Source organism: Camelus bactrianus, chromosome 9 (assembly GCF_048773025.1).
Source record: "Camelus bactrianus isolate YW-2024 breed Bactrian camel chromosome 9, ASM4877302v1, whole genome shotgun sequence".
Classification (NCBI taxonomy): domain Eukaryota; kingdom Metazoa; phylum Chordata; class Mammalia; order Artiodactyla; family Camelidae; genus Camelus; species Camelus bactrianus.
The window spans coordinates 25,304,012-25,375,852 of record NC_133547.1 but is presented as its reverse complement, the minus strand read 5'-3'; the positions used below and the strand labels follow the sequence as shown (position 1 = coordinate 25,375,852).

At 41.6% G+C, this 71,841-nt stretch overlaps 2 protein-coding genes across 4 annotated transcripts in view; both read left to right on the top strand.

Annotated features, from left to right (window-relative positions):
- LOC105065289 (guanylate-binding protein 6) overlaps positions 1-4,441 on the top strand; it is an 18,201-nt gene extending 13,760 nt beyond the window's left edge. For all 3 annotated transcript variants that reach the window (XM_010950367.3, XM_074369886.1, XM_074369888.1), the window contains 4 exons: positions 647-859; positions 1,798-1,900; positions 2,243-2,436; positions 3,397-4,441. In XM_010950367.3, coding sequence (XP_010948669.2) covers positions 647-859; positions 1,798-1,900; positions 2,243-2,436; positions 3,397-3,624 — 738 coding nt within the window. In that variant the 3' untranslated portion in view covers positions 3,625-4,441. The remainder of the gene's footprint in view (positions 1-646; positions 860-1,797; positions 1,901-2,242; positions 2,437-3,396) is intronic.
- Positions 4,442-30,157: 25,716 nt separating this feature from the next.
- On the top strand, positions 30,158-48,834 carry LOC105081796 (uncharacterized). Its single transcript, XM_074369885.1, has 16 exons — positions 30,158-30,315; positions 33,622-33,783; positions 34,124-34,320; positions 36,331-36,415; positions 36,773-36,960; positions 39,823-39,907; positions 40,254-40,418; positions 40,775-40,933; positions 41,280-41,435; positions 41,787-41,986; positions 43,541-43,625; positions 43,992-44,150; positions 44,497-44,652; positions 45,007-45,165; positions 45,489-45,691; positions 46,665-48,834. The coding sequence occupies exons 2-16, from the start codon at positions 33,744-33,746 to the stop codon at positions 46,731-46,733; spliced, it is 2,106 nt and encodes a 701-aa protein (XP_074225986.1). The 5' UTR covers positions 30,158-30,315; positions 33,622-33,743; the 3' UTR covers positions 46,734-48,834.
- The last annotated feature ends 23,007 nt before the right edge of the window (positions 48,835-71,841 follow it).

Here is a 71,841-nt window from a genome sequence, read left to right as displayed (position 1 = left end):
AGAATGAAGCCTAGAAGTGCCGTTACTGGTCCCATGGCTCGTCTCTCACTCAGGGACAAAGTAGTCCCTGTCCTCATGAGGGGTAGAGTCTCAAAGGATTACATTTCTTTCTTTCAGGCAGTTTATCTGGAACTCTCTCTGATCTTCGATGCAAAGCCAGTATAGATATCCTCTTGAAATAAATACTTCTGTGGATTCCAAGCCTGTCCAGAACACCCAAAAGGCGTTCTTTCGCTGGCTTCTTTTTCTGTGAACACACTCCTGTGCCTGGAAACCAAAATGTCTCTTTTTAGATCCACATCCCAGGCCCCTTTCAGCTTAGGTTGCTCCTTGTTGTATCTGTCATTGAAGACAGATAGAATCACTGAACGTGGCAGCTGCAAGGAACCAGCGATTAGGTAATGCAACTCCAGCAGCTCAGTTGAAGTACCCAAAAGGAGGTTAGGGACCTTTCCCGTGGTCTTCCAGAGTTTTCACAGCTGTGAGTAAATCAAATCTTGTGACTGCTGTTTTATTACATGTCCTCCAACAGAATACTTTTCTCATGAGGACAACAGTTAGACCAATCCTTCTACCAGATCCTTTGGAAACTTACCTCCTCTGTTCCTTGCTTCCGGTGACATCCATCTACATTTTTTCCCTCCAGGAAATCATAAAGAATAAGAAAGAGGATTTCTTGATGCAGAATGAAGAGGCATCTCTCAAATACTGCCAGACTAAACTTGATCAGCTTTCAAAGGCACTAATGGAAAGTATCTCAGCAGGAACTTTCTCTGTTCCTGGAGGTCATGGACTCTACAGGAAAGCAAAGGAAATTCTTGAAAGGGAATATCATCAAGTGCCCGGGAAAGGAGTGAAGGTGAGGAATAAGGGAAACATGGGGAACCTACAGAGCAGAGCCAAAGGGGTCTCCTGAAAATCTGAGCACACAGCTCCATGCATGCATAAAGAGAGAGCATGGGGCCATCAGAACAGCTTTGGCTCTTAAGGTCCACTGCATGCTGTTCATTCCTGAAGAGAGTGGAAGTGTCAACTCCCAACCATGAGTACAGATTTCTTAAATCCACAAGAGACAGAACATAAATTATTCATTTTTTTAACCCAGCAACATGATATTTGATGTGTTGAGCGCTGACAATTTACATGTCAGAGTCTTTGTACTCAAGGATGATCACAAGTGAGACAGGAAGTCAACTACATAGACAATTGCATACAAAGTTGTAACACTCAGGAAAGAGCTACTTAGGTAATAGAAACAGACACAATAATAACAATAAAAAAGTGGTAACAACAATAGTAACACAACTAATATATACTGAACTGTTGTGTCCTGTAGCCATAATGTCAAGCTTTTGCCCCAGACTCTTTAACTTAATCTTTCACATAACATTAAGAAGCATCTACTTTCATTATCAACATTTTAAAGATCTGAACTGAGAAGCATAGGCAGGTTAGAATAAGCTGTCTTGTTGTAACCGGCTAGTGGCAGAGGAGAACAGCAGCACAATGTGGAGGCACTGTTTCACACTGGGAAGGCAGATACGTGAAAGCACCAGAGACTTGGGGTTTGTAGAACTGAACGTGGTTCTGACTGGCTGGAATCTAGAGAGGGGAGAAGGAAGCAGCACTGAGCAAGAGACTGGAGGGGGACAGGTCACTCTGAGGAGCTTGGACTCGTTGTAAGGAACCACTGTAGAACTTTAAACACGAAGCAAAAGTTACATGGACATAGTTGTCTTTGCAGCACTAACCTCCCTATTGGAAATCTAAGTTCTGTGCTCCTTCTTGGCTCCTCAGGCGAACGAGGTCCTCCAGAGCTTTCTGCAGTCCCAGGTGGCAATAGAGAAATCCATCCTGCAGGCAGATAAAGCCCTCACTGATGGGGAGAAGGCCATAGCAGGTACGGGGTAGGGCTGGGCTCACAGTGGGAGGGGTAGGTTCCTGCAGTGCCCTCTGACAGGTGTGAGAGCAAGGCCTTCCCAGCAGAAGGAGCTTCCTTCCTTTCTGCAGACCAACCCTGCTGCATCTGGAAACAGCAAAGGGAACTGTGGTTGGACACCAGCCAGCCAGAGCCTTTCCCCCACATCCTGAAGTGTGCTCTCCATGGTGTGGACATGGGGTGGGGGGAGGACTTCGGAGATTTCCTACCTCTCTCTTCAATTTGGTTTGGTCTCCGAGCTCAGGAGGGTGGAGGTCAATCCTTGCCTTATTTTCTTCCCTCTCTACAACCTCCCTGGGGCAGAGGAGCGGGCCAGGAAGGACGCAGCTGAGAAGGCACAGGAGCTGCTGAAACAGAAACTGCAGGAGCAGCAGCAGGAGATGGAGGCTCAGAACAGGAGTCTCCAGGAACACATAGTCCAGCTGACGGAGAAGCTGGCGAGGGAAAGAGAAAACCTGCTGAGACAGCAGAACATGATGCTGGAGCATAAGCTGAAGGTGAGTCAGGCTGTGGCAGAGGTAGGGCTTGACAGCCTGCCCTGGCTGCTCAGGAAGGGTGGGTGGTGTTTACAGCAAGATCACGCAGGGACCACCAGTGCGTCCACTGCTTGTGATTTATAAAAACCCCGAAGCCTTGGAATCCTTCCAGAGCCTTTGAGTTCTGCTCTGTAAGGAGGCTCTGGAGAGTTGAGGATGAGTAACGGCCCCCACTCCGAGCCCTCGGAGAACGTAACTAGGGTAGAATAGCCACTTGAGGAATTTTAAAATGCTCTCACAGGGCTTGCTTGAACAGATACTCCAACCATGTGTATTTAATATGAGCAACAACTAGTGTGCTCTACCAAGATCACTACCATTTAGCAGGAGCCCTGCTCAGCCCAAGGCCCTGAGGTAGATCTGTGCTGACATAAAGCTACCAGAAGTGTCCAGACTTAAAAACACAGGCAAGTGGCAGATTTACACTCGCTGCGCTGCCTCCAGGCGTGGACGGAGCCCCGGGCTGTCATGTGGCTTGGAGGATTTCTCTCGCTGTCCATCTGAACGTGCTTTATGAGAGATTTCTGTAACTTTGGGACCATGTGTTTACAACAGGTTTCTATAATATGGGCGACAGTACCACCCTGAGTGGGACTGAGAACCAGTGCAGTCAGACCAAGGCTACCTCTCTTGCATTTTTTGACTGGAACATATTACATTTGTCCTCATGTCAGGCTTAGCCTCCTGGCAAAACCCTAGGGTGTATGAATATTATTAAGGCTGTAAACTACACTTTCTCTTAATACTCAGATCCAAACCAGGAAATATTCCTTGTTACAAGAGTCTCCTTTCATGATTAAGAGAGAACAATTTTAAGAGTAAAACAAAGATAGTTTGACAGTTTTGAAGTTTGACAAAATGTAATCCTTGAAAAAATGGGGAATTTAAAAAGTTTTACTTCCTTCCTCACTTTTTTTTTAGGTCCAAGACTCTCTACTTAGCGAAGGATTTAGAAAGAAATCTGAGGAGATGAATGCAGAGATAAACCATTTGAAAAATATGATTGATAAAAGTAAAAATGATGATGTTTCCTGGATTGCAGTGGCCTTGAACAAATTTGGCAGTGAGATCTCTTCATTGTTGTCTGTCCCAGCTAACCTTGTTGGTCGCATCGTGCGAGGAGTGAGCTCACTATTTAAAAAGAAGTAGCTCTCCTGGTGAAGAAATTAGATACATAATATACTATATATGTGTATGCTCTGGGCTGTGTCTGGTGTGTGTGCTTTTCACTTTCATTCAGCAAAGCTTTAAATATAACAAGTGGCTTCTGGAGAATTTTGATGCCTGGCCCACATTGAATAGAATAAATGCATGGACACTTTGATATAGCGTGCTCACTTTTAGGAAATGTATATGTGTGCAAAATCGTATATATGTGTATGTACATACATACAAGAGGTTCACTGAGGCTTTGCTTTTAATGGCAGAAGGTTGGAAACCACTTAACGCTCATTTGTCTAAATCGGCAGTGTGTGTTTTGATGCACACACACTGGAACACCGTGTTGCTCGTGAGTAGACAGTGGGGCTCTGTCTGTGTAAATATAGAACCATCTGGAAGCTATGTTGTCAAGTGAAAAAGTGAGTCACAAAACAGTTTGTATAATGTGTTCACCATAAAAAGGCAATTATTATGGGCACTCATACACATGTATATGTAGCACATTTCCGGAAGCGTCATTGGAAATTGGCGTCCTTGGTTCTCTCTGGGGAGAACAGCTTGGCATCAGGGGCGGAAAGGACATGTGCTTTTTATTATATTCTCTATCTTTTCCATTTTGTAAAGAAAGCTTGTGTTATCATTTCTTGAATAACAAAGAAAAGTATAATGCTAGTAATTAAAATAATAAATGGAATATGAATAAATGGAATTGCTCATTGCTTCTAGAAATAACATCAGCCTGCTCAATAAGGGGTCTGAGACTAAGATCAGAATACTAGAAAATAAAATTTGCATCCTAATCTTGTTTTTGTTTTGGCCTTGGTTTTTAATCCCTTATATTTGCTTCAAAAATAAGGTATGAACTTTCCTGTTACCCCTTGAAATCTCAGCAAGAGTAACCTTTACTTCATATGTTTGAATTACACTTTAAAGGTGTTTAGAAACCAATTACTAAACATTAAGAATATTCACTGGTGAGAGGAATTCCCATCATCCTTAAGTTCAGTGGTGGCCTCTCTGCTGTAGGCAAGCACAGAAGGGGTCATTCACCACTGCAGAAATGGATGCGTTGACAGTACTGGGGGATGATACACCCAGACGCACGAAGGCCAGGTGTTGGCACTTAAACGTCACTATCCAAGTACATACAATGAGAGTAATGAGCATCGTGGTTTGTCTTAGCTCAGGCTGCCATAGCAAATTACCATAGATTGGGTAGCTTACAAAACGAACATTTATTTCTCCCAGTTCTGGAGGCTGTAAGTCCAAAAGCAGTGTGCCAGCATTGTTATTTTCTTGGTAAGGGTCCTCTTCCAGCTTTAATGACAAATTTCTTACTGTGTCCTCACATGATGAAGAGAGAAAGAGAGAGAATGAATCTCGTGATTCTTTGTCGTACTGGCACTAACTAGATTCATGAAGGTCCCACACTCCTTGCCTCCCCCCCCCTAAACCCCACTTCCAAGCACATTGGGACATTGGGAGTTGGGTTTTCCTCCAATGAATTCTGGAAAACACAAACATTCAAACATTCAGTCTATAATATGGTTGGAGAGGCAGCCAGCAGACCTGACCAGAGAAAATTCTGAAGGTGGCAGGTGGAACAAGGTGTAGAGAAAAAAGGAATGGGGAGGAAACAAATGGAATCAAGGGTATTTATCAGGAGGCTGAGAGGTAGCAGGATAAAAGGGGATAATCCCTAGCCTTCGTCTAAACTGATTTCAGATCACGAGACTACCACCTGGGGAGGGGGGCCGGCTCCCAAGAGAAAGGCCCTCGCAGCTCTGGGATGAGGATGAATGGTACTGATTTTCCCAGTCCCTCTCCTAGGGGAGCTCTGGGAATGCACTCGGATCTGTGTGCTGGGACATGAGAATGCCCAGACATTCCAAGGACTCTAGCAATCAGGATCCCAACTAGCAGCGACGCCCAGCTCCTGAAAAGACATCACAGTCTCCCTGTTAGAGGTGCACGTGGCACCCTGGTAAGAAACACGGTCTTGGCCCAGGTGCAGCTAACTTGGTCTAGTGTTTGTTTTCAAATAAAAGTAAAGTTCATCTGTGGACAGACACCATTATATGTACTTTTCTGTATTTCTTCATAGTGTATGTTTAGGCACAGAGGGTACTAAGTAAGAATCTTCTGGAAAAACAAAAAGCTGACACAGATGTGAGTGTTTTCAATTGCCAGAATTCCATGAACACTCCAAAGCTCTGAGGTAATAGATCGTTTGGATTTTAGACATTAGATTAAAGTCTCTGAGTTGACTTAAGGGCCAGTGGAGCAGAAGAAACGCTTTCGGTACAGTCTCCCCTTCTGTGACCTTATGCACCACAGTCTCTGTATCTCTGCGAGGATGTTAACTCATCTCCACTGGAGATTTTAAATGACTCCATCTAGCCGCGGCTTCAAGTGTTCAGAAGGAAGAATGAACGGCTTTGCCTTTTAAAGAAGAAAGCGTATAGTAATGAATATGTGACCAATGTATCGTGGGGCTTAATGGAAAAGCAAACCATCCTACAGAAGTATCTGTAAATCTGACCCCACTGAGAGCTTGACTAAAGTAGACGTTCTAACCCCTTGGGCTAGACACACCCTGAATTGAAGAGCAAAGAGAAGTCTTGCCTTTTTTAGATGCGACACGTAAGTGATACCGCACGGTACTTGTCTTTCTCTGACCTGTCTCTCAGCATAATGTGCTCAAGGCCCATTGATGTTGCCAATGGCAGGATATCCTCCTTCCTTGTGACTGAATAATACTCCCTTGTGCATATGTATATGGGCCACATCTTTTGTATCCATTCACGTGTTGATGGGCATTTAGGTTGTTTTCATTTCTTGGCTATTGTGGCTAATGCTGCAGTAAACATGATTGCAGGTATCTCTTTGAAATACTGGGGTTTTTTTTTTTCTTCATTTCAATTAAAAAAAATAAAACTGACTTATAATGATCACTTAATAAAGAAAAATGCTGTCAAAAGCAGTTAACAATTTATTCACACATCTATTCTAATTCTTACTAAAGAATGCTTAGTTCTAAGTATTTACACTTTGCTATATTCTTATGTCCTCCCTGCCATTGTTCTGGATTATGTAAAGAGAGAAAAGCAAAGATCTTGTCCTCATGCAGCTTACACCCTGTATGGGCCTCACACAACATTATTTAGGCAGTAATAAATATTGTAAATATATATACATGTATACACACACACACGTATATATCTCACATGTAGTGATTAAGAATCCAAGTGGAAACCAAACAGTCCTTTTTTTAAGTTTGGCTTTAATCTAGTGCATCTTGCCTCGGGTTGTAACTGTGCGTTATAGAGCCCTAAGGACCAAATAGGATAACAGTAAAGTAAGGTAAAACCCAGCGTGCCTGGTGATTGAAAGAATGGATAAATAGATGAATGGCTGGATGAATGAACAAGTGTGACATTTGTTTATCATTTCAAGGGTAATAAATATCCCTCCTATTACCGATAGGCAGAAAAGTAACGGCTTTGACCAAGGATTCTGTGTTCTTTGATCTCTACTCCTCTATCACCTGTACAAATTTATTGTGTTTAAACAAACTAAAGTGGATTCTGTTTCTATGACTGTACTGTGACTGGTACGTCAGCTCTGGAATGTTCTTCCTAGTGTCTCTTTCCATGGAAGTGTGGCTGTGCTGCTCAACAGTGTTACTTAGATGGAATTCCTTTTACTTCAGATAACATAGTCTTATTTCCTGAACACTGTTTTTGTGGACAAGTGGCCCACTGTTTTGCGGACAGTGGTCCCAGGCTGCATTGAATATGGTGCCCACTCTTGGCTCAGGAAACAGTCCCTGATCAACCATGAACAATGAATTCCTCCCCTGATATATTTGGTGTAAGGCCCCAATCTCTCTCTGTCCCTGCTGACTGCCCATTAGTAATATAAAATGCAGACAATCAAGTTCTATTTTCCTTCCGCTTAAAAAACCTAGTTATTTTATTTTGGTGAAATATGCACAATTATTTACTATTTTAACTATTTAAAGTGTACAGATTAAGTATGTTCACACAGATGTTACAATCAGCACCGCTGTCCACCTCCAGCCCTTTGCATCATGCTCGAGTGAAATTCCGTATCCGGTAAACAAGTCCCCACTTGCCTCGCCCCAAGCTCCTGGTGATCGCAAGTAAACTTTCTGTTCCTATGAATTTAACTACCCTGGACACCTCATATAAATGACATCATGTAGTATTTTTCTTTTTGTGACTAGCCTATTTCAGTTAGCATAATGTCCTCAGGTTTATTTAGGTTGTAACCTGTGTTAGAATAGCCTTCCTTTTTAAGGCTGAATATTATTCTATGGTAAGAATTACTACATTAAAAAAAATTTTATAGAACTTTTACGTTTCCACCTAATTTGCAATTATTACAAAGTACTGGCCATATTCTCCCTGTTGTGCAGTACATCTTTGTGGCCTGTCTTACACCCAGCAGTGCGTTACTCCCACTCCTCCTACTCCTCCACATCTATATTGCCCACCCCACTCCCCAGTGGTAACCGCTGGTTTGTTCTCTGTATCTGTGAATCTGCTTCTTCTTTTGTGTCATATTCAATAGTTTGCTGTATTTTTTAGATTCTACATATAAGTTATATACTATTTGTTTTTCTATGCCTGACTTATTTCACTCAGCATAATGCCATCCAAGTCCATCCATGTTGCTGTTAATGGCAAATTTTCATTCTTTTATGGCTGAGTAGTATTTCATTGTGTGTGTGTGTGTATCACATCTTCTTTATCCGTTTATCTGTTCATGGACACTCAGGTTGCTTCCATACCTTGGCAATTGTAGATAATGGTGCTGTGAACATTAGTGTGCATGTATCTTTTCAAATTAGTGTTGTTGTTGTTGTTGTTGTTGTTGTTGTTGTTGTTGTTGTTGTTGTTTTAATATATACCCAGGAGTGGAATTGCTGGCTCATATAGTAATTCCATTTTGAGATTTTTGAGAAACCTCCATACTATTCCCACAGTGGCTGCATGAATTTACTTTCCCACCAAGAGTGTACTGAGAGTTTCTTTTCTCCACATTATTGCCAACATTTGCTATTTGTGTTCTTTTGATGACAGCCATTCTGACCAGTGTGAGGTGATAATATACCACAATTTATTTATCCATTCATATATTGATGGACAACTAGATTGTTTCCACTTTTTGGTTGTTTTGAATAATGCTGTTATAAACATTGGTGTACAACTATATATTTAAGTTCTTACTTTCAGTTCTTTTGAGATATGTAACTAGAAGTGGAACTGTTGAATCAAATGGTAATTTTATGTTTAATTTTCTGAGGAATTGTTATACTGTTTTCTACAGCAGCTGTTCAACTTTGCATTCCTACCAACAATGTACAAGATTTCCAATTTCTCTACATCCTCACCAAAATTTGTTTTCTATTTCTAAAGAAATAGTAACCATTTTAATGTGTGTGAAGTGTACCTCATTCCCTTACTGAACAATGATGGTGAACACCTTTGCAGGTGCTTACTGGCCGTTTACATCTGTTACTTGGAGAAGGTCTGCTCAAGTCCTCGAATGTTTCTGAATTGAGCTCTTTGTCGCTGTTGTTGTTGGGTTAAAGTGGTCTTTATATATTCTGAATATTAATTTCTTATCAAATGTATGATTTGTAAACATTTTCTCCTATCCTATGAGTTGCCTTTTATTCTTCTGATGTTGTCTTTTGATATGCACAAGAGTTTTAAATTTTTGTGAAACACAATTTATCTATTTTTTCATTTGTTGTCCACACACACTTTTGGTATATCCAAGAAATCATTGTCAAATCCAATAGAATGAAGATATTCCCCTACGTTTTCTTCTAAGAGATTTTGTTTAGCTTTTACATTTAGATCTTATATCTATTTTGAGTATATTTTTGAATATGGTGGAAGGTAAGGGTACAGCTTCATTCTTTTGCACGTGAATATCAAATTTCCCCAGTACCATTTGAAAATATTGTGCTTTTCCCGTTGAATGGTCTTGACACCCTTGCCAAATCACTTGACCATGTACGGGAAGGTTTATTCACTCTCTTGGTCTATGTGTCTATTTGGATCACAGTAGTTTGTAGTAAGTTTTGAAATCAGGAGGTATGATATCTCCAGATCTGTGCTTCTCTTTCAAGATTTTTTCTTTGTTTATTTGGGATCTCTTGAACTTCCCTATGAATTTTAGGATGAGTTTTTCTTTTCTGCAAAAAATATCATTGGAATTTTGATAAAAATTGCATCAGATCTGTAGATTGTGTTGGGTAGTACTGACATCTTAGCAATATTAAAACTTCCAACCTATGAACCTGGATGTCTTCCCATTTCTTTATGTCTTATTTAATGTCTTTTGGCAATGTTTATAGTTTTCAGTGTGCAAGTCTTTCCCCTTCTAGGCTAAATTTATTTTTAATTATTTTAATCTCTTTGATCCTATTTTAAAAGGGATTGCTTTCTTAATTTTTTGAATTGTCATGTTAGTGTATAGAAATGCAACTGATTTTTGATTGTTGATTTTGTATCCTCAAAATTTGCTGAATTTGTTTATTTTTTTCTAATATTTTTGGTGAAATCTTTGATATTTCTACATTTAAGATCATATCATGTGTTAAGAGAGAATTTACTTCTTCTTTTCCAATTTTAAGTCTCTTTATTTCTTTTCCTTGTTTTATTGCCCTGGCTAGTACTTCTAATACTACGTTAAATAGAGGAGGCAAAAATGGGCATTCCTGTCTTTTTCCTTATCTTAGGGGAAAAGATTTCAGTCTTTTGTCATTGAGTATGATGCAACTGGATTTTTCATGTATGGTTTTTGTCATGTTGAGGAAGTTTTCTTCTATTCCTAACTTGTTGAGTTTTTTTTTTAAAAGAAGAATTGTTAAATTTGGTCAAAGTATTTTTGTGAATCAATTGGATGATCATTTTTTTCTTTATTCTCTTAATGTCGTATATCACATTGATTCATTTTTCTATTTGGAATCTACAGGATGTAACCAACACTTATGAACACCAAAAACATCAGAACACAGTCTCCTCAAGCTAACATGCAGCGTTCACAAGACAGACCTCATTATGGATCATAAAACACACCTTAAAAATTGAAAGGAATAGAAATGTTACAACGTATGTCTCAGACTACAGTGAAATTAAACTAGAAACCAACAACAGAAAGATAGCTGGAAAGTCCTAAAATACCTGGATAGTAAACAACGCACTTCCACGGTATACGTAGGTCAAGCAAGTCTCAAGAGGGATTTTAAAATGTATTCAATGAAATAAAAATACAACTTACCAAAATTTGTGAAATGCAGTGAAGGCTGAAGGAGACTTGCAAGTTTTTTCTTTTGCCATGAGATGTAATCTTACGGAGACCGTAAACTCAATTTTGGGAGGGGAATGAGAAGACACCATGCAGCTATCTGGGTACTTTTAAAATTCATCTGAGTAGATAAGTATCCGCTCTTTCTCCAACTAGTCTTTTCAGCCTGTGGTAGTTGCTTTTGGGGCCTTACATTTCCCAAGAACCCCAGGAGGGGGAAGGAGCCCTAAAGCCCAAAGGCCAAAGAATGGGCGGTGGCCCAGTCCCTGGGAACCCCAGCCCCTTCCCCGGGGCAGTTGGAATGATCCCACCTGTAGGCATGTGCAGCTACTGAGCCCATAAAAAGTGACACCGCCACGCCTAGTGGCCCTTTGCGCACTCTCTCTCCCCTTTGGAGACGGCCCGCACTCTGTCTACGGAGTGCGTACCTGCTTTTACTTTAACCTGAGCACCCAATTCCCACACCTCTTTCCTGGCCTTTCTCTTGCCTTACACTCTATGCGGTGTGTATCTCTCTAAATAAATCTACCTTAATTCAACGGTGGCTTGCACTTGAATTCTTTCCTGTGCGAAGCCAAGGACCCACACTTGGTGGGGCACGTCCCAGGGGCTCAGCAGAGACCTGGGACTCGGCTCTCCTCACACCCCACATCTGTTTTCCTGCATCATAATGAAGCTCAAGGTCTACTAGAAGTTAGATCTTCCATCATCTTGTGCCTCAAGGCCTACAGGAGGGTTGAACCTTTCACCAATTTGATGTTAATTGCTGTAGCATTCCTTGAATGGCTGTGCCCTGTCCCCTTCCTGTCTCATATGGTCTGGTTCTGTTTGGTCTAAGTCCAACAGTCTTTTTTCATTTCATTTTGTTTTCTCTGTTACCTTGTTACGGAAACGACAGGCCAGCCAAGAAACAAGCACCACTCGGAGGGTTGGAGTACTCAGATGTATTACGCAGGTGGGCTCAGAGGGGCTTCTGCTCCGAAGCTCTGAGCACCTCCAAGACGTGCGCATGAGGTTTTATAGGGTAAAGTACAAGCTTGGGGTATTCGGCCAATAGGCATGGAACAGCTTTAGCAGCATTATCATCACAAAAGTGGAGGTGGGGAGGCAGCAAACCAACATTCCAAAGCCAGATATGTATCTTTGAAAACCCAGCTGGCTAGCAAAAAGCATGAACAGCAAACCAACACTAATTAACCTAGATTTACAAGTTAGTCTAGCAGAGCTCAGATCAGTATTCCGATACTTAGATTTGTGAGTTATCTTGTTAGCCCAGCCCAGCCTCTCCTTCACATTCCTAGACTTGTGAGTTATCTTAGACCAGCCCGGTTTTTCCTTCACAACTTGTGGTTCCAGCTGGCAGTGTTTTTGCAGGTATAGTCCCATCTCCATCTTGCCTTTTGTTGAGATGGGAGATCTGGCATAAAATTTACAGCCAGAAAAAGAATCTCATATGTCACTTAAGGCCACTTGAAATAACATTTTCTGTAAATATGATCCAGATTGAAATTGAAAGCGAGGAAAATCTCCTTTTGTAACAGGCTTCTTTCTGGGATACCAGAGGCCTTTCTGTAGGAGCAAAAGGAGAGCCTGATTTTAAAGATCTAAATCTATAGCAGAATATGAAAACTGTGTAGACAAGTAAGTAAGTGCCCCTAAAGTGCTTCTGCAGACTCGCCTTAGAAAACACACTCTTCCTCTGGTGTACACTGTATTTCACTGGCCAGAAAATGTCCATGGAATGTGCAACTGCTGTTTGGCTAGGAACTTCACCAACCCCAGAGTGGTGTAATTCAAAATGTGTAATTCAATCTAAGCTGCATGTCTCTGACCTCTTGTGGTCCATTTTGCCAAACATTTCCAAAACAAAGGTGTCTGGCCACGATTTGAATTCTTAGAAATCTCCATACATGCCCTCTTTCTTTCTTATGCAGAATAGATATCGGGCCAACATTTTCAAAAGATGAAATAAAGTTTTATTATCTTTAACATCTGATCCCCAGTTCTTGACAGAGAAGGAGATGTGCATGTTTGTAGAAATTCACTGACAGGCCTCCTGGAGCAAACGGGGAAAACCAGGATGTAAGCGTCAGTGCTGCCCGGGTCTGTGTGCCAGACACTCAGTGAGGCCGGACAAACCCAGACGCCAGAGTTCGGAGCAGGGAAAGGGTTGCTGCAAGGGCCCAGCGAGGAGAGTGGGTGGCTTCTGCTCAGAAGGCCCGTACTCTCCCATGGCCTTCCTGGAAGAGTTTTTAAACGTAAAATTTGCAGAATGTATGACTTTCTTCTAGTTGGCTGTCAATGTGAATGAAAAATACTATAAACCATATCAGTAAACAAAGAATGCTGAAGCCATCAAGTCATCAGCAGCTGCTGCCACCCCCCAGTGAAGGCAAACTGCAGCCCAGCCTGTGCAGCCACTCACCATGGTGCACCCTGAGGGGACTCAGAGTAATAAAGGACAAGATACTGGCCCTAGGTGCTTGTCAAAGGAATGAATTCAGTGAGCCCAAATGTTTGCTTCCTCCCATACATAGAAAAGTGCTCAATTCTTTAACTTGAGGTGCCTGGTTTTCTTTAGATAACAAGTAATCTTTTATTGTTCCAACTACCGGGTCTTTGTTGTAAAATTCCTATATCTAGCTCCTCCCCTACCTCTTCGGAGCAGTCCCTCAGAGCGATCTGAGGGGCTGTCATCCGGGCTCGAGTCCTCCCGCCAAATAAAACAGAACTCTCAACTTTTAGGCTGCACATTTATTTCAGTCGACAGTAATGAAGTAATAGGATGCTATCTCCAGAAGCTCAACCTGCTGTTTCAAACCAGCCTGGGGTCCACATGCTTGTGGTCAGCATGTGGTCATCCTCTTACACCTGGGTGAGGGTCTTAGTTTCCGTGGAATAACTCAGAGAAATGTGTCAGGTTGTTATCTACACCCCTTTAGGAAGAACTAGGATGCCTGTGGCTCTATTATCCTGTGATCTGCTTCAAGCCGGCTCTTTGGAATTCAGGGAAGGCCTAGGAGACTAAGCCTTTTTCCCCCCTTCAAACAAGAAACAGGGGACACAGAGGGGCTTTTGCACCTGAGAGGGCCCTGCAGGGTCTTGCTGGTTTCATCAGCAGACCCCTAAGCAGCAGAAATGGTGCTAAGTTGCTTTGTTGGAGAAGTTTTAACTGCTCTCCAAAACAAGGCAGTGAGTAAACGAAGGAACAAACTATGGAGAGGAGCCAGTAAGATAGAAAGGGGCTGGGCTTTGGTGGAATGAAGAGCTTATGGTTCCCTCCAAAGCTGTGATGGGCGAAATAAATCTTAGGAATACAGATATTTTCCCCCCATCTTCAGTAAAATCTATTATACTCACAATCTATTATAAGCTTTTTGGATGGTCTTGGCTTTTGCAGTGCGGCTATAGGAGGTTTTATATGCAGCTGTGTCTCTGACTGAATTATCATCCAAAAGATGAGAGGTCACCTCCCCCAAGACTGCAACAGCCAAGCTGCAAGGGATCAGGCACTGACACCACGTGATGTCACCAGCCAAACGCCATGGGAAATGAAGGAAAGTGCTCCTTGGCTTGCTCTCCCCTCTGGAAGGCTGTGCCACTTGAAACAATCTGCTTAAATTAGATAAATGAGTCTTTATTCTGTGAAGAAAAAGCCCAGCTGGGCTAATGAGCTAAGTCACAAATCTAAGTGCGATAAGTGTCGGTTTACTGATGTAAGTTCTGCCGGGCTAACTCATAAATCTGAAGTTTAGTGTCAGTTTACTGGACTAACAAGCTAACTCGTAAATCCAAGCTCAACAAGTGTCAGTAACGTGATCTGTTCCAAATTGATAAGCTCCAGTGTACTGATCCCTTGCTTTTTGTTGTTTGAACCTTATTGGCTAATAGCCCCATACTTGTAATTAACCTATAAAACCTCATGCGCACGTCTTGGAGGTGCTCAGAGCTTCGGAGCAGAAGCCCCTCTGAGCCCGCCGGCGTAATACATCTGAGTACTCCAACCCTCCGAGTGGTGCTTGTTTCTTGGCTGGCCTGTTATTTCTGTAACATTTCCAGTAAATCATCTTAGCAGAGTGAAGAAGGTTGTCATGTACTAGCCAACAAAAAAAGAGCTCTGAAGGTGAATTCCTAGAGAAGGGAATGGAGACCCATGCCACATAACCTTGGATTGTTCTAAACCCTTTGTATCTCTTGTGCCAAGACAGAGTGTCCTGAAGACTGGATTCCCTGCAGGAGATTGGCATTGATGTAAGTCCTGGAGGAGGACCTACAGATTCGTGGGCTGCCAAAAACTAGGGATGATCTGAAATATATTTAAAAATGAAAGCAGCCTATATGTGTTTTAGTGGATAAATCTAAATGTTATAGCCATAAAAACAACTCTTCAAAAATATACATTCACATGCAGATCTCAAAACGGAAAAAAAAATGTTAAAAACTGCTACATACATAAATGGCATCATTTTTGTAACAAAATAACAACAACAACAACAAACACAAAATGGCCAATAAACACATGGAAATTAAAATCACAATATGTTACTGTTATGGAACTCAGGTTTGACTGCTCACTACTCAAAAGCCAACACTCAAGAGACAGGTGTTGGTTGTAAAGGAAAAACTGCTGTATTCAGGAGTTGGGTAAGCTGGGGAGAAAGAAGACTCATAACCAAAAACCAACTCTAAAGATTCTGCTGGACCGTGAAAATTTTTAAAGGGAGAATCATTTGGGGAGGGGTCAGAGTCTTTGTTATCTTCCACTAGGTGCAGGCTTTCTTCTGATTGGTTGGTGAAGATGATGCAGGAAAACAGATGTGGGGCACTAGAAGGACTGTGTCCCAGGTCTCGTTTGAGCCACTGGGACGTGCCCTGCCTAGTGTGGGTCCTTGGCTTCATGAAGGAAAGAATTCAAGAGTGAGCCACAGTTGAGTGAAGGTAGATTTATGCAGAGAGCTACATTGAAAGGCAAGAGAAAGGCCACAAAGTGTGGGGGTTGGGTGCTCAGATTAAAAGTAGGTACACACTCCATAGACAGAATGAGGGCCCTCTCCAAAGAGGGAGCCAGATGGGGACGGCCACAAGGCACCGTGTTGCTGGTTTTTATGGGTTTGGTGGCTACATATGCTAATAAGTAGAAGGACCAGTCTAAGGGGAAGGGGCTGGGATTCCCAGGAAGTTGGCCACTTCCCACCCTTTGACCTTTTGTGGCTAGCCTTGGGACTGCCACGGTGCCTGTGAGCATGTTGTTCACCATGTTAATATATTACAATGGGTGTATCATGAAGCTCAAGATCTACTAGAAGTCAAATATCCCATCATGTTGAGCCTCAAGGCCTCCTGGGGGTTGAATCTTCCACCATTTTGATGTTAACTGCTGTGGCAGTCCTTGAATGGCTGTGCCCTGCCCCCTTCCATCCTGTCTCAAAGAGGTAACAACGTGGTGTTACAGGAATCCTGTGCTCAGCCGTTCTCCACCTAGGTGAGGGGTCTTAGTTCCTGCAGAAGAACTCAAAAATATGTTATGCATCTTCCTTGAGGCGGAACCAGGACTCTGCCCAAGGCTGCACTGTTGTTTCTTGAATGCTTTCCCCTTGTTTCTGCATTCCTTCTTTTCTCTGATTACCAACTGTTAAAATCTGCCCTTTGGAACTATGGGAAGGTCAAGGAAGCTGAATGAAGCCTATTTCCTACCAACCAGAAATAGTGATACGGAGAGGATCTGTACTTGGGAGACCCCTATAGAGTCCTGTTTGGTTGCAGCAATGCGGATCTGTTGGTTTTGAAAATTCATGAAGTTGTACATTTATCAAATGTGCACTGTTCTGTATGTGTATTTATGCTCAGAGAAGTTTATTCAAAACATGTGAGAATAAATCTAACAAACATATGCAAAGACTATATGCTGAAAACAGTATTACTGAGAGATTTAAAAATGCTTAGTAAACGGTGGGACATATAAAGATGACGGTGTGGAAGACTCAGTAAGAAGTGTTATTTATTTCCAGTTTATCTATGGACTCAAAATAAATCCAAACAAAATCCCAAGGGATATACAATTGTGAAAAAAGGGGAAATTATATGAAAAAACCTATATGAAAATGCCAATACCCAAGAATAGCCAAGGCAATTGTGAAGAAAACAAAATGAAAGAATTCTACAGGATATCAAAACTCACTACAAAGCTAGAGTAACTTGGATATCATGGTATCGGTGCACACATAAAGGAATGGATAGAGGTAACCAACTAGATATCTCAGAAACAGACTGACACATGTACAGAGAGCTGATCCATGGAAAATACAGGAAAACTACAATTTTTTCAATAAATTGTGATGTATTGATATTATATTCATGAAAAAACTCTTCAAAATTTGATTACTACATCCCAAGATCCCCCCAAATCAAATGCATATGGATTGTAGATCCAAACGTGAAAGACAAAGTAATAAGGATTTTAGAAAATATTAAAGATATTATTTTCATGTCCTCCAGGCTTAGACATAGGACACAAAAGCACTGACCATGACAAACAGTTGAAAAACGTAACTGCTTAAAATTAAGATTCTCTGTGCATCCAAAGACTCCATGAAAGAATGAAAAGGCAATTCAAGGGTTACCAGTAAATACATATATGTATATACATGTGCACACACATATATTACATACATGTATACATGTATGTGTGTATGCATGCACACACACATAAACTCAACCTCAGAATATATAAAGTGATTATCAAGAAAAAAGACATATTTCAATATCTTACAGTAACCTATAATGAAAAAGAATATGAAAACGAATATATGTATGCATATGTATGACTGAAGCGTTATGCCGTACACCAGAAATTGACACAGTGTTCTAAAGTGACTATACTACAATAAAAACAGGAAAAAAAAAGACAGACACCACCTTAGAAAAATATGCAGAAACCTTAAATAGGCAAGACTAAAGAGCACATCCAAGTAAGAAATAGATGTGAAAAGATGTTCCACGCTCCTATTTATCTCTAGTAATTATTGAAGTAAAGGTAATTAACCTGCAATTAAAACTATGTACTTGCAAAAATGACTAAAATTTTATTCTGTCATTTCTGCATGATGGTGAGAACATGATGCATCAAAATTTTGTACATTGTTGGTGAGAGTATAAATTGGGATAATCACGTTGGAAAATTGTTGGATATAGTCTGCCATAAAAGCAACAAATGTATATCATAGGATCAGCTTATTTCAGTCCTAGGTATATGCCCAACTGTAATGCTTACCTGTATGCTCAGTGCCATAATGATTCTCCAGGTTCTCATCAACAGTAGAATGGATAAAACAATTGTGGTATTTTCATAAAACAGAAAACTACACAGCAATAAATATAAGTCATAAAGGTTTTAGTCCAAATCTCTTGGCGTTTGCAATGAACTCTTTACTGACTTCAATGAAGCATGAACTTGACTCATGAGAAAAAGAAAAAAAAAAACTGCAAAAGAGATAATACTGGATATTTTGTCTTTATAGTATTAGGTGTGATGAATCATTTCTCCTTTTAATTTTACATTGAAAGTAGCAGGAGTAGGTGTTTTGCTTCTATTACTTAAAAAAAAAGTGATTTTATTCTCTTTTTAAGTTTCAATAATAATCTTAGTATATGCCAATAAGCTTTTTGGTCTTAACTTCTGTTTCTTTTTTCTAAATTGGTTAATTTATGAATTACACAAAAGGGTATGGAAGAACTGTTTTTCCCCCATATACAGAAATGTTTCCAATCTTCCATATACAGTCCGCTAAGCATTTGTTCAAGGACCAAAATTGTACCAAATTATAAACTGCTGATGCCAGGAGAACTGTTTACTGACTTTAGAATTGTGGTGTTTTGGAGGAATGGCTAATTCTATTTGCATGGCTTTCAAGACCCTTCTTGTTTTGCCTTGAATCTTGTTTCCAGTCTCGTCTTCCTTTCTCGTACACTCACGTGCTGCTTTGGTCAACTAAGTAATTCTACAACACCTGTGGCAGACCTATGCTTTCTGACAACCTGACTTGGACTGTGCTGGTCCTTCCACTTGCATGATGTCTTCTTCTTTACACGTCCACATTTTATAAATTGTGTGAAGAACGGGCATTTTCAACTATTTCCCAGTTAGAGTTATTCTCTTCTAGCTCTGATCTCAGAGAGCGTTTGAACCCATTCATTGAACTGGCCACGTTTTCCTTTACATTATAGCTTTTGTTTCTGCCAAGCAGAGGTTATCATCTTGGGTGCATTTTGTTTTTCAAGTTTATCTGCTTCTCTAGAAATTTATCTTCTTGAGGGCAGGGACTGTGATATTGAACTTGCATTAACAAACAAAATACAGTGCTTTGTATTTAGTAGATGCTCAATGAATACTTGTTGGACTTAATTTATAGCACTAGTGTCCCTAATATAGCCCATGATTGATAAAAAAAATTCCTAAAAAATCGCTCACTTACTCCTGCGCATTTACTCTCTTCTTAGCACTCGAAATATTTCACACACGTTGACACCAACATTCACCTGTTTTTCAAACTTGTCAATTATTTTAGGTATAGTTGATTTTTACCATTATATTAGTTTCAGATACACACAGTGTGATTCAATACTTTTGTAGTTTACAAAGTTATTATAAATAATGGCTATATTTCCCTGTGCTGTGTACTATATCCCTGTTTCTTATTTTTTTATACATAATAGTTTGTATCACTTAACCACTGACCTTATCTGGTCTCTCCCTCCTTCCCTATTCCCTGCGGGTACTCACTAGTTTGTTACCTATATCTGTGAGTCTGCATCTGTTTTTTTTATATTTGTTTGTTTGTTTCATTTTTTAGATTCCACATAAAGTGATAACACAGAGTATTTGTCTTTCTCTGACTTATTTCACTTAGCATAATACTATTTAGGTGTATACATAATTTTTCAAATTGTAAAATTTCATTTTTATGGCTGAGTAATATTCCATTATATATACTACATCTTCTTTATTCATTCATCTGTTGATAGACATGGGTTACTTTTATATCTTGGCTTTTATAAATAATACTCCTATGAACATTGGGGTACATGTATCTTTTCAAATTAGTGTTTTAATTTTCTTGGTTATATACACAAGAGATAGCTGGATCACATGGTAGTTCAAGTTTTAGTTTTTTGTGGACTTTCCATACTATTTTCCACTGTGGCTGCATCAATTTACATTTCCACCAACAGCATATTAGGGTTCCCTTTTCTCTACAACGTTAGCAACACTTGTTATTTGAAGACTTTTTAAGGATAGCCATTTGACAGATGTGAGGTGATATCTCATTGTGCTTTTGATGTGCATTTGTCTGATAATTAGCAGTGTTCAGCATCTTTTCACGTACTTATTTGCAATCTGTATATCTTCTTAGGAAAAAGATGTATTCAGGTTTTCTGCCCATTTTTAAAATTAGGTTGTTTGTTTTTTTGATGTTGAGTTGTATGAGCTGCTTATATATTTTAGAACTGAGAATAAATTAACATCAAGAGGTAACCTACGCTACCTCTCAAAGAGCCGGGACACATCATGGGATAGTTCTCAGGCCTAGCCTGTCATCAGCCTCTCTTCGCACCAGTGAGACGGTGCTGAGGGAATATCAGCTGGGTTCAAACAATGGATAATATCAGTATCTCGACCCAAAAGTATGGAAATATTGGGTGACCCCATCAAAGAGTGCGCTAAGGTGGTAGAGAAATACACATGAATGCTTAGTTGCTGATTTGTAAACACAAAATCCCAACTCTTGATGACTGTGGATTTTCAAAAGTGGACTCTCTCTTATAAGTCTAAGAGGAACGGCTTAATGAAAGACTTAAAACAAAATCTGAGGAGTAAATGAAGAGATAAAAACACTGGAACAAAGAGACTGAAACAATAATGAAAGCTCAGAGTTTTCAAAATTTCTTGAAGAAGCTGGCAACGGTTCACTACGGGACTACGTGGCATTGTTATGCTAGTTTGTGTAGGGAAAAGAATTCTGAGCCCACAAATGAAGACTTCAGAATTTCTGTTAAGGAAATTATAAAATGAAACTTCTTTTGTTTTAATACTGTTATGCTGTGGCTCACTTCTGAAGTATATGTGTCATGCTTTTTTCATTTAATAAAGATTTTAAAAAAGAAAACCTAATTTCCAAAGAATATTATGACCTATAATACAGAAAACAAGTTGCATGTTGATTGACATAATTAAATTAATTAATTAAGCGAATTAATTATGATTGAATCAATTTAATTTAAAGAAATAGGAAACAAGTTAGAAGATGTAATGGAAGAAAGGACAAATTCATAATATTTTGAAAACCAGTAAAATACTTTAGAAAATTATCAAGAAGTGTGTACACAGCATACTTATGAAGAAATGTTACAATGTTACTGAATGAAATAAAAAGTTGTGAAAATGTTCAGAAACAAAAATATCAATCCTTATAAATTATATGATTCAAATAACTATGGCAAAAATGTTTTTTTTTTTGAAGTAGAAAATTTATTTTAAACCAGACATGCAAAAATTAAAAGCAAGAATATCCAATGCAACTCAGAAACACTGATAATACATGAGGGGAACCAGCTGTAATTATATAAAGCGTTCCAACAATTAGGACACTGGTACTGACAGCTGAATATTCAAACAGCTCTAAAACAGAAGTGAAAGTTTAGAAATAGTCACAAATTCATACTGAATTTTAGTATTTGATGGATCTGGTGTTTTTGCCTCAATGAAAGAATATAGAACATTCAGTAAATGGTAACTGGACTATAGGTAGCCATATGAAAAAATGTAAAATATAAAATTTATATAAAATATAAAATCCCTTATACCCTTCACCAAAATAAATTTCAGATGGATCAATATGAAACATGAAAAATTGAACTAAAAAGATAGAAAAATGGTAGGATGAAGAAAACATCTGCAACTTATATCAGACACAGAGATAATTTCTTTATGTTATAAGGAGTCCTTCATAGGCCAGTGAGAAAAAGAACAATTGCTTCAAATGTGAAAAATGGGCAAAAATAGTAGAAAACACAGATTTTTAAAAAAATTTACAGTTTACATTGACTGATAACAAGAAGATGTGCAAATCAAAACTATGAGGTATGTGTTTCGCTTCTAAAGTTATCAAGACAGAACACATCTGCTGGGACACTGGGTTGGCAAGGGTTTGGGGAAACACAAATCTCTCATATTTGCTAATTACAGTGCAAATTGTACAATTATATATTAAAATTTTTAAATGAACACAAAACTCTGACCCAGCAAGTGCAGATTTTGGATTCTATCTTATAGATATATTTGCCCTGGTGCAAAGTGACTTATGTACTAGGATATTTGTTGCAGGATTGATGCAATCCTGCAAAAGATTGAAATGACAAAAGATTGAAATAACCTTAAAGTCCATCTGTCAGGTACTAGTAATTTAAGTCAAGGGACATATGTATAAAGGAATACTCTACAGTCACTAAAATAAAGAGGTAAATATTATTTTGACTAATAAGAGAAAATCTCCAGGATTTCTTATGAAGTGAAAAGAAGAAAGATGTGGGAACTGTGTACTTTAAATCATCACATGGGCTAAAAATAACAATTCTTCCCAGTCCCCATCTCTTACTGTCATGAAGCTTTGCCTCCTTTGCACAAAACTATAAAAATAAACTTTATCCCCTTCAATGACCTAGAGATGCTGTTAATTGTAGTGTACTATTTCTTCTTGGATTTTATTCTTACCTTATTGATTTATAATTTTTATTTGAAATTAGACCCTTACCCTCCATACCACAAAGTAAATGATTCTTACCAACATTTCAAAGTTTCCCTGCACGCAATAAACCACTTTGGTTTATCTCTGAAGGGGCTGCAAGAATAGGCAGGAAATTCAGTTCACAATGTTCATATAAACATTCAATTGTCTCTGAAACTATTTTTGGTTCCCTGGCATAAACAAGGGCTTTATCGGTCAGAAGAAAAAGCAGCTGGTTTCTGAGCATCGGTCACATTTCAAAGCAGCCCTGCTCGACTTTCACTTTCATTCTCAGTTGTATTAGCAGAATACAGAGTGTCAAGTTGTGTCTTGAAATTGACTGAGAAATTCCACATTCACAAGAAGGTGAGGATAAACTTAGACCTTGTCCTTTACAAAGTATTAATTAGAAGAAGGTTAGAGAAGTCAAGAGGAGAGACGGGTAAACTGTTGGGTTATTCCCCAACTTCTCTCAGATATAAGTTGCATACAGCCCCTGGCATTGGCACACTGTTCATTTTCTCATCTGAGTCCATATTCCTGATGGCTGGGTAAGAATCTGAATTTCAGATCAGGTTTTAAAATTTCCAGGGTTTCCACAAAAGTGTCCAGATTTTATTTGCTAACTGTGATGTAGAAGAGGCAACAGTTCTCTTTGTTGTTTTCTGTTTGCTTTGCTTTTGAGGTACAGCATTTATAACTAGATGTCATACATCACCTTTTTATTATATGAGAGCTTTTGTTGTAGTTTCTAAAGTTTTAAATGAATGCATAACATAGAAACAGGAAAATGTTCAGCTTAAATGTGTACAGCAGGTGAAACACACAAAATGAGTATTCCTGTAATTGTTACCTAGGTTAAAAAAAAGGGAGCACTCAAAGTACCCCAGAAGCTTTCTTATGTCCCTTTTACTCCATCACCCGTCCTTCCTACTCAGAGTTACCTGCTCTCCTTACTTTTCTCATCAGAGGTGGATGTACCTGTTTGGGAACTTCATGTAAATGGAATCAAACAATATGTATCCTATTGTGGGCAGTTTGTTTTACTCAATATTATAACTGTGAGGTTAATCTACATTGTTGGTTTTAACTATAGTTTCTTTATTTTCACTACTAAAATGCATTCCAACGTGCAAATATATCAGATTATTTAGCTATTTTACTATGGCTGAACATTTGGGTTACATTCACTTTGGAACTATTACACACATTGCTTCTATGATCATTCTCTCTAATTTTTTGTGCACATGTATCCACATTTCTGCTGGATGTGTATTTCTGAGTGAAATAGCCAGGTCATAGGGAACTTAAGTTCAACTTATGTAGATTATTCCACACTGTTTTCTTGAATGTACTTCAAGTCATCCTGAAACACACAACGGTTCCTAAAAGAGAAACGCCACTCGGAAGCATTACTAGTCTGAAATGGTTTGTGGTTTTCAGACAAGCATTACTTGTCTGAAATGTACGTGATGGTTCCACTTCTTCCTAGTGGCGGATAGCAAATACAGTTTGTATTTGTTTGGATATGAGGTACCCATGGCAACTAGCAAAGTAATGTGTGGAATGAACTTTGTTCCCAGTGGGAATCTCTGATTCAACAGATTCTGTATAATATCCCAAGAAGCAGGAGGAACAAAATGGATGGAAAGAAGAGAGGAGGAAGAGGATAAGACAGAGGAAGGGGAACAGACGGGTAAAAAGACAAGAAGGATGCTGATTCTGTCAAATTTGGTGAAGTATACTTGACACACAGTCTTAGCCGAAGCGGCTACAGCTCTCCTCAGTCACAAGGGCTTGACATCCTTCTTCAGGTGTGACCGTTTCTCCTGCAGTTTGGGAAGGGCGTTTCCTGCGTGGCTTGGAACTCGGCAACCTGTCTCCAGTGTTTAGGGTTAGGGTTGGGCTGGCACCTCCGGTTATACAGAAGAAGCCCATCTGACAACCAGAACCTACTAGCACCTGGGGCCCTGGACTATTCAGAGACCACTTAGGTGGAGCCTGAATCAGGGAATTCAGAGCCCGTACGCATCCTGGTGCGAGCCTTTTGCTTAGACCATGTTACTTCTACCAAGACTTTTTCTACAATTCAGGTGCAGGTCTACAATTCAGGTGCAGGTTTTGAAGGTCTTCGAGGTGTAAAAATGACAAGTAGAACAAATGTGAATTGATAGCTTTTGCCCTCAGAGTCTGACCTGAAGCCAAGGTCACAAACTGGAAATTTCTTTAGCCCCAAATGGACGATCCTTGAAAATTTTGGACAGATGTATTAATGGGCATTTCCTGCAGTGAGGATGAACAACAATCTATGTACATACATGTCAGCCATCACAAACCAGATGTCCCAGGCCCTGGAGGGAGGCCAAATGCCTAACTGTTCCTACTGCAGCCAGCATACAGTTCTTGGAGGGAGCCTCTTTCTTCCTTCAAGTGTGTATCCTAAAAATGTTAAACCCTATTAAGTTCTCATTTCCAACTAGCTTCCAGGCCCTGTGCACAGTAACCGGGGAACTGAGGGCACACTTTCTTGCCCGTCATTGATAGAACCAGTTCCCTATTCCTTTTTTCTATATTTCTTCCTGCCCAGCAATCTCCAAAGTGTTCATTCTGTTCTTTTCAGCTTATGTTACAGTGGCTACTGTCTCTTTGTCCTGTTTGTGGAGTTAACACCTTGACTCTAAAATACGCTTCTTCCTTAAACCCCAGATTTTCTCAGCTGAGGAATTTCACTAAAATTATTCCTGACCTGAAGGTGCTTTTAATTTAATTTAATTTAATTTAAACAGCATTTAAATGCGGTGATTCCGGGGACGCCATGCGGGTCTGGACGTCACCAGTCTGTGCTCCTTCTCCTTAGGCTGCTTGACGTTAGAGTGGTGATCTTCCTGTCTGGGAATGTCCAGCAAGTACCTAAAGCTGAGAAAACTAGGCGCCAGAGAACAACTTGTTCCCAAGTCAGGGGTTCAATCACCTTTTATGGTGTTGGAAATTCATGAAGCTCATGGGGCTTGAAATAATATTTTTTTCAGTTCAGTCAGGTTTATTACATACTATCAGTTTTCTATCAGTTTTCAAAACTGTTCAGTTTATAATTCTTCATTTACCAATAGAATCTTACCAGTATACCAATGCTGTTTAGTGTAGTTAGCCTTATGGAATGTTATATTTAAAAACATGCTTCTAGTAGAAATTGCAAGCCATAGAAGCTGAAAGAAAGACTCTTAATTTATTTTTTCCTTTTGTTATTTCATTTCAATACAAAAATGTTTACATCCTTATCATCAAAGAGGATTTTCTGATTAGAGGAGCTCTCTGAATACTCTGTCTTACGTATTCTCTCCTCCAAAATGAGTGTCTGTTGCAGGGAAGGCTGGGCAACTGAGTATTCTGGCTGGAGAGTATCCACCCCTTGGATGGTCACCATGGACAATGGAGACAAGGTCAAGGGAGAAGCTGGCAGCTCCTATTCAGAACATAGATGTGATGAGAAAGGAGGGTCCTTTCTGAATTGAATGGAGGGCAGGGTGAGCACACACAAGGCCAATAAAAACTTTAGTAAGCTGGACAGCCATTTCAACTTGAGTTCATTTTTGCTTTTGCTAATTGTAAATTAATCATTAATTACTATGTGGCCAGTACTTTAAAGATATTAACTCCTGAATTCTTATGACAAGATTCTGAGATTGGTCCTATTATTATTACCATTTTATAGATGAGAAAAATAAGATAGAAAGATGTTAGGTAAATGACTCAAGGTCACAAAGTCACAGAATGTAGAAATGCAATTTGGAAACATGCATCTCGGTTTCAAACTTAAGCTATTGTGTTTTTGTTTGTTAATTATACTGCGTGGGGTCCTCTAAACTTCTGCATTTGTGGTTTCTTATCTTTCATTAATTTTGGAAAAATTATAGATGTCTTTTCTTTCCCTCTTCTACTTTTGCTATTCCAGTCAAATGTATGTAGCATGTAGCATGCATGTATGTTAAATGTTTCGGTGTCATTATGGGATAGTCTTTGGGGAAACTCTAGAAGACAACCCTCACCTTTCCACACACACACCCTTTCAAATTTTAAAGTCTCTCAGCGTTGATTACGTGAACTCTCTGGTTCCAAAGATAAGATAAAAGGAAACATTAAGCCAGAAATAATGTTTTCCCCTTTAAAAATGGGAACTAAAGAGGCTTTAGAGTGAACACTGTCTAAGAGTGAGACATGAAACCCCAGTCAAAAACCTTACATTTTCCTCTAAGCAAACTGTGTACAACTTAAACGGACCAGGCTTTGGAAATGTTGCAAATGCGTAAAGGGAGTGTGGCCTCAGCAGGGCACTGACTCGTCTGCACGCAGAACGTGTGCGGCAGGCCAGGAAGGGGCCGAGCCAGCTGACTCTTAGTCACATTTTTATTTTATAGCCTCATGGAACAAAATTAAAAAAAAAAAAAAAAAAAAAAAAAAAAGGAGAGGGAGAGAGAGCAGGCAGGCTGCTTTGTTCCAGTTAGTGAGGGAGGACGGTCTCTCTTTGTGCTTGGGTCGGTGCCCAGCCCATAGACAGCTGCTGTGTCTCAGTAAGTCCAGGGTCACTATACTTAACCCAGTTTAGGTTCAACTCTAAAAACTGCCAAGTTTAATTTCAGGTATTTTTTTAAAAAGCTGTCTCTAATACTGTTGAAATACCTTTAGAGCCATGACAGACTTTCAGCTGTAAATACTGTATGATTCTGCTCTGTGAGATGAGCTCATGGCAACCCAGGTGGAGATTATACTTCTCTAGCTCTCCTGCGTCACAGCGTTGCCATGCGCTCGTGGTGGATGAGCAGCAGTGTCTGTGGGCAACTTGTGGGTCTGGCCCAGAGAGCTCTGAGCCTGCTCTCCAGCAGTCACTCTTATCCATCTTTCTATCTGGACAGCAGATGTGGCAGCAGTCGACCTCTGAACTTGCAGGTGTGTGGGAGTCCATGACTGGGTTAACAAACTGTAACAGACCCCAGCCGCTTGTCTCCTTTAAGAAGAACAAATGTGCTTAGTAACTGCTTTACAAGCAGGCGCCTGTGTGTCCGTCCGCACTCCTGTCTCCTTGCCGTGAAAAGCAGAGACAATGCCTTGCTTGCATAGTTGAGGTTTTAGACAGCACTCCGCTCATTGCAAAGCAATGACCCAGGCCCTCAGCTATAAATGCTGGCGTGCCTGCTGTTAGATAGTCTGTTATCCCCCAGACAAGGGACTGGCTGGTCTGGTGGTCTGCACATCTATACGTATGTATCTTGCTCTCCTCTCCCCATGACTTCCCTAAAGATAAAGCCTTTGTACTCATTGTGACTTCTACAATCTCAATCCCATCCTGTCTTTCCCTAAATTCCTGCATACCATCACACAACTGTTAATGATTTTTCCTTTGATTATACACAATAAATGTGGGAGCATTTGAGAGGCTCGTGGAGTTGGTCCCCAAGTCCCTCTCACTCTCTTGACTTTTTCCACAGGGTCTTGAGTAATTCATTCTGTCTTGGTGGGACTTCTGCTGGCCAGAACCCACACAGGTGTATACATGTCTTAGTGGGTACCGAACAACAGGATGGAAGGAACCTGAGTCTCTGAATGACTCTGTGGAACCTAGAATGGTGGGACTGTAATATGTCTTCTTAGCTGTGGCACCAGCCTCCTGAACCATCTCTGTCTCCAGTGTCCTCACTTTGTTCTCTGTCTTCCCGCCGTCAGAGAGAAGGAGCTCCAACAGGACTCTGCGCATGCGGAGTAGGCTTCCAAGTCTCCACCTGCCTGTGGAACATGGTCCATGAGCCAGGACTTCCAACTTTATTCTCAATGAGCCTGTTGTACTGGCTACCTGGACCTGGCTGATTCTCAGCAGTTAGCCCCAACTTTTGTACCTTTGCTCATTCCTTTCTTTTGCTTTAAAGGTTATTTCTCCCAATTACCTTTTTTTCAGATCTGAATCACTCTTTAAGTTCCAACAGAAATGATACCTCCTCAGTGACACTGTCTATAGCCTTCCAAATATAAGTAACCGTTGCTTTTGTAGAAAATAAGCACTTTATCTGTAACACCCTTTTTAACACTCAATCACTTCTTGCTTCATTTTATAATATTTGCTTTCTAGGTGTAGATCGGACCTAGGTGAGAACTTTCTTCCGCTCATCTTTAAATACACAGTAGCGATGGGCCTCACGAGTGTATTACATGTACCAGTAAAGGGCACCACCAAGTGTTGCAGGAAAAAGCAGCAAGTATTAAAAAGTACCAAGTCAAGACAATTTATAAAAGCTGCTCGACTATGAGGCAAGAAACTTAACAGACAATATAACTAGAAAACTGACAGAATGTATTTGTCAGCTTTTAAACATCTGTCAGCTTTAAAGATTTGTTGATATGATTTCTTTGCTCATTTTGAATCAATATTCACTTTTGAATTTGTACCTTCATGTTATTTCGTTTGAAACAAACACTCAAAATATATAAACTCCAGACCTCCATAATCCCTCGTAGATCCACCTCCTCCCTCCAGGTAAGTGGGAAAATATGCTACAAAACAGTGGTGATTATTTCTGGACCGTAAAATTAGGAGTCTCATACACACACTTATTGTTAATGAAAAAGTACTTATATTAATAACAAGAATACTTTGAAAGGAGGCTGAGAGAAAGGAGAAAAAGATGCAAAGTAAAAAATTAAAACCCCTAAATCCTCTGTTTCCTCCCCCAAAAGTACCCTCCAAGACAGGCTGTGGCAGGATCTCGGCTACAGCTGCTTTGTTCGTATTCCCGCCTCCAGCTCCAGCTCCAGCTCCACCTCCGCTGCGGGGTCAAGGGCACCCAGCCAGCCGGGGAGGAGGGAGGAGCATGGGTTTCGCCCACACCCCTGAGTGCTCTGGCCTCCGTTAAAAAGAAAAACCAAAACCTGTTCCAGGTAAACTCAGGAGAAGTGTGAAGGAAAAGCCCAGCTGGGCTAACAAGCTAAGTCACAAATCTAAGCGTAACAAGTGTCGGATTACTGATCTGAGCTCTGCTGGGCTAACTCGTAAATGTAAATTAGTAAGTGTCGGTTTGCTGATTCCCTGTTCATGCTTTGCTAGCCAGCTGGATTTTCAAAGAGACATATCTGGCCTTGAAATGTTGGTTTGCTGCCTCACTGCCTCTACTTTTGCGATAATGATGTTTCTAAAGCTATTGCGTGCCTGTTGGCCGAACACCCCAAGCTTGTACTTAACCCTATAAAACCTCATGCGCACGTCTTGGAAGCGCTCAGGGCTTAGGAGCAGAAGCCCCTCTGAGCCCGCCGGCGTAATACATCTGAGTACTCCAAACCTCAGAGTGGCGCTTGTTTCTTGGCTGGCCTGTCATTTCCGTAACAGAAGCGCATGTCTTTTCGATTTCCTTTCTCGTAAACCCGCCTCATTACTGGGTGGCTTTCACATCAGGCTTCCTTCTCATCTTTTAAAGAGCAGCAGGTTTCTAGAGGAGCCAGGCGCCGGAGGCGCGCGGAAGGCGAGCCAGGGGAGCTGAGAACTCGCCTCGCGGTGCACCGCCCGCGCCAAGTAAGTCTGCGCCTAACTTACTTCCAAGAACCTTTCCGTCAAGTAAGTTCCCAGGCCCAGACACCGGCTGCAGGAGGGAAGGCTGCGGGGGCGGGGCACTTTGCAGGGGAGGCTCAGCGTCCCCTTTTGGATCCGTGGCGGCTGCAATGGGATGCGCCGCTCCTCCGGGAGCATCCACGGGCGCAGGCGGCAAAGAGCCCTGCAGGGCAGGAGGAGGGCTGCACCCCGCTCACCCGCGGAAACGGTTAGGGGCCAATCCCCGCCTCCTGGCCGCGGCTGTGGGTGGAGTCGCTCCCTCCTGCCCCTCCTCCCCTCCTCCGACGGGTCCCGACTGTGCCCTACTGGGCGCTGGAAAAACAGGAAGGATAGTCCTTGATGTGCACTTTAAATTTTTATAGAATTCCAGTATTAACCATATGTAATATTCTAAAGATTGCACAAAGCTGTATTTGTATAAAATAATTCATTCTCACTTTCTCTAATCAACTCTTAAAAATTAAGTATAAGATCTAAGCCTGTTTTTTATCCTTTGTTGTTACCAAATGTGTGGTCCCTACTCCAGAAAGAAAAATTACTTTAATTTTCAGTTTCAGTTTTTTTGCTCTGTTTCCATTGTGAGAAAGAAGAAAGACATCCCTTAGTTCATTTTCAACGTCTATAACATAGCAACAGAAAAGCGGGAGGAGGAAAGAGCGAGGTGAGTGGGAAGCAGCTGGGAGCTTCTCCCTAAACTCGCTGACCTGAAGAGCTGTGCAGCAGAAATGCCAATTTGTCTGCTCTCTTTTAAATACAACTTAATCTTGACCTCAGAACTCTCAGTTTCTGATTGAAAATGGTATCTGCGGAGTCGAGAGGTCAGGGAGAATGTATCCTGATAGTCTGGACTGCAGGGTTCAGACGCTGGCTTTCGTTCTGAGAAAGCTCAGCTTTTTAATTTGGACCAGTGGTAGCTGCATGGTGACCGCTTCACACCATGTCACGTAACCAGGGCAGCAGCAGGCGGAGTGGAAAGAGTCCTGCCCGAGAGATGAGAGATGAGGGTCTTCTCCTGGATCTTTTGTTGGGCAGGAGTGGGGAAGCAATTTTTCCACCCATGACCTCAAGTTTCCTCACTGTATAGACATTGGGAGAGACTCATCACTGGTTCTCAACCCAGGCTCCACACTAGATTCACCTTCTACACACTTCTTTTCTTTTCCTTTCTTTTTTGAGTCAAGACCATAGTTGCTCAGAAAGATCTGGCTGCCTTTATTTTTTGAATGGGGGGGTGGTGGTGAGATCCCAAAACAAGTGGGCAACCTAAATATTGCATCCTTACTGTCACCCCCATTTGCACCCTTAAAAATTGGGAAACAAGCATATTGTCTCCTGGCCTTGGCTCTAAGTCACTGCTCAGCCAAGCCTGCCTGTGACACCCCGTAGGGCAGCTTCTTTCTGGTACTTCTTGAAAACTGGGAAGGACCAACTCAGCTCTTCCTGGGAAGTAAGTGCTTCTGTCTCCTACCTTAATGAAGCTCAGTGGCAGACATGTCCAGGGGTTATGCAGACCCACCTGAGGGCAGAGTTGGTTCTGAGTCTTTTCACAGGAACATTTTTGAACAATTACATGGATGGTGCAGAAGTTGGTCTTCTTGTTGTTCTTCACTGACTTTTAAATTAAGATATACTTTTTATTGGCTTATAACATACATCCTTTTCTTGATGTTGCTGCGCATTTCTGTTTGGAAAAACAAAATCTATTTCCCAGTGGCTCAGTTTCCCCACACAGAGGATAATTCTTAAAATTTGTGGCCAAAAGGATTTTTATGACTTCTAAAAAAGGAGAAAAACCAAAAGCTGTTTCCTTTCTTGAAGCCAAACTCTTTCAATCCTTTGAATATTATAAATGGTTCCATAGGTATTATGCATCATTGATCTGTCATATGGGAAACTAGAATTTATCAGCTTAAAAACTCAGATTTTTATAAATACTTGCGATCCTCATCACTAGTTCTACAGCTCTTCTCAACAACTAGGATCAAGGGACAGAAGAGATGCATGAAGTCCATGGCTTAACATTTCCTGGCTTGTTTTCCCAGGTCATCCTACTCCCAGACCTTCCCTCAGCATTGGCTCCACTGCTCAGTTTTCTCTTACCATATGCTTAAACTTTAGGTCTGGGGAGAGGATGATCAGATGAGGTGGTCACTTTGCTTCTCAGTGATGATGACCCCCACCGTATCCTCCTCGGCTTTGGGTAGAGCCGCTGTACTGTATGACAGAATGTGCCAGCAGTAACATCCACTCTGAGATCCTCACAGCACTGGGAGCACTTTGGCCATTCCAGAGATTCATTGTCAGGGCAGAACCAAAAATAGATGAATTTTTAATTGTAGGCCTTAGTCTATGCAAACTGTGCCAGGAACACAGCAAGGAAGAATGAACTCAGAGACGACTGAAGTGCAGCCTACATATGAATATTTAAACATTTATGCATAAAAAGGCACTATCAACAGAGTAAAAATGCAACTGAGATAGTGGGAGAAAATATTTACAAGTCATATCTGGTGAGGGATTAACATCCATAATACACAGAGAACTCCTAAAACTTAATGACATGAATACAAACAACCCTATTTAAAAATGGACAAAAGACTTGAATAGACATTTCCCCAAGGAAGATATACAGATAACTAATAAGCCTATGAGAAGTTGCTTAACAACACTAACCAGTAAGGAAATATGAGTAGAAACTAAAATGAGGAGCTACCTCACACCTGTTAGGATGAGTACCATCAACAAAACAGAAAAGAATAAATGTCAGAGATAATGTGGAGAAATTGGAACACTTGTGTGCTGTTGATGGGAATGTAAAAAGATACGCCACTGTGGAGACACTGAAGATAAGAGAGGAAGTGGAAGAATGTGCATGAAGAAAGGTGAGCTCCTCTGAGATGCAGGGAAGACCTCAGCAGGTACAGGGGAGGGCTCAGCTCACAGTGGGGCGGGCAGGTTCCTGCAGTGCCCTCGGAGACCCTGACAGGAGGTGCTTCCTAAGTCAGGGAGCTTCCTCTCCTCCTGTGAACACACTCCGCTTCACCTGAAAATAAAGTCGAGTTGTGGCTGCAGGTCCAGCCAGCCAGTCAGGGTCTTCCCTAGCACGTGCTCACACCTGCCCTTGCTGTGTGGCCACAGGTGAATTCAGACACGTCCATTGGTTTTTTCCAGACAGTTTGGTTACTCAGAAAGCAGATAGTTGGGGAATGGAGGGGCTGTAGCTCTCCAGGCTAACTGTTGTTTTCTTCTCTCTCTAAAATCTTCCTGAAGCAGAGGAGTGGGCCAGAAGAGAGGCACTGGAGAAAGAACAGGAGCTTCTACGGCATTAGTTTAATGAGCTGTGACAAAAGTTGGAGGACCAAGAGTCTCTGAGTGATTGATTAACAGCTAAAATGACAGAGGAGATAAGAGAAAGAGAAAAGACCTCAGCAGGTACAGGGGAGGGCTCAGCTCACATGGGGTGTGGAGTTTCCTGCAGTCACGTCTGAGAACGATGATGGGAGCAGCTTCCAGAAGCAGAGAACTTCCTCATCTTCTGTGAACACACTCTGCTTCATCTGAAAAGTACACAGGTCCAGCCAGCCAGTCAGAGCCCTTCCTAGCAGATTCTCACACCTGTCCGTCATGTGTAGTCACGGGTGAATTCAGACATGTCCATTTGCTTTCTTCAGACAGTTTGGTCACTGAGAAAGTGAGTGTTGGGGGATGGGGGCATTGTAGCTCTCAGGGCTGACTGTTGTTTCCTTTCCTCTATGAAATCTTCTTGGAGCAGAAGATCTGGACGAAAGAGAGGTGCCTATTTTTTCCGGGATGGAAAATGAGCCTCCTGAGCAAACAGTTAAAGAATTGCAGCAAATGTTGGAAAACCAAAAAATAGGCTTCATGAAATTTGTATTCAAAATAATAGGAGATACAAGAGAGAGAGAGAAACTTCTGAGGGAGATGAATGAGAAGATTGAGTGGCTCAAGGTAGGTCAGGTCTGGGTGTGTGCAGTGACTGTGAACAAAGCCCTGGGACCTCAGGAGGGGGAGGGGGAGAATCAAGGCAAAGTGAGAGAGAAGCACCCCTGCGCTGTACTGGCTTTGACTCCCTAGAAGCCCTGAGTCTTAGTGGCTTATATCCAGAAACTTGAGTTCTGTTCACAGTGAGTTTCTGAAGAGCCTAGGAGGAACTTGGTGCCTCCAAGCATTTATAGGATATAAAGAACTCTCCCAGTGCTTGTGCTGCTGTTTTGGGGGTTCCTGGATGATCTTATGGAGCCAGTATTAAATGGGGTTTTCAGGATTATCAAGTAGATGTTCTAACGGAGTGTGTCTAAATTCTCCATAAGCAGGAGAATTTACTGGAGCAGCAGATGGCGATTTACCGCACAGTCCATTCTTCAGGTTTTCTCCTCTCACTAGAGGCCACCTTCCTGGCCATAGATTAACTCCCATTCGTAGCGGATGGATCCTGAGTCTTCTGAGTAAGCTAGATCTAAAGGATGCGATTACTCTATTTTATCTCCTTCTAGTCCAAATATGTGCTGTTACCTGGAAACTTTTGGTGGGTGTCGAGCTAAAAGACACAACCAAGCCAAAGATTGGAAAAGGAAGGATTCATTACTTGCAGCTAATAAGGAGGACACCGGGGAGCTTTTCCAAAGCCGTCTCACTGACCAGCAGAACTAGGGCAGTCTTGAGCTATGGGTACATGCATATTCATGCAGGGTCTTGAGCAGCAGTCAGAGTCCAAGCTTTATTTGAATGGAGTCATGAGAGCCAGAAAATGTCAATATCATCATCTATCAGATTTCAGCCGATCTGGGTGCTGAGTGCCCAAGTTGGGATTTAGATTCTGCAAAATATCTCCAAGTTAGTCTTTACATTAAAATGGAACTGGGAGTCTTTACAACTATTTGCTGTCTTTGCTATTGTTACATCACTTGCCTGATAAGTTTGTCCTTTTCTTCTCTTAAGAGCATTATTACTGAGACTTGTTCGAAGGCAGGTATTGTGGCCAGGCTTAGATCACAAAATGGCTTAGGCCAAAAAATGGCTTCTCTTATGTCAAGAAAGTCATTCTTGGTTTTTTTTCTCCAGGAAGCCCCTACCATATCTGCTTACAACACTTTTTCTGGAAATCTGTCTGACCTCTTAGCAAGGTCAGTATAGGCACTCAGACATCCTCCTTGACTGAACACTTGTAGTTTCCTCATGTGCTTGGAACACACTTAAATTATTTTGAGGTTGTTGCTTTTCCTGTTTACTCCCTCCCCTTCATAGTAACCTACAGTCCTCTGGGAAGATTCTCTTACCAGATCTTTCTTTATCTTTATTTTGCTTTTAGTTGTTTACTGTTAATCATAAGCTGTAAATGGACTCAGGATGCTGCAGCTGCCGGGCACCACAGGGATTATATAATGCAAACTCAAACTCAGCATTTCACAAGAAAGGCTCAGGGAGTTAAAAACATACTAGTAGCCTTAAAGAGAGTATTTTAGTATTTTTTTCTAAGATGGGTAATTCAAGGACTTTTTAGAGTCTTATTGAGCTATAATTTACACACCATAAATTCCATGCGTTTAAAATGTACAATTGATACAAATGTACCTATATAAATGTACAATGATGTCACCATGGAAAGTTTAGAACATCTTTCTGGAAAAGGAGTGTTTTGTAAATTTGAAACTATTTGTACATATAATCCAACATGGGATGTTACCAGGAGAGCCCCAAACAGAAAAAACAGCATGTGAAAAATACGAAAGCCCCCAAGCTTACCTGTTTGTAAAAGTGCTCATTCTTCTGCCTGGTGGAAGCAGCACTGGCAGAGGAGGCTGGAGAGGTAGTGAGGTAAGCAGGGTCTTGGAAACGTTACATGTAGCGGGTGGGAAGCAACCAGGGCATGTTATTCAGAACAGTTCTTCTCTCAGAATATTTCAGTGGAAGTTTAGGTTTGACCTGCCTGTCATGTCTTTGCCCTTTTGTGGTCTCCAGGCCTCGGTGATGATAACAGATGAACAAGAAGAATGCTGCATGAAGGAAGGTGACCTCCTTTGTGATACAGGGGAGACCTCAGCAGGTACAGGGGAGGGCTCAGCTCACAGTGGGCTGGGCAGTTTTCTGAAATGCTCTCTGAAACTCTGACAGGAGGAACTTCCTGAAGCAGGAAGCTTCCGCTCCTTCTGTGAACACACTCTGCTTCATCTGAAAATAACAAGGCGAGTTGTGGTTGCAGGTCCAACTAGTCAGTCAGGGCCTTTGCTAGCACATTCTCACACCTGCTCTCCATGTGTGGTCACCAGGGGAATTTAGACACATACATCTGCTCTTTCCAGACCACATGGTCACTGAGAAAGTGGAAGGTTGGTGGGCAGAGGGTTGTAGTTCTCAGAACTGACTTTCATTTCCTTCCCTCTCTGAAATCTTCCTGGAGCAGCAGAGTGGGCCAGAAGAGAAGCAGCTGAGAGGGGAAAGGAGCCTCTTGAGCAAAAGGTTAAGTTGCTGCAGCAAAAGCTGGATAAGGAAGAAATAGCCTTTGAGGAATTCAGAGTCAAAATGACAGAGGAGATACGAGAGTGTGATGATCTTCTGAGAAAGGTGGACCAGAGTATTAAGGAGCTGGAGGTAGGTCTGGTCTGGGTCTACGCAGTTACCATGGAACAAAGCCCTGGAACCTGAGGAAGGGATGGATGAGGATTCAACAAAATCGCAGAGGAAAGCATCGTCGTGCTTTAGTACTTTTAACTAGAAGCCCAGAGTCTTTAATGGCTTATATCCAGAAACTTGAGTTCTGTTCACTGTGGGTTTCTGAAGAGTCCAGGAGGTCTCTGGATCTCCAAGCATTTATAGAATATAAAGAACTTTCCCAGGACTTGTGTTTTGAGGGATTCTTGTTGACCTCATGGAGCCAATATTAAACTGAGTTTCCGGGTTTATCAAGTAGGCATTCTAACTGTGTGTATCTAATACAAGCAGGAGAAGTTACTGGAGCAGCACATGGTGATTTACCTCAGCAGTTGATTCTTCCTATTACCTCTTCTAACTAGAGGCCATGTTCTTGGCCATAGATTAATTACCATTCATAGTTGAAGACCATGATTCCTCTGAATAGGAGTGTTCTAAAGGACTGTATCACTCCAATTTCTCTCCTCTTCCAATCTTAGGCACAATTTAAGGAAATCTGTCTGACTTGTGAGCAAAGTCAGTACAAAGGTCTGAGATGTCCTCCTTGACTAAACACTTGCAAAGTTTCCTTATGTGCTTGGAACACACTTCAGTGATCTTGAGGTTGTTCCTTTTTCTGTGCACTCTTTCCCATCCATAGTAACACAAGATTTTCTAGGATGATTCTCTCACCAGACCTTTCTTTTCTTTTATTTTGCTTTTAGTTGCTTACTGTTAATCATAAGCTGTAAATGGATGCTCAGGATGCCGCAGCTGCCAGGCACCACAGGGATTATATAATGCAAACCCTGCACTCCACAAGGACGGCTCATGGGGTTAAGAGGCTTACTAGTGTCCTTAAAGAGAGTGTTTCAGTATTTTTCCTGAGTTTGGAGTAATTCTGTTTTCTTTAAACAATGTTACTGAGATATAATGCACAAACCATAAATTCCATGCATTTATAGTGCACAGTTGGGTCAATTAATCTACAACAAAGTAGACAAGAATATACAATAGAGAAAAGACAGTTTCTTCAATAAGTGGTGTTGGGAAAAACTGGACAGCTACCTGTAAAAGACTGAAATTAGAACATTCTCTAACACCATGTACAGAAATAAACTCAAAATGGATTAAAGACCTAAATGTAAGACCAGAAATTATAAAACTCGTAGAGGAAAACTTAGAACACTTGTGGACATGCATTACAGCAATATATTTTTTGAAACAGCTCCTGGAGTAATGGAAATAAAAGCAAAAATAAACAAATGGGATCTAATTAAACTTAAAAGCTTTTGCACAGCTAAGGTTGCCATCAACAAAACAAAAAGACAACCTACAGAATGGGAGAAAATATTTGCCAATTATGTGACTGAGAAGGGACAAATTTCCAAAATATACAAACAGCTTGTCCATCTTAATATCAAAGAAACAAGCAACCCAATCCAAAAATGGGCAGAAGACCTAAATAAGCAATTCTCCAGTGAAGACACACAACTGGCCAGTAGGCACATGAAAAAATGGCCGGCATCACTAATTGTCAGAGAAATGCAGATCAAAACTACAATAAGATATCACCTCATGCCAGCCAGAATGACTATCATTGAAAAGTCTACAAATAACAGATGCTGGAGAGGGTGTGGAGAAAAGGGAGCCCTCCTACACTATTGGAGGGAGTGTAGATTGGTGCAACCACTATGGAAGACAGTATGGAGGTTCTTTAAAAAACTGAACTGGACTTACCATGTGATCCAGCAATCCCACTCCTGGGCATATATCCAGAGAAAAATAAAATTCAAAAAGACACATATATCCCAGTGTTCATAGCAGCACTATTTACAGTAGCCAAGACATGGAAACAACCCAAATGTCCATCAACAGATGACTGGACAAAGAAGATGTGGTACATATATACAACGGAACACTACTCAGCCATAAAAAGTATAAAATAATGCCATTTGCAGCAATATGGATGGACCTGAAGACTGTCATTCAAAGTGAAGTGGGTTGGAAAGAGAAAGAATGCCAGATGACATCATTTATATGAAGAATCTGAAAAGTAACAACAACAATAATAAGGACACAAATGAACTATTTACTATTTATGATTTAGATGACTGATCTCTTGAATGCGTGTGAGCACATCTGACTGTCCTTTATGATCGTATTACCTCATTGTGCTGATTCTCATTTTGTGGTTGGCTTTATTCCTTTGGTAACTATGTAAGTTAAAAAAGCTAAAGCTCTAATCTGTTCTTAGAAACAATCAGTACACAGATGTCAACTAAAAAAGTGCAGTATACTGTATACATGTATTTACATGCAAAATAACGTGTATGTGCAGTCAAACTGTAATAATTCTACCTAATAAAACTAAAAAAGGGAAAAAAATGAAATGCACAGTTGGTACAGATGTACCAATGTAAACGTTCAGCAATTTCACATGAGGAAGATGGGGTAGAAGATCTCCCTGGAAGAGGAGTGTGATGTAAAATTTGAAAAATGTGTGCATATTACCCTGAGTGGGATGTTAACCAGAAGAGCTTCAAGCAGAAAAAACATCATGTGAAAAATACGAAAGCCGCCATGTTTACATATTAGTAAAGCTGCACAGTCTTCTGCCTAGTGGAACCTTGAATGGGTGGTGGGGAGCAGCACTGGCAAAGCAGGCTGGAGGGCAGCAAGGCAGCAGGGGTCTTGGAAACTTTACATGTAGTGGGTGGGAAGCAACCAGGGAATGTTATTCAGAACAGTTTTCTCAGAATATTTCAATGGAGATTCAGGTTTGACCTGCCTGACATGTCTTTGCCATTTTGTGGTCTCCAGGCCTCAGTGATGATAACAGATGAACAAGAAGAATGCTGCATGAAGAAAAGTGAGCTCCTTTGTGATGCAGGGAAGACCTCAGCAGGTACAGGGGAGGGCTCAGCTCACAGTGGGGCGGGCAGGTTCCTGCAGTGCCCTCGGAGACCCTGACAGGAGGTGCTTCCTAAGTCAGGGAGCCTCCTCTCCTCCTGTGAACACACTCTGCTCCGTCTGAAGAGTACAAGGCGAGTGGTGGCCAGAGGTCCAGCCAGCCAGCCAGGGCCTTTCCTAGCACATTCTCACAACTGCTCTTATATGTGGCCACAGGTGAATTCAGACACGTCCATCTGCTTTTTCCAAACTTTTGGTCAATGAGAAAGTGGAGGGTAGTGAATGGGCTGTGGTAGCTCTCAGGTCTGACTTTGTTTTCTTCCCTCTCTAAAATCTTCCAGGAGCAGAAGAGTGGACCAGAAGAGTGGCAGCTGAGAAGGTTATGGAGTGTCTTGAACAAAAGTACACAGAGTTCTGGCAAAAGTTGGAGGACCAAGAAAGAGTCCATGAAGGACTTATAGCCATTATGACACAGGAGATAATAGAAAGAGAAAAGTCCTCAGCAGGTACAGGGGAGGGCTCAGCTCACAGTGGGGTGGGGAGGTTCCTCCAGTGCCCTCTGAGGACTCTAGCAGGAGGCCCGTCCTGAAGCAGGGAGCTTCCTCTCCTCCTGTGAACACACTCTGCTCCGTCTGAAGAGTACAAGGCGAGTGGTGGCCAGAGGTCCAGCCAGCCAGCCAGGGCCTTTCCTAGCACATTCTCACAACTGCTCTTATATGTGGCCACAGGTGAATTCAGACACGTCCATCTGCTTTTTCCAGACAGTTTGGTCAATGAGAAAGTGGAGGGTTGGGGAATGAAGGGTTGTAGTTCTCAGGGCTGAATGTTGTTTTCTTCCCTCTCTGAAATCTTCCTGGAGCAGCAGAGTGGGCCAGAAGAGAGGCAGCTGAGAGGGGAAAGGAGCCTCTTGAGGAAAAGATTAAAGAGCTGCAGCAAATGTTGGAGGACCAAGAAAGAGTCTCCGAGGGATTTAGAGCCCAAGTGCCAGAGGAGATGAAAGAAAGAGAAAAGACCTCGGCAGGTACAGGGGAAGGATCAGCTCACAGTGGGGTGGGGAGGTTCCTGCAATGACAGCTGAGAACTTTGACGGGAAGAACTCCAGAACCTTCCTCTCCTCCTGTGAACACACTTTGCTACGTATGAAAATAATAAAGGGAGTTGTGGTTGTAGGTCCAAGCAGCCAGTCAGGGTCTTTCCCAGCACATTCTTAAACTTGACCATAATGCCAGGTTAGCGATGACTTTAGACATATCCGTCTGCTTTTTCAAAACAGTTTAGTCACTGAGAAAGTGGAGAGTTGATCAATGAGCAATTGTAGCTCTCAGGGCTGACTGTTGTCTTCTCTCTCTAAAATTTTCTTGGAGCAGAAGATCTGGACAAAAAAGAAGTTGAGAGGGAAATGGAATTGCTTAAACAAAAGATTAAAGAGCTGCAGCAAATGTTGGAGGACCAAGAAAGTGTCTCCGAGGGATTTAGACCCCAAATACCAGAGGAGATGAAAGAAAGAGAAAAGACCTCGGCAGGTACAGGGGAAGGATCAGCTCACAGTGGGGTGGGGAGGTTCCTGCAATGATGTCTGAGAACTTTGACGGGAAGAACTCCAGAATCAGAGAGCTTGCTCTTCTCCTGTGAACACACTCTGCTCCGTCTGAAGAGTACAAGGCGAGTTGTGGTCGCAGGTCCAGCCAGCCAGCCAGGGCCTTTCCTAGCACATTCTCACAACTGCTCTTATATGTGGCCACAGGTGAATTCAGACACGTCCATTTGCTTTTTCGAGACAGTTTGGTCACTGAGAAATGGTGGGTTGTGGGATGAGCAGTTGTAGCTCTCAGGGCTGACTGCTGTTTTCCTTCTTCCCTGAAATCTTCCTGCAGCAGAAGAGTGGGCCAGAAGAGCAGTTTCTGTGTGTCTCAAGAGAGAAAAGGTGCCCCTAGAGCAAAAGGTTAAAGAATTGCAGCGAAAGTTGCACAAGCAGGAAAGAGCCTTCAAGAGGTTTAGAGCTCAAGTGACAGAGGAGATAATAGAAAGAGACAGACTTCGGAAGAAGATGAATAAGAGGATTGAGAGTCTCGAGGTAGGTCAGGTCTGGGTCTGGGCAGTGACTGTGGACAAAGCCCTGGGACCTCAGGAGGGGGAGGGGGAGAATCAAGGCAAAGTGAGAGGGAAGCACCCCTGCGCTGTACTGGCTTTGACTCCCTAGAAGCCCTGAGTCTTAACGGCTTATATCCAGAAACTTGAGTTCTGTTCACTGTGAGTTTCTGAAAGACCTGGAGGTCTCTGGTACCTGCAAAAAATATGAGAACCAATACCTGTATGTACATGCATGACTGGGACATTGTGCTGTACACCAGAGACCGACACATTGTTATTGACTGTACTTCAAAAAATATATATATGTACCTTTTTAGCTCGTGAAAAAAAATATATAGTGAACTTTCTCAGGGCTTGTGCTGCCGTTTTGGGGGTTCGTGGATGAGCTCCTGGTGCCAGTATTAAATGGGTTTCCTGGGCTGTCAGGCAGATGTTCTAACGGAGTGTGTCTAACTAAGCAGGAGGGGCGGCTGCAGCAGCGCAGGCCATGCTTTATGTTTTCTCCTCTTGCTAGAGGCCACGCTCTTGGCCGTAGATTTACTATCGTTCATAGTAGAAGCACCCTGATTCTTCTGAATAAGGGAGTTCTAGACGACTATATTACTCCAGTTAGTCTCCTTCTCTTCCAAAGTTAGGTACTTTTTTAGGAAGTCTGTTTGACCTCTGAGGCAAAGTGAGTACAGACGCTCAGAAGTCCTCCTTGCCTGAACACTTGCAAAGTTTCCTTATGTGCTTGGAACACACTTCAGTGATCTTGAGGTTGTTCCTTTTTCTGTGCACTCTTTCCCATCCATAGTAACACAAGATTTTCTAGGATGATTCTCTCACCAGACCTTTCTTTTCTTTTATTTTGCTTTTAGTTGCTTACTGTTAATCATAAGCTGTAAATGGATGCTCAGGATGCCGCAGCTGCCAGGCACCACAGGGATTATATAATGCAAACCCTGCACTCCACAAAGACGGCTCATGGGGTTAAGAGGCTTACTAGTGTCCTTAAAGAGAGTGTTTCAGTATTTTTCCTGAGTTTGGAGTAATTCAGTTTTCTATAAACAATGTTACTGAGATATAATCCACAGACCATAAATTTAGTGCAGTTAAAATGTATAATTGATACAAATGGACCGATGTAAATGCGTAATGATTTCACATGGGGAAGGTGGTTTAAGATGTTTTCCTGGAAGAGGAGTGTGATGTAAATTTTGAAAAGTTTCTGAATATCGTCTAGCATGGCTTGTTACCAGAAAAGCCAAATGCAGAAAGAAAAAAAAAAAGCATGTGAAAAATATGAAAGTACCACGCTTACATATTTGTAAAACTGGCCATTCTTCTAACCGGCAGAACCTAGCATGGGTGGTGGAAAGCAAGGCTGTCAAAGGAGGCTTGAAGAGTAGCATTGTAGGTGGAATCTTGGAAACTTTACCTCTAGGTAGTGGGAAGCAAGCAGAGAATGTTAATCAGAACAGTTCTTTTCTCAGAATATTTCAGTGGAAGTTCAGGTTTGACCTGCCTGACATGTCTGCCCTTTTGTGGTCTCCAGGCCTTATTGATATTACTAAAGCGACGAGAGAAATGCTGCATAAAGAAAGATGAGCTCTGTTGTGTTGCAGTAAAGACCTTAGCAGGTACTCAGCAGGTACAGGGGAGGGCTCAGCTCACAGTGGGGCGGGCAGGTTCCTGCAGTGCCCTCGGAGACCCTGACAGGAGGTGCTTCCTAAGTCAGGGAGCTTCCTCTCCTCCTGTGAACACACTCTGCTCCGTCTGAAGAGTACAAGGCGAGTGGTGGCCAGAGGTCCAGCCAGCCAGCCAGGGCCTTTCCTAGCACATTCTCACAACTGCTCTTATATGTGGCCACAGGTGAATTCAGACACGTCCATCTGCTTTTTCCAGACAGTTTGGTCAATGAGAAAGTGGAGGGTTGGGGAATGAAGGGTTGTAGTTCTCAGGGCTGAATGTTGTTTTCTTCCCTCTCTGAAATCTTCCTGGAGCAGCAGAGTGGGCCAGAAGAGAGGCAGCTGAGAGGGGAAAGGAGCCTCTTGAGGAAAAGATTAAAGAGCTGCAGCAAATGTTGGAGGACCAAGAAAGTGTCTCCGAGGGATTTAGACCCCAAATACCAGAGGAGATGAAAGAAAGAGAAAAGACCTCGGCAGGTACAGGGGAAGGATCAGCTCACAGTGGGGTGGGGAGGTTCCTGCAATGACAGCTGAGAACTTTGACGGGAAGAACTCCAGAACCTTCCTCTCCTCCTGTGAACACACTTTGCTACGTATGAAAATAATAAAGGGAGTTGTGGTTGTAGGTCCAAGCAGCCAGTCAGGGTCTTTCCCAGCACATTCTTAAACTTGACCATAATGCCAGGTTAGCGATGACTTTAGACATATCCGTCTGCTTTTTCAAAACAGTTTAGTCACTGAGAAAGTGGAGAGTTGATCAATGAGCAATTGTAGCTCTCAGGGCTGACTGTTGTCTTCTCTCTCTAAAATTTTCTTGGAGCAGAAGATCTGGACAAAAAAGAAGTTGAGAGGGAAATGGAATTGCTTAAACAAAAGATTAAAGAGCTGCAGCAAATGTTGGAGGACCAAGAAAGTGTCTCCGAGGGATTTAGACCCCAAATACCAGAGGAGATGAAAGAAAGAGAAAAGACCTCGGCAGGTACAGGGGAAGGATCAGCTCACAGTGGGGTGGGGAGGTTCCTGCAATGACAGCTGGGAATTTTGATGGGAGGAACTCCAGAATCAGAGAGCTTGCTCTCCTCCTGTGAATAGACTCTGATCCATCTGAAAATAACATGGCAGGTTGTTGTTGTAGGGCCAGCGAGCCCGTCAGAGTGCTTCCTAGCAGATTCTCACACTCACCCTTAAGTGTGGTTACAGGTGTGTTCAGACATGTCCATCTGTTTTTTCCAGACTTTTTTTCACTGAGAAAGTGGAAGGTCGGAGAATGAGTGACTGTAGCTCTCAGGGCTGACTGTAGCTTTCTTCTTTCTCTAAAATTTTCTTGGAGAAGAAGAGCCAAACAAAAGAGAAGAAGCTGAGAGGGAAGAGGAGTCTCTTGAGCAAAATGTTAAAGGGCTGCAGCAGAAGTTGGAGGACCGACAAACAGACGTCAATGGATTAAAAGCCCAAGTGACAGAGGGGATCAGCAAAAGGGAAAAGACCTCAGCAGGTACAGGGGAGGGCTCAGCTCACAGTGGGGCGGGGAGGTTCCTGCAGTGCCCTCGGAGACCCTGACAGGAGGTGCTTCCTAAGTCAGGGAGCTTCCTCTGCTCCTGTGAACACAGTCTGCTATGTCTGAAAATAGGGCCAGTTGTGGCTGCAGGTACAGCCAGCCAGCCAGCCAGCCAGCCAGGGCCTTCCTGGTGTGGCCTCAGGAGAATTCAGGCATGTCCATCTGCTTTTTCCAGACAGTTTGCCCACCGAGGTGGCAGGGGGTTGGGAATGAAGGGCTGTAGCTCTCGGGGCTGACTGTTGTTTCCTTCCCTCTCTGAGATCTCCCTGGCACAGCAGAGTGGGACCTAAGTGAGGCAGCTGAGGGAGAAAAGGTGGATCTTGAACAAAAAGTTAGAGAACTGCAGCAAATGTTGGAAGACCAAGAAAGAGCGTTTGAGTTTTACAGAGTCATAATTACAGAAGAGATCCAAGGAATTGATGACCTTCTCAGAAAGATAAGTGAGAGTACTGAATTGCTCGAGGTAGGTCTGGTCTGGGTCTGGGCAGTGACTATGGAACAAAGTTCTTGAACCTCAGGAGGGGATGGGTGAGAATTAAAGCAAAGTCAAGGGGAAGTATGTTCTTTTACTGCTTTTGTTTCACTGAAAGCCCTGAGTTTGTAATGGCTTATATCCACTCACTTGAATTCTGTTCACAGTGAGTTTCTGAAGAGTCCAGGGGGACTTCGGTACCTCTAAGCATTAATAGGGTATAAATGACTTTCCCGGGGCTTGTGATGCTGTGCTGAGGGATTCCTGGATGATCTCTTGTGCTCAGTATTAAATGGGGCTCCCAGGGTCATCAAGTGGATGTTCTAACAAAGTATATATACTGTAAGCAGGAACCAGTTCAATTTACTAAGATTATTGCCAATTATCAGGAACACTACTACCATCCTGAGAACCTAAGATAGAGCTTGCTAACCTGAATCTATCAAATATGCACAGATTTAGAAATAAGGAGAATTGACAGCTTCTAACCTGGCTGCAGGTGTGTCCAGGTAAGGAGAATCTGCCTGAGTCAGCACACAGCATAGTTCTCTCTTCTCCCATCTGCAAATGTTTACATCAGAGTTCTAAATCAGCTTAGGAGTTCCCAGTATTTCTAAGACATAGGTGAGAATTTGTGCCATTCAGAGGCAAGGCTCTCTCCCAAATAACATCAATGTGGCTGGAATGTCTTATTATAGCAACTGTCCCCGTGCCTCATTAGCCACCTGGCCAAACCCTGGTGGTGGGTGAGTGTGAACGAGGTTGTGCTGTGCGTCCTCTCACCTTCCAAGCCTAAACCAGGAGATACTCCTAATGTAAACAGTATCTTTTCATGATCTGATAAGAGATAACTGTTTAAAAGGAAAACACAGATAATTTTATAAACTGGTAATAGAAAACCTTGTATTTGAAAGACTGGGATTTTAAATAGTTTTCCTTTTACTAACACATCATTCTTTTTTAGGCCACAATAAACAACGAAAATGATCGGATAATGAGCAAAATGCTGAAAATGACTGCACGTCCTAGATAGAAGAAGACAGTGAGGAAGAAAGTACTTCACTGCCTTTTGTTTTGATCTTGGATTTGGGAGAAGAGAAACCATGCGTGGTCACTAATTACCCAGTTTTTCTCTTGTTTTGAATTCTGGCAGTTTTACAACTTTTTATAACAGCTTTTTGATCTGACCTATTTTTATTTGTGTGTACACTTTCTCTTTTTTTAAATCAAATTTTTGTAGAAAAATAGGAAAATCACCTAATATAGGACATCAGTGCCTGGCAAACAAATGATAGAATTAATGTGGCTGGAAAGTTGATTTAGATGGAAATGGAAACAACTGAGTAGAAAAGAAAGAGATGCTCAGATTCATGATATATTTTTAAAAAGCCCAATATTGGAATATACTTACTAAGAAATGCTGCTGCAAATCACATATGAATAGTTATAGAAATGGGTATGTACACTGTGTTCTTGAGAGGAAAGAACCAGTTCCGCCTATAAAATAACTGTCTCTTAGTTCACGTGTAAATTTTATGTGTTCCAAGTTAAAATGTCACAAAGACTGTTTCTAAATTTTAAATGAAGCTGATCAAAAAAAAAAAAAACAAAACAAAAAAAAAACATTAAAAAGCCATGACAATTTGGAAGAGTCACAATGAAATGTACAGAATTACAATAATTAGAACAATGTGTTGCCAAGGCAGAAATATAAAAACAGAGCATAAGAACATGTTACAGTCTAAAAATAGAACTGAGAACATACTTGATTGAAAGTATGTGAAGAGTGTTATTTCAAATCAGTGGAAAAATATAAACCATACATCAAGTGTCGTCAGCTGTCTGGACAGCCACGTAGCGTAAAAGGGTGACTAGAGCTCTTATAAACCTCGCACAGAGTAAATTCCAGCCTAACCTTAGACTGAAACATTTAAACATCTCCATAAAAATAATAAATGTCAGATAATTGTAAAACAAATTTGGAATATCAAATTTATTTTTAAGTGACATGAAACTCAAAGATATAAAAATAGTAACAAAACTCCATAAAAATAAATTTGTTGTGGTAAAAGGAGCATAGACATTCAGAAGCCAAAATGATCACCTCAATTTAAGTCATAGAAGAGAACAAAATTTATACTAGGTATGAATCATATAGAGCCACAAATCAATAAAAATGGGCTGACTTTGCATAGACAGCTTATAGAAAAGTCAGATATTCAAGTCACTCAAAATAAGAAAAATGAAACTAAAATGATGAGAAAGTGTTTTGCTACTGAGTCCAAACCCATTCTGCTCACTGCACGACAGGCCAATAAATTGGGAGACCAGGTGTTGGGGCAAGGAATAATGACTTTATTTGAAAAGCCAGCAGACCGAGAAGATGGCAGACTAATGTCCTGGAGAACCGTCTTACCCAACTGAGAATTCAGGCTCCTTTTATACTAAAAAAGGGAGGCAATGTGATTGGTTGTTGCAAATTTCTTGGTGTCAGAATCCTTTGTCCTTGCAGCTGTCCACGTAGGTCAGGTCATGATGTTCCTGTAAACCTCCAATGAGACAAATGTTATTCTCTGCTTTGCAACCTCCCATCTCTATATGAATGGAAAAGTGTTAAGCCCTTAAAGGTCAGAGACTTGAGAATGGGCTATTCTGTACATTTCAGGCAGTAGACAATATTCTTTTACAAAAGGTGCAGAACCAGGATGAGTAAGCACAGGAAACAGAGCACAGGGTTAGAGTTAAAGGAGCAGATCTTACATGGAGTCAGATTTGGTCTTCTCTATTACAACTCCCCACTGCCAAGGTCCTTTCTGCAGTCTTGTGGGAAAAGGGGCAACAGCTGTCCTGGCTACTTCCTGCTGAACAGGGGTGGTGAGAGGGTGATCATGGAAGGGAACTGGTCAGCCTTGGACAGGGGACATCCCTTAAACTCTTCAGTCAGTAGTGCAGTCCTCTTTCTTTATCTACAACTACTTGAACCTGATGAAACCCCTCAGTACTTTGTTGAACTTGGGGTTTTGGTTCCAGTTCCCAATATATATCTATTAATGTTAACTTTCCTACTGTACCATAATTACACTAGATCCCTGTGCTATTTATTTGGACAAAATAAACAGATAGATTGACCCTTCTCCAGCTACAATGAAATTACAATCTCAATATTTATCTTTTTTAAAGAGCAGCCTTAAGTCTTCTAGGGGTTCACAAACCCATTGCTCTCCAGGCCTCCCAGGAGTCGGGGCATGTTTTGATTCTGATGACAGTGGTGCTGCTTTAATCTGAGTGTGATGAATCCATGGCTTTACTCCAGCTAATCTGACCAATGAGAACACGATAATGACACGTGCGGTCCTATCCACTTTGTAATCAGCTGAGTTTCAGGTCCCTGTTCTGTCCAGATTTTAAGGAGGACTTGGTCTCCAGGTCAGAAAGGATGCAAGGCTACCAGGCAGACCTGCTGGAGGCAAACTCGTAAAAAGAGATTAGTATAGTGCCTAAAGTTTTAGCATATTGGCAACTGCTAGGTCTTTTAGAGCATTTAAAGATTTTCTTGCCTGGGTAAAATACCTGGAATGGCCTACTGTACAGTATTTTAAAGGGGCTTAATTTAAACCTGCTTCTGGGGGCCACTCTGATCCATAGCAGGGCAACTGGTATGGCCTCATCCCAAGTTAAGTAAGTCTCTTGACATATTTTAGCATTATGCTTTTGGAGCCCATTCCTGGTTCCTTCCTTGCTGGCAAAAAAAGGTGTCTCAGGAAAATGGGGCAGGGGAATGGCCAAGTCCCAGGTTTCAGGTGAGTCCCTGGGATGTGCCCCATCAAGTGAAGGTCCTTGGCGTCGCTCAGGAAAGAATTCAAAAGCGAGCCATCGTAGAGTGAATGTAGATTTATTCAGGAGATACACGCTCCATAGATAGAGGGTGGGCCATCTCAGAAAGCCAAAGAAGCCATAAGCCATGGGGGTGTTTAGTTTAAAGGAAAAGTAGTTACACTTTCCACAGACAGAGTGAGGGTCGATTCAGAAGGCAAGATAGACACAGCCCCCATCGGCTGCAAGGTTGTTAGTTTTTCTGGGCTCAGTAATTTCATATGCTAACAAGTAGGAGGATTTTTCCAGCTACTTTGAGGAAGGGGCAAGGGTTCCCAGGAATTGGGCCATCACCCATTTTTTTGGCCTGGGAACTGTCATGGCACCTGTGGGAGTGCCATCTAGCATGCTAATAATCAGGATGAACGTATGATGAAGCTCCGGGTCTACTGAGATTTAAATCTTCTGCCAGCTTGGGCCTAGCTATTGTGACTTTCTTTTAATGGTGGTACACTGCCCCCTTCCCATGTCTCAGTTTAATGTAAGGGCCATGCAAGGAGAATGGATGGCTTCTGCTCTGAAGGCCCCAACTCCCCCATCATTTTCCTGGAAGAGTTCTAAAATGTAAAGTTTACAGGGTGTGTTGTGGGGCCAAGTGGAGTCCTTCAATATCCAATGACCCTCATTCCTGGGTTCTCAGATGTCTGCCTGTAATCTCTTAAAAGATAAAGTACATTTTTTACTGGGCATGTTTGAATAGCCCTAGGTAATGCCTAATCTCACAATTGCTCAGGCTAGTTTGTTTGAGCCTACCTTATCAGAGTCATAAATCCCACCACCTTTCAGGGACCCTAAACTTCTTATGTCACCTACAACCAATCAAAAGCTTGTGCAGGAGCTGATTACACAGCCCCCAAGCCATTGTGTTTACCAACTCCTCCATCCCCATAAAAGGCCTCAGCAACCAACCCCCAGAGCTCACACAGGCACTTCTCATCTGCATGGTTCACTGTATCAGCAGGATATCTATTAAACTTTTCTTTGTCCTTTAAGCTTTTCTTAGTCTTTGGTAAATTCTTTTACTGCCCGTGACATTGGTCCACTTGTCCCTGGAAATGTGTGACATTCTTCTGATTGGTTGGTAGTAAGGTAATAGGGTGATATCTATGGAATCTCAATCTTCTGATTCCAACTAGTCTGATGTATATGTCCTTATGGTCAGCATGTAGTCACCACCTTCTACTTAGTTGAGGGACTTAGTTTCTGTAGAAGAACTCAGAGATATGTATCCAACTGTCATCTATATCCCTTCAGGAGGAACTTGGAGTTCTGTGACTCTATTGTCCTATTAACCACTTGAGCCTGCACTTTGGGATGCAGTGAAGGCCTAGGAGACTAAAAACTCTTTTTTCCCCTACAAACAAGAAACAGGGGACATCGAGGGACTTTTGCATGAGGGAGGATCATGCAGGGTTCTGCTAGGTTTCAACAGCAGAAAACTAACCAATAAAAAATGGTGCTAAATTGCTTTGTCATAGAAATTTTAATTGCTCCCCAAAACAAGATAATGAGTAAAGGAAAGAATAAAATGGGGAAGAACCAGTAAGATAGAAAGGGGCTGGGCTTTGGTGGAATGAAGAGCTCATGGCTCCCTTCAAAGCTGTGATGGGCAATATGAAGAAATAAAGATCTCGGAGGCAGGACCAAGATGGCGGCGTAGAAGGACGTTCGTAGCTCACCCTCGCCCACAAATACACCAGAACTCACATCCGCGGACCCACCCAGCCAACCAGAGCACCTGCTGAACTCCAACAGAACATTGCCCTCTTCAAAAGACAAAGACACCACGAATCTGGTAAGAGAAAAGTTAAAAAGAAAGAAGAAAAAGCAAAACAGTGCGGGACCGGTCCCGCGGGGAGGGAGCAGCAGAGGAGGACTGGCGCTCGCTCGCTGGGTCTCCCCTCTCCAACGGAGAAGCCAGCGGGACGGAGGGGGAGCCTCCGAGGCTCAGATCTGTATGGAGCAGCCCTTGATCGACAGAACTAAGTTGAACAGGCACAAGGGGTCCCCGTGACACCCAGCCTGAGAGGTGAGCCGGCAGCTGGGGGCCAGGAAAAGCTGCGTGAGCGGGGCGGAGGACTAGGGCGACTGCGCTGAGGCAGCCCCCGGGGAATGCAGGGGGCTGCGCGCTGTGGCTGGGAGGGGATAAGAAGCAGGACCACCTCGGTCCCCCATAAATTGCAAAAAAAGCAAGCAACACAGCTGGAATGCCCTGGGGGGAGGGGCGCCGTAGCCTTTGTCTCCTCAGACCGGCGCCGCCGTTACTGGCACTTCTCGCGAGAAGAGAGGCGGGGCGCGGCCACAGCCGCCATCTCCTCCTGTGCGCTGCGCCTGGGCCGGGGCGGGGCCGAGCCCTGAATCTGTACCTGGGGGCTCTGCAACCTCCTGGGCAGGACTGAGGCTTGTTTACAGCCGGAGGCAGGATCTTTCTGCCCTGGTACCTCAGAGAACTTGTGCTGCCAAGACAAGCAAGGAGCTGAGTTTTCCACAGAGCAGGGTTGGGGCCATTCCGCGGTCTTCCCTGAGCCCGCCTACGGAGCGCCCACCCGAGGCGGAGCGGGCTGCTGCACAGAGCAGCGGAGCAACCGGCGCTGGGAGAGGGTGGGCGGCCCCCGCCTTTCTGGCGGGAACACAGCACCGGACCACGGTGCTGGGAGAGCGCGTGATCCGCCTGCACATGTTGCCAGTCTGCAACATCTGACTGTGGCATGGGGAGGGGGAGGGGGAGTGACCCGCCCACCCACAGCGAAGGAGAGCAGCACCTGACCCAGTGTTGGGAGGGGGCATGATCTGCTTGCCAACAGGCACTAGGAGCAGCACAGACGAGGGCGACAATGGAGGGCCTCTGGCAGCAGCAAGCTGAGTTCAGGAAACAGGGCGAAGACAGAAATAAAATCGTTGAGTCTTCAGAACACATCCTTTTTTTTAAAGACTTTTTTATATCTGTTCTATTTTCTATTACATTTTTAATTTTTACTTTTTAAACCGTTGTATATGTTTACAGTTTTAATCCCTTTTAAATTTTTCTTTTGAAATATTTTTATTATTATTATTTTTTAAAAATCCACCTCATTTCATTTTTAATTCTCTTGGCTTTGATCTCCTGTTACTGATTATACACAGATTTCAGATATTGTTTTTTTGATTGTTTCTCCTTTTTTTAGGTTTTTAGAAGATGTCTCAACTTGATTGCTATTCTGCTTCAACTTGCTCTTCTATTATTGATTATATACTATTTTCAAGCCTTTTTTTCTCCCTTCTTTAAAAATTCTCTATTGTCTTATCTTTTTAAAAATCTAATTTCTATTACCTTTTAAAATTTTACTTTTTAAACAATTGTATATGTCTCCAGTTTTAATCCCTTTAAAATTTGTCTTTTAAAATCTTTTTATTATTATTTTTAAAAATCCACTTCATTACATTTTTAATTCTCTTGGTTTTGATCCCTTGTTATTGATTATACACAGGTTTCAAATATTGTTTTCTGATTTTTTCTCCTTTTTTTAAGGTTTTTAAAAGACATCTCAACTCAATTGCTATTCTGCTTCAATTTGCTCTTCTATTATTGATTATACTCTGTTTTCAAATCTTTTTTCTCCATTCTTTTAAAATTCTCTCTTGTTTTTAAAGTTTTATTCCTGCATAGGCTTTAGATAGATAAATAAATAAACTCCTTAAGGACCACAATAGATAACTGATACTCCATAAGCCACAGTGCCAGAAAGATATGAGCAAGATGAAGAAGCAGAGGAACCATTCCCAATTAAAAGAGCAAAAGAAATCCCCTGAAAGAACCAATGAAGTAGACATTGATGGCCTACTAGAACAAGATTTCAAAAAAGGAGTGATCAAAGTACTGAAGGAACTAAAAGAGACAGTGTTTAGAGATATAAAATATGTCAAAAATGAAATTGAAGCTATAAAGAAGAGCCAAGTAGAATTGGTAAACTCATTTGCTGAGATGAGAGCTGATCTAAAGGCTGTACAAAGCAGGGGTACAAGTGACCTAGAAGACAGGGCAACAGAAAGCACCCAATCAGAACAGCTCAAAGAAAAACAAATAAAAAACAATGAAAACATTATAAGGGACATATGGGAGGCTATAAAGCATGCCAACCTATGCATAATAGGGGTTTCAGAAGGGGAAGAAAGAACAAAGGGGATTGAAAATGTATTTGAAGAAATCATGACTGGAAACTTCCCAAACCTAAAGGAGGAATCAGATATCCAAGTACAGGAAGCTCAGAGGGTCCCAAAGAGGAAGAACCCAAACAGACCCACACCAAGACATATCATAATCAAGATGGCCAGAGTCAAGGATAATGAAATGATCCTAAAGGCAGCAAGAGAAAAACAAAGAGTGAGTTACAAGGGAACCCCCATAAGGCTCTCAGCTGATTCCTCTACACAAACACTACAGGCCAGAAGGGAGTGGCAAGATATATTCAAAGTCCTGAATGAAAAAAAGATGCAGCCTAGGATACTTTATCCAGCAAGGCTATCCTTTAGAATAGAAGGAGAGACAAAGAATTTCACAGACAGGCAAAAACTAAAAGAGTTTAGCATCACTAACCCCACGCTGAAAGAAATATTGACAGGTCTACTCTAAATAGAAAACAAGCAGAATGCTACAAAAATGAGAAACTCATAACTGGAAAGGTGAAAACCACCATGAATTACAAATAGAATAAATACAAAATTGTGAAAGAAGACATCTAAATCATTAAGAGTGGGAGAGGGAAGCAAGGAAATATAGAGTATTTTTTTTTTTTAATTTTTTGTTCTCCTTTGGATGGGTTTGAGATTATATTACTATCTGTTTAATACAAACAGTTATAGTTATGGGTTAATAGACTTACAAAAAAGGGTAACCACAAGACAAAATCTTACAAGTGAGTCACAAAGATTAAATAAAATCCAAGATAATACAAAGAGAAATTACCAAACCACAAAAGGAAGAAGAAAGGAACAAAGAGGAAATACCAAATCAACTGCAAAAATAAGTTTAAAATGGCAATAAACACTTGTCTATCATTAATTACTATAAATGTTAATGGACTAAATGCTACAGTCAAAAGACGTAGAGTGGCAGACTGGATAATAAAGCAAGAACCTTCAATATGCTGCATTCAAGATACCCACTTTAGGGAGCAGGAGCCCTACATCAAAATGACACCTGCACTCCAATTTTCATAGCAGCACTGTTTACAATGGCCAAGACATGGAGGCGGCCTAAATGTCCATCAACAGAAGACTGGATAAAGATGTGGTATATTTATTTATACAGTGGAATACTATTCAGCCATAAAACCCGACAACATAACGCCATTTGCAGCAACGTGGATGTTCCTGGAAAATGTAATTCTAAGTGAAGTAAGCCAGAAAGAGAAAGAAATATACCATATGAGATCACTCATATGTGGAATCTTAAAAAAAAAAAAAAAAAACCAAAAATATAAATACAAAACAAACAGACTCATGGACATAGAATACAAACTTGTGGTTGCCAAGGGGGTGGGGCGTGGGAAGGGACAGACTGGAATTTCAAAATGCATAATAGACAAATAAGATTATACTGTATAGCACAGGGAAATATATACAAGATCTTGTGGTAGCTCACAGTGAAAAAAAGTGACAATGAATATATATATGTTCATGTATAACTGAAAAACTGTGCTCTACACTGGAATTTGACACAACATTGTAAAATGAGTATAACTCAATAAAAAAAGTTTTAAAGAAAAGAAGAAATAAAGATCTCAATAAAGGTAAAGGGCAGTTATAAAATCTAACATTATTGTAAAAAAAAAAAAAAAAAAGCTGTGATGGGCAAACAAACCTCAGGGAGATAAAGATGTTCTCCCCATCTTCAGTAAAATCTATTACACTCACACACAAGCTCTTTGGAAGGTCTTGCCTTTTCAGTGGGGTTATAGGAAGTTGCTGTACGCAGCTCTGTTTGATTGAATTACCATCCAAAAGATGAGAGGTTGCCTTCCCCAGGACTATAAAAGTCATGTTGCAAAGGATTAGATAAGGACACAGCATGATGTAAGCCAGCCCTAGAAACCATCCAAATGCCACAGAAAATAATGGAAAGCACTCCTTGATTTTTTTTCCCCTTTGGAAAGCTATGTAATTTGGAATGGTCTGCTTGAATTAGATAAATGAGTTTTTATTCCAATAAATTATCTTAGAAGAATGAAGAAAGCTGCCAGCTGAAAAGAGCTTTGAAAGTGAATTCCTAGGGAAGGAAATGGAGGTCCATGCCACATAATCTTGGACTATTCTAAACTATTTATTATGTCTCATGTGTCAAGACAGACTGTCTTGAAGACTGGGTTCCTTGCATGAGATTGGCTCTGAGATAAGTACTGGAGGATGAGCTATAGACTCATATGCTGCCAAAACTAGACCTGGTCTTAGAAATAATTAAAAATGAAACCAGCCTAAATGTGTTTCAGTGGGCAAATCCAAATATTATATACATATAAACATCTCTTCCAGAATACATACACTCACACACAGATCTCAAAACCAAACAAAAGGTCATGTGAAAAAAGAAATGTTAAAAACAGCTGCATATGTAAATGATACCATTTTTATAACAATATAACAAAATAGTATATAAAAGGGCCAATAAACATGTGGGAAAATGTTCATACATATGTCATTAAACTCACAATGTGTTATTCAGTTATGGAACTCAGCTTTGGCTGCTCACCACTCTACAGCCAACACTCAAGAGACAAGTGTTGGTTGGAAAGGAAAGGCTGCTTTATTCAGGAGTTGGGTAACCTGGGAAGAAGGCAGACTTCTATTCAAAACCAACTCCAAAAATTGTGTTGAACCATGCAAATTTTTAAAGGGAGAACCATCTGGGGGATCAGAATCTTGGTTATCTTCCACTATGTGTAAGACTTTCTTCTGATTGGTTGGTGGTGAAGTAACAGGGTGGTGTTTCAAGAATCCTGTGCTCAGCCTGAAGTTACCAACCTCCACTGAGGTGGGGGTCTAAGGTCCTGCAGAAGAACTCAAAGATACACTGTTACACATATTCCTTGAGTAGGAAATAGGACTGTTTCTTGTTTGTTTCTTGGCTGTTCCTCTCCCCCCCCCCCCCCCCCCGCTTCCCCTGCATTCCCTAATAAGCAACGGTTTGAATCTGCTCTTTGGAACTCAGGAAATGTCAAGGAGGCTGAATGAAGCCTTTCCTACTAACAAGAAATGGGGGACACAGAAAAGATTTGTACCTGAGAGGGCCCCACACGGTCCTGTTTGGTTTGAGCAATGTGGATGTGTTTTTTCTGAAAATTCACGGAGTTGTATATTTGTGAAATGTACAGGGTTCTGTAGGTATATTTATGCTCATAGAAGTTTATTTAAAACATTTGGGAATAAATCAAGGAAACATATGCAAAGATTACAAGTCAAGAGTTAAACCCTGACATACCCTCCAGTCAAATAACCAAATTCTTCATTTTTCCTTTCTCATGACATCCCCTTCTTCAGTCTTACAGCCTGTACAATAAAGGCCAACTCAGTAGGTTTGAGGTTTCTTTAAATTCCAGACAAAGGTCTGACCCTTGACTGGCTCCTGGAAGAAAACCTCTAAGTCCGTGGCACATCCTGTCTAGTAAGAGTTCTTTGTATACCTATATGGAAGCTTTGGGCCATACCAGGTAGTTCATGCTGATGCTGTGACACATGCTGAGGATCCTGGGCCACCGTGGATCAGTTTAATTCTGAAGGGACTGGAATCTGAGTATCTAAGAACAGTCTGAGTAACCAAGAGGACTCCATGCTCATATGACTGCCTCCAATTATAACAATGAATATGGAAGCTTGAGTCGGTTGCCCTGGTTGGCAATATTCCACATATGATGTCACACATTGTTTCTGGGAGACTTAGATGTACTCCACCAAGAGAGGACAATTGAAAGTCTGTGTCTGGTCTCTCTTGGACTCCATTCTATGCACCTTTTGCTTTTGTTAGTTTTCGTTTGTAGCCTTTCATTATAATGAATTGTAACTTTGAGCATAGCACTTTTCTCAGTTCTTTGTATCCTTCTAGTGAATCATTGAACCAGAAGGGTGGTCTTGAGGACTAGAGTCCAGTTGGCTCCCAAAATGGGATTTTCTAGAATGACTCTGTCCCATGGACACATGGCAAAAGCATGGTTTGGGCAAAGGAAGAAGGAGTGGTGGTGATGAGGATGGTCTTACTGTGTCTCAGTGGAATAGGGCCTTAGTCTTCTTGATCCATAATCTTAAACTGGCATTTGACAGGATCCCTGCTACAATCATCAAGGAGATCTGAAACAGAGCCTTTCAATCTTGAAAGTCTTAGATTTGATCTTATATGAAATACAGGGTGCTGATGGTCTAATTTTGCTTTGCTTGTTTCTAGATCTGCCTGTGTCACCCTATAAAGCATGGAAGAAAATTCTTTGAACAGACATGTAGATTGATAATTTTACACACAGGATCAGCACTGCTTTATTTTCTAGATGGGGGTGGTCATGCCACCTCAATTAGAATTGAGAATGAATTAGCATCAAACCTACATTACCTCTTAAAGGGTATCATTTGGACTGGAACAGATTATACGAATAGTTCTCAGGCCTGAATTTTCATCAGCCTCTCCTCTTCACAGTGAGATGTTGCTGAGGAAATCTTAAGAAGGTCCAAATCATTGATGTTCTCAGTATCTAGCTCTAAAAATATGAAAATATTGGATGATCCTATCAAAGAGTACTCTAGGAGGGCAGAGAAATAGAGATGAACACTTAGCTGCTAAAGTAGTTAAATGCAAAATCCCAACTTTCGACAGTTGTGGATTTTCAAAAGTGGACTTTTTTTTAATATGTCTAAGAGCAACTGCTTAGTGAAGGATTTAACAGGAAATCTGAGGTGTAAGTGAAGAAGCAAATCAACTGACAAAGAGAGACTGAAACAATAACAATGAAAGCTCAGAGTTTTCAGTTTCTTGATGAAGCTGGCGATGGTTCATTCTGTACTATATGGCATTGTTATGCTTGTTTGTGTAGGTAAAAGAATTCTGAGCCCATAAATAAAACAGACTTGAAAATTCCTGTTAAAGAAGTTATAAAATGAAGCTTCTATCGTTTCAATATCGTAATGTGGTGGCTCACTTTTGAATTATATGTGTTAGGCTTTTTTCATTTAACAAAGATTTTAAAAATAAAAACTGAGTTCCAAAGACTATTAGGACCTGTAATACAGAAAACAAATTGCATGTTGGTGGAAATAATTAATTTAAAGAAATGGGAAACAAGCTAGAAGATGTACCAGAAGAAAGACCAAATTCATAATATCATGAAAACAAGTAAAATACTTTAGAATTAAGTTATCAAGAACTATGTAGTCTGTATATGAAGAAATGTTAAAATCCTATTATAGGAAATAGAAAGTTGTAAAAATGGTTAGAAATAAAAATATCAATGCTTCCGAGTTAATAACTATGGCAAAAATGCTTTTTGAAGTAGAAAAACTTATTTTAAACTAGACATGTAAAAACTAAAAGCAAGAATATCCAATGCAACTCTAAAACACTGATGACACATGAGCGGAAACTGGCTGTAATTATATGATAAAACATTCCAACAATTAGGACACTGATACTGACAGCTGAATATTCAAACAGCTCTAAAACAGAAATGAAAGTTTAGAAATAGTCACAAATTCATACTGAATTTTAGTATTTGATGGATTTGATGTTTTGCCTTGATGAAAGAATGTAGACTATTCAGTAAATGGTAATTGGACTATAGGTAGCCATATGAAAAATATGAAATGTAAAATTTATATAAAATATAAAATCCCTTATGACTTACACTGAAATAAATTTCAGATGGATCAATTTGAAATAAGAAAATTGTACTAAAAAATTAGACAAATAGTGGGGGAGGGTATAGCTCAAGTGGTAGACTGTGTGCTTAGCATGCATGAGGCCCTGGGTTCAATTCCCAATACTTCCTCCAAAAAAATTAAATGAATTAAATAAATAAATTACCCCCCCAAAATAAAGTTTAAAAATTAATAGATAAAAAAAAGTTAGACAAATGGCAAGATGAAGAAAACATCTGCAACTTATATCAGACAAGGAGATAATTTCTTTATGTTATAAGGAGTCCTTCATAGGCCAGTGAGAAAAAGAACAATCGCTTCACATGCAAAAATGGGCAAAAATGGTAGAAAAAAATACAGATGTTCACATTGACTGATTAACAAGAAGATGTGCAAATCAAAACTATGAGGTATGTGTTTCGCTTCTAAAGTTATCAAGACAGAACACATCTGCTGGGACACTGGGTTGGCAAGGGTTTGGGGAAACACAAATCTCTCATATTTGCTAATTACAGTGCAAATTGTACAATTATATATTAAAATTTTTAAATGAACACAAAACTCTGACCCAGCAAGTGCAGATTTTGGATTCTATCTTATAGATATATTTGCCCTGGTGCAAAGTGACTTATGTACTAGGATATTTGTTGCAGGATTGATGCAATCCTGCAAAAGATTGAAATGACAAAAGATTGAAATAACCTTAAAGTCCATCTGTCGGGTACTAGTAATTTAAGTCAAGGGACATATGTATAAAGGAATACTCTACAGTCACTAAAATAAAGAGGTAAATATTATTTTGACTAATAAGAGAAAATCTCCAGGATTTCTTATGAAGTGAAAAGAAGAAAGATGTGGGAACTGTGTACTTTAAATCATCACATGGGCTAAAAATAACAATTCTTCCCAGTCCCCATCTCTTACTGTCATGAAGCTTTGCCTCCTTTGCACAAAACTATAAAAATAAACTTTATCCCCTTCAATGACCTAGAGATGCTGTTAATTGTAGTGTACTATTTCTTCTTGGATTTTATTCTTACCTTATTGATTTATAATTTTTATTTGAAATTAGACCCTTACCCTCCATACCACAAAGTAAATGATTCTTACCAACATTTCAAAGTTTCCCTGCACGCAATAAACCACTTTGGTTTATCTCTGAAGGGGCTGCAAGAATAGGCAGGAAATTCAGTTCACAATGTTCATATAAACATTCAATTGTCTCTGAAACTATTTTTGGTTCCCTGGCATAAACAAGGGCTTTATCGGTCAGAAGAAAAAGCAGCTGGTTTCTGAGCATCGGTCACATTTCAAAGCAGCCCTGCTCGACTTTCACTTTCATTCTCAGTTGTATTAGCAGAATACAGAGTGTCAAGTTGTGTCTTGAAATTGACTGAGAAATTCCACATTCACAAGAAGGTGAGGATAAACTTAGACCTTGTCCTTTACAAAGTATTAATTAGAAGGTTAGAGAAGTCAAGAGGACCTGTACACATTTAAGCTGAACATTTTTCTGTTTCTATGTTACACTTTCATTTAAAGCTTTAAAAACTACAACAAAAGCTCTCATATAATAAAAAGGTGATGTATGACATCTAGTTATAAATGCTGTACCTCAAAAGCAAAGCAAACAGAAAACAACAAAGAAAACTGTTGCCTCTTTTACATCACAGTTAGCAAATAGAATCTGGACACTTTTGTGGAAACCCTGGACAATTTAAAACCTGATCTGAAATTCAGATTCTTACCCAGCCATCAGGAATACGGGCTCAGATGAGAAAATGAACAGTGTGTCAATGCCAGGGGCTGTATGCAACTTATATCTGAGAGAAGTTGGGGAATAACCCAACAGTTTACCTGTCTCTCCTCTTTACCTGTCTTGGTGTAGGTCTGTTTGGGTTCTTGTTTGGGGACCTCTATGCTTCCTATACTTGGAAATCTTCCAAGTCACTTATTCGTTCTTCTACATTATCTATTCTGCTTTTGACTGCCTTTAGCTTGGCTCTTACCTCAAACACTTTTGTGTTTTTCTGTTTTTTGAGTTTTGAGTTTTCTGTTTTTCATTGGCTCCTCTTTAGAGTTTCTATTTCCTTTTTTTAGTATTCTCTGTCTCTACTTATGGTCTCTCTTATTTCCTTCAGTGCTTTTATCACCCACTTATTGAAGTCGTGATCTAGTAGACTGTCAAGGTCTATCTAATTTTTATGTTCTTTCAGGGGACTTCTCTTGTTCTTTTAATTGGGAAGGGTTCCTTTGCTTCTTCATTTTACTTGTATTTCTCTGGCTCTGTGGATTTAGGAGTGTCAGTAATCTACTGTGATCTTGAAGTGCTCTTTTTTCTGTTTGTTTGTTTGTTTTTATTTAAAGTGAGAGTGTTCCTGTGTAGACTGTTTGTGTCTAATAGTTTTGTCGTGAGTGCTGTTCTTACTATGGCTGGTTGCCATGTCCTTCTTCCATGTGTGTTGGCTGTTATCCCTTTGATTAGGGGTGTGGTTGGTGGTGTGATCAGAGCCTGCCCTGATTGTTGTTGTTGAGTGGGGCCTCCTTTTTTTTTTATTCTGTAGTTGTCACAGTCTTGATAGGGTCCAGGTCTGCTCTCCTGTTGATGGAATACACACTTCTAGACCAGTTTCTGGGCTACGGAGTGTGGTAGGCAGGGTTCGAGCACTTCAGCTGAGAAGAAGAGTCACTCATTATGCCTCCGCAGAAGATGTCCATTGGGAGGTGCCCTCTGTGATATTATCTGTCACTTGTTATGTGTGCTTACAAAGTACTCTGTTGATGCTGCCTTTGTCTCTGCCTTAACTGCAGCAATGTCAGCCACCTGCTCTGGTGTGCCCCACTTTCTGGGCCCTTGGGCTGGGTGTACCTATTTGGGAACTTTATGTAAATGGAATCAAACAGTACGTATCCTATTGCGTGCGGTTTGTTTTACTCAATATAACTGTGAGGTTAATCCACCCCTCAAAAAATAAGAACAATCTCAAATAAACAACCTAACCTACCATCTAAAAGAATTAGAAGAAGAATAAACAAAACCTAAAGTCAGCAGAAGGAAATAAATAATAAAGATCAGGGAGAAAAAAAATAAAATAGAGATTTAAAAAACAGAAAAATCAATCAAACCAAGAGCTGGTTTTTTGAAAGAATAAACAAAATTGACAAACCTCTGGCCAGGCCCACCAAGAAGAAAAGAGAGAGGACACCAACAAGCAAAGTAAGACATGAAAATGGAGAAATAACAACCAACACCACGGAAACACAGAAAGTCGTAAGAGAATACTGTGAATGACTATATAGCAATAAATTGGGCAACTCAGAAGAAATGGACAGGTTTCTAGAAATATACAGTCCACCAAAACTGAATCAAGAAGAAACAGATCATTTGAACAGGCCAATCACTAGAAGTGAGATAGAATCAGCAATAACAAACCTCCCTGCAACAAAAGTCCAGGATCAGAAGGCTTCACTGGGGAATTCTATCAAACATACAAAGAAGAGTTCATACTTCTCAAATTCTTCCAAAAGACTGAAGAGGAGGAAATTCTCCCAAACTCATTCTATGAAGCCACCATCACCCTAATACCAAAGCCAGACAGAGACACTACCAAAAAAGAAAACTATAGGTCAATATCATTGATTAACATGGATGCAAAAATCCTCAAAAAATCTTAGCAAACAGAATCCAACAACACATAAAAAACATTACACACTGTGATCAAGCTGGGTTAATCTCAGGGACACAAGGATGGTTCAACATACGATCAATGTGATACACCACAAACAAGAAAGGACAGAAATCACATGATCATCTCAATAGATGCAGAAAAAGCATTTGATAAAGCTCAATACCAATTTATGATAAAAACTCTAACCAAGTGGGTGTAGAGGGAACATATCTCAACATAATAGAAGTCATTTATGACAAACCCGCAGCCCATGTAACACTCAGTGGTGAAAAGCTGAAAGCCTTCTTGCTAAAGAATCTGGAACAAGACAAGGAAGCCACTCTCACCACTTCTATGCAATGTAGTATTGGAGTCCTGGCCATCGCAATTAGACACGAAAAAGAAATAAAAGGTGTCCAGACTGGAAGACAAGAAGCAAAACTGGCATTATATGTGGATGACATGACACTATACTATACATAGAAAACCCTGAAAGCGCCACACAAAAACTACTAGAACTGATAAAGGAATTCGGCATGGTAGCAGGATACAAGATTAACATACAGAAATCACTGGCATTTATTTACACTAACAATGAAATATCAGAAAAGGAACATAAAGAAACAATCTCTTTTAAACTTGCATCTATGCTTTCCTGGGAAATTTTTTTTCCATAATATAGCAGACCATGTTAGCTGAAGGAAGATAGTTTAATATTTTAAACGTAGTGTCCTTAAGACCCATAGAATAAAGACTTGATAGGGGAGAAGGTACTAACTCAGTGGAGGAGAGGTGGCTTATGAAGGGTCTCATAGTGCATACAATTTTAAAGATCGTTTAGAGTTATAGTTTCTGACTTTAAACCCCACTGATGGTTGACTTCCTTACTTTCCTGCTTCATTCAGGACTGATCCTCGTGGACATCTTCAGCAGGATGATTCCATCTCTGGAAAACATCTGTCCCAGTGTGAGAACTCAGACTCTGCAGAGTGAAGTTCCAACAGAAACGGCTCAAAAACCGTCACAGGAGGCCTGTGCACAGGAGTCGGGGAAGAGCTTCACCAGGTGTGACAGCGCAGGGCCCCCAGTGCAGGACAGGGAAGTCTGCCTTAACAGCTGGTTCTGCACGCTGCCTCCTCGGCCTGGAGGCCCCTTCGCGGCTGGCGGGTCACTGCCATCCCGAGCCCGAGGGGCCAGATTCTTCCAGTAACAGAGTTCTAAAAGACTATATTGCTCTGTTCTCTCTTCTTCTCTTCCAAGCTCAGGCACTTTTTCTGGAAATCTGTCTGACCTCTGAGATAAAGTCAGTTACAGACACACAGATACCTTCCTTGCAAAGTTTCCTTATGTGCGTGAAACGCATTTAAGTTACTTAAAGCTTTTTTCTTTCTCTGTGCACTCTCTCCCATTCATAGTAACCCAGGTTTCTCTGGAAAGATTGTTTTACTGGATCTTTCTTTATCTTTTTTCTTGTTTTTGGTTTATTATTGTTAATCATATCGTGTAGATAGAATCACAGGATGTTACAGCTGTGAGGAATCAGAGATTAAATAATGCAAACCCAACGTTTCATAAGGAAGGCTCAGGGAGTTAAGAAACTTACTAGCAGCCTTAAAGAAAGTATTTCAGAATTTTTTCTCAGATGAGAGTAACACAAGTTTTTTTAAACAGTTTTTTTAAATTGAAGTATAGTTGATTTACAAAGTTGTATTAGTTTCTGTTGTATGGCAGAGAATATATTCTTGTATGTGTTATATATATATATATAAATTATTTTCCAGATTCTTTTCCATTATAGGTTGTTACAAGATATTCAATATAGTTAACTGTACTATACAGTAGGTCTTGTTTATCTATTTCATGTATAGTATTGTGTATATGCTAATTCCATCCTCCCAATGTATCCCTCTCCTCCACTCTTCTCTTTGATAATCATAAGTTTGTTTTCTGTATCTGTGAGTCTGTTTTTGTTTTGTAAGTAAGTTCATTCTTATCACTGTTTAGATTCCACTTATAAATGATACCATGATATTCATTTTTCCCTGTCTGACTTACTTCACTTATGTGATATTCTCTAGGTTAATTCACGTTGCTACAAATGGCATTTCATTTTTATAGGTGAATAATATTTCATTTTATATACATATTATATATAGAAATATTTCCATGTCTTGGTTATTGTAAATGGTGTTGCTGTGAACACAGGTGCAGGTATCTTTTTGAATTTGAGGTTTTTCTGCTTATATGCCCAGGAGTGGGATTGCTGGGTCACATGATAATTCTATTTTTAGTTTTTGAAGGAACCTCCATACTTTTCTCCATTGGCTGCATCAAACTGCACTCCCACCCATAGTGCAAGAAGGTTCCTTTTTATCCACACCCTCTCCAGCATTTATTGTTTTTAGACTTTATGATGATGGCCATTCTGATCAGTGTGAGGTGATACCTCACTGGTTTTCATTTCTCTGATAATTAGAGATATTGAGCATCTTTTCATGTACATATTAGCCACCTGTGTATCTTCCGTGGAGAAAAAGCTATTTAGGCCTTCTGCCCACTTTTCAATTGGTTTTTTTTTTTTCTTTTATATTAAGCTGTATGAGCTGTTTGTACATCTTGGAAATTAACCCTTTGTCAGTCTCATTGTTTACAAATATTTTCTCCCATTCCATAGGTTGTCTTTTCATTTTGTTTATGGTTGTCTTTCTGTGCAAAAGCCTTTAAGTTTGGTTAGGTCTCATTTGTTTATTTTTGCTTTTGTTTCCATTACTCTAGGAGATGAATCCAAAAAATATTGCTATGATTTATGTCAAAGAGTTTTCTACCTATGTTTTCCTCTAGGAGTTTTATCTTATCTGCCCTTAATCCATTTTGAATTTATTTTTATATATGGTGTTAGGGAATTTTCTAATTTGACTCTTGTATATGTAGCTCTCCAGTTTTCCCAGAACACCTTATTGAACAGAAAGTCTTTTCTCCACTGTATATGCTTCCTATGTCATAGATTAATTGACCATAAGTACATGGATTTATTTTTGGGTTTTCTATCCTGTTCCATTGATCTATATGTCTGTTTTTGTGCCAGTACCATACTATTTTGATTTGTGACCCAAAACAATCTACAGATTCAATTCAATTCTTATCAAAATTCCAGTAACATTTTTCATAGAAATAGAACAAATAATCCTAAAATGTATAGCATCTCAAAAAACCCTGATTAGCAAAGGTAATCTTGAAAAAGAAGAATAAAGATGGAGGCATCACACTTCTAGCTTTTAAATGTATTACAAAGATATATTAATCAACATAGTACGGTATTGGCATGAAAAGAGACACATAGATCAACAGAACAGATCTGAGGGCCCAAAAACAAATCCACAGATATATGGTTAATCATTTTACAACAAAGGAGCCAAGAAGATGCAACAGGGTAAGAACAGTCTCTTCAATAAATAGTGTCAGGAACACTAGGCAGCCACATACAAAAGAATGAAACCAGGTCACTATCTTTCACCATACACAAAAATAAACTCAAAATGCATTAAAGACTTGAAGAACCTGAAACCATAAAATTCCTAAAACAAAATATAGGTGTAACCTACTTGACATTGGTCTTGGCAAAGGTTGTTTTTTTTTTTTTTAATTTAACACTAAAAGCAAAAGCAACAAAAGCAAAAATAAACAAATGTAGCTACATCAAATGAAAAAGCTTCTGCACAGCAAAGGAAACTATCAGCAAAATGAAAAAGCAGAATGGGAGAAAATATTTCTAAGTCATCTATTTGATGGGGTTAATACCTAAAATATATAAAGAACTCGTACAACTCAATAGAAGAAAATCTGATTAAATCTGGGCAGAGAACCTGAATTAACACTTTTCCAAAGAAGACAAAGGCTTAACAGTTACATGAAAAATGCTCAACATCACTAATCATCAAGGAAATGCAAATCAAAATCACAATGCGATATCACCTCACACCTGTTAGAATGGCTATTATCAAAAAGACAATAAATAACAAGTGTTGATAAGGGTGTGAGGAAACACAGGTATAAATTTCATACAGCCACCATGGAAAAGAGCAAGAAGCTTTCTCAAAAGTTAGTTCACAGTGTAACAGAAGAATTGGCCCGGTGGGAAGTGACAGAAGGCACGCACTCAGAGGATCAGAAACGACTGGCTTTTCCGCCCCGGTGCCGGCCCAGCGGAGCCACCTCCAAAGGCTGAGCACCCGGCCGGGTTCTGACGGTTTTACTTACACTTGCCAAGCTCCCAGGTATTGTGCATTCAAAGTGGGGCTGGGAGCAGTAGGTTTTCCCCTTTCCCGCTGCTGGCGGATGCAAGCAGAGCAAGATTACAGAAGCCAGCGGCGGGCAGTGCCCGCTGAGCAAGCGTGCGGGCTTTGTCCTTGCTTGATTTCCCCCCTCATTCCCCGCTCTTGATTCTCAAGCTGTCTTTTAGCAGACTTAGAGAATATCATCATGCAGTTCCTCTTGATTTCTCAGCTCTCGGTTCCCCTTTAAAAACAGTTGTGAGGTGGTTTTCTTTTCTACTGTGGCCTCAGTGAAGCCTGTCGCTATTCAGGTTAGGAGAGGCAGTAAGCAGGGGAGCAGGAGGCATCCAGGCGGTATGACCAGGAGTAATCCCACCAGGGTCTTTAATCCCCCCATCAAGGGGAACCATCCCCTAAGGAGATTATTATTCATCCCAGCCTTTCCGTCTTTGGACAGGGACGTGAGCTGTTTTTCTGATATTTTTGGCTATTTCAGTTACTGCTTTCCTATTGTAATTTATTTGCGGACAACAATGCATTTGGTTAGACTTTCCATATATCCCCCCTTCCTCAGCCAGCAGATAATCCAGTGCCAGGCGATTCTGGTATGTGGCTTTTCTCATCTGAGTTTGTTGCTTCGCTAGCAGTTCCAGGGCGGTGGCAGTTTCATCAGTAATGATGTCTAGGACTGCGTGGAGTCTGATAATTCGATGTAGCATGTATATTGGGGTTCTGTATCCCCAGCTGCCATCTTGTGCCCAAGTGGCCGTCCACAGTATTTAATGACTTGCTGGGGGCCACTCATCCCCTTCCCAACTCTGCCTACCACCTAGTTTAAGGGCACGTCTTGTTCTGATCAGGTCATCGTAGATTGGGACTCCCAGCGAGTCTTGCAGGGCCTTGGGGAGGAGGAAGAACCCTGGCTGTATGAACCCTACTGTACACGTGCCTCCCCAGTTGGGCAGGAGTCAGGAGTGGGCTCTGTTCCCACATGTCCAGAAAAGCCATCCTCGGGGCTGGCCAGACATCAGAGTGGGAAGGGTTCAAATGTGTCCAGTACCAATCTCGGCCTGGAACAGCTAGGAAGGGGGTAATGTTACCTGAGTTCTGGGTGCAGCTAAGTATAACAGGATCTGAGTTAGGGCTGCTAAAATTATATTTCTGGTTGTCCTTTTGAGGGGCTCAGAGCCAAGCAGGGGCCTCTGGCCAGCACTGAGTTTTCCCTGAGCCCTTGCGGATAAGGACCCTTTTACATGGAGCACCTCCTACTCAAGTGTAGTTTGCTCCTTGTCGCACCAGACATTCCCGGCCTTCGACCCCAGAGGCCAGTGTCCAGACGCGACTGAGCCCACCTTCCCGTTTGTTGGTGGTTTGGTTCCACTGCACAATGAGGGAGGCGTCTGTGGCCGTGCCTTTCCATGGCCAGGCTTCATTCATCAGGGCTCCCCCGCATACCCAGCAGTTAGTTACATTCAGTTCTTTGGCTATTTCCTCTCCCAGATGTATGAAGAGGCTACCTCCGATAGTGGGCAACCCTAGTGTTTGTTTTAGGGAGGTTCAGAGCTGGTCATAAAGCCCAGCAGATCCAGATGTTGGGGAAGGGCAAGAGGTGTTTGCTGGTGTTTGTTGCCTTACCCAATCAACTGTTTTTTGGACTGCCTCTTGATGGTCCTGGTCTTGTTTTTTTCTTTCCCCATCGGACATCCCATAATGGGTTATTTCATTTTGGTCGGGGCTGGTTCTTTTTAGGCAGCAACCAAGGACTATAGTGAGGCAAATCCCTAACAGGAAAATATAAGCAAGGAGACAAAGTCCAGTACTGGGATCAGTCCAGCAAACAGTGGTTACTGGGTCCAGTGATGGAGTCCTCAGGCTTCAGCCGTGCGTGGACCCATCAGCTTCCGCTGTGATCGGAGCAGGGCTTTGCTGTCTTTTTAAGAGTGCCTTGCAGAGGACTGTCCTGGTTGGGGAATCGCCCTCCACTCTTGATGGTCAACATCTGGCAGGTGGGCTGACTTCACTCAGGAGTGGTGGATTCAGGTGTTTAGACCTGCAACTTTGAGGGCTGTGGGAGACTTTAGTATGACTAAATAGGGCCCCTTCCAGGTTGGTTTGAGGGGTTCCTTTTTCCAATCTTTTATCCAGACCTGATCTCCTGGCTTGTAGGAGTGAACAGTCATTCCCAATGACATGGGTCTCCTATCTGTTACCCATCTGTGTACTTCGAGAACAGTCTCTCCTAGTCCTTGCCAGTGTTTACGGATCTCTAAGTCTCCTAGTTCCTGAACATCTCCCTTGAGTTTAACCAGTGGGGGTGGTCTCTCATACAAGATCTCAAAAGGGGAGAATCCTGTTCTTGCCCGGGGGTGCAGTACCCCCACAGGGGAGCCATGGGCAGCAAATCAGTCCAGGGCAGGTTGGTTTCTTGACAGAGTTTGGCCATCGTCTGTTTGAGGGTCCAACTCATACGTTCTACTTTCCCTGAACTCTGGGGCCTGTAGGCCGTGTGTAAGTTCCACTGTATGCCCAAGGTTTCTGCCGCCTGCTGTACTACTTCAGCCACGAAGGCAGGGCCGTTGTCTGATCCCATGGTCAGTGGCACTTTTTCTGCGAACCCTTCCAGTTTCTGAAGTTTTAGTCTCATGTCAGTTTGGGCCTGTCCTACAAAGGCAGCATTAACCACATGCTGCTTCTCAGCGGCTTCTGGGTTAAAAGGGGTATAAATTCTGAAGGCTTCACACAGCCTTTCATAGAAGTCGGCTGGATTCTCATCTGGCTTCTGCAGGACCTCGGTGGTCTTAGCCATATTTGTGGGCCTTTTTGGCCCCTGTCCTCACCCCTTGGAGGAAGGCTAGTCGGTATCTTTCAAGCTGGTTCTTCCGTGTTTGGGTCCCAGCGTGGCTCCTCATCTGGCAGGGCTTCTCGCGCCCCAGCTTCTATGTCTAGATGCCCAGCTGGTGCCTGCGTTTGGAGCCACTTTCTAGCTTCAGTGACAATCCGTCTGCTCGACAATTCCCTTGAGACACCAAGACATTTCACTTCTGGTGTCCTTTGCAGTGGATGACTGCTCCTTCCTTTGGTTCCCAAACTATTTCTAACGGGTTTAAGATTTCATCTTGGTTTCTGATTCCTTTCCCCCGGCGGCGAGGGGTCCTCTTTCCTTGTATGCAGCCCTAAGCGCACACAACGCAGCAAAGGCACAGCAAGGGTCTGTGTGCATGTGAGCCCGCTTGTCTTCACCGAGCTCCAGGGCTTTTCCTAAGGCCCAGAGTTCTGCCCCTCGAGCTGACCATCCCTAAGGAAGAGCTTTTGCCTCCAGGACCTTAAAGTCGGAGACCACAGCACATCCAGCGTATCTTTTGCCTTCCTGTATAAAACTGCTGCTGTCAGTATACAGGATGAGGTCGGGATTTTGCAGGGGTCTGTCTGACAGGTCTGCCTGGCTGGAGTAGACCTCATCAAGTGCTTCCAGGCAGTCATGCTCTGGGGGCCCCGCTGCTGTAAGCAAGAAGGTGGCAGGATTAAGAGTCTTTACAGCTTCCAGCCTCACCTGTGGGTTTGCACATAGTAGCCCTTGGTATTGGGTCATTTGGGCATGAGTTAGCCAATGCTGTCCCCTAGTGTCCATTAGAGTGATGACAGAGTGTGGGACCTTGACATTCAAGTTTATCCCCCCTCTTGTAGGGTTCCGTCAGGGCCTACTCTCTGAGGGTCCCTTGTCTCCGGGAGAGGCATCTGCATTGCTGCCGGGGGTCTTGGTCCCTGAGCTGCTGATCTGAGATGCTTTCCTATGGGTTCTGGTGACCCTGGCAGTGAAGACGGGGCAGCTGCTGGCGGGGGTGAGACAGATGGAGGAGGACTGTCTGGTAGATGAGGCTCCCCATTTTCAGGTAGTGGGGCACTGGGGACATATGGTGGCGGCAATGAAAGGGTATCTTCTGAATCCCCCTGTAATATTGGGGGCTTCTGTCTTCGCCGCGAAGTCTTACTTTCGCTTTGAGGCACGAGGACCTTCCACTGTCCCTGACTAGTGACGCAGAACCGGACCCAGTGAGGCTTAATCTGGGCTATTTCCAACCATTGGTCTAAATATGGAAACTGGTCCGGGTGGCCTGGGTCACCAGTGACCACCTTATACTGCTCTGGCCCGGGGGACATCTGGGGTGCCCTCGGGGGGCCATCCCACACCGAATGGGGCCACTCTACCGTGTAGAGTATGCAGTCTCCCGGGGGTCAACTCTGCCTCACAGTCTCCCGAGAATCTCTTCTTACGGTTCCCAATCATACATTCCAGAACAGCGGCCCCGGGGTTAGCAAGCTAGCGCCCTCGCACAGTGAGCGGTGCCAAGACAAGCAAGGGGGGACTTCCGTTTGTCCGCCCGGCCGCTCCCCTCGCCGGGATTTAGGCGCCTCTTGGCGCTGGCAGGTCTGTACACGCCCCTGACTCCGCTCGGGCTCG

Bases quoted from the DNA above. Each gene is read 5' to 3' on its own strand.
- LOC105081796 (XM_074369885.1), top strand. From the start codon at position 33,744: ATGACAGAGGAGATAAGAGAAAGAGAAAAGACCTCAGCAG. The intron at 39,908-40,253 runs GTACAGGGGAGG...AAAATCTTCCAG, and splicing joins TGCAGGGAAGACCTCAGCAG to GAGCAGAAGAGTGGACCAGA. The intron at 40,419-40,774 runs GTACAGGGGAGG...TTCCTGGAGCAG, and splicing joins AAGAGAAAAGTCCTCAGCAG to CAGAGTGGGCCAGAAGAGAG.